The sequence below is a fragment of the Macaca nemestrina genome, chromosome 11, assembly GCF_043159975.1.
Source record: "Macaca nemestrina isolate mMacNem1 chromosome 11, mMacNem.hap1, whole genome shotgun sequence".
Classification (NCBI taxonomy): Eukaryota; Metazoa; Chordata; class Mammalia; order Primates; family Cercopithecidae; genus Macaca; species Macaca nemestrina.
In genome coordinates this window covers 33,487,550-33,559,211 of record NC_092135.1, presented here as the reverse complement: position 1 = coordinate 33,559,211, position 71,662 = coordinate 33,487,550, and positions in this window count along the sequence as shown.

Below are 71,662 nucleotides of genomic sequence, written 5' to 3'. Positions count from 1 at the left end.
TGGCAAAGTGATATTTGGAAGCCCATACCGGGCTATGGTGAAAAAGGAAATATCCTCAGATGAAATCTGGAAAGAAGCTTTCTGAGAAACTGCTTAGTGTTCTGTTAATTCATCTCACAGAGTTACATGTGTATTTCGAGGATCTATTTGCTAGCCTTATTTCTGTGGAAACTGAGAAAAGATATTTCGGATCCCTTTGAAGACTATAGGGCCAAAGGAAAAATCCTCCGATAACAAAGAGAAAGAAGCTTTCTGAGAAACTTCTTTGTGTTCTGTGAAATCATCTCACAGAGTTACAGCTTTCCCCTCAAGAAGCCTTTCGCTAAGACAGTTCTTGTGGAATTGGCAAAGTGATATTTGGAAGCTCATAGAGGGCTATGGTGAAAAAGGAAATATCCTCAGATGAAATCTGGAAAGAAGCTTTCTGAGAAACTGCTTAGTGTTCTGTTAATTCATCTCACAGAGTTACATGTGTATTTCGAGGATCTCTTTGCTAGCCCTATTTCTGCGGAATCTGAGAACAGATATTTCGGATCCCTTTGAAGACTATAGGGCCAAAGGAAATATCCTCTGATAACAAAGAGAAAGAAGCTTTCTGAAAAACTTCTTTGTGTTCTGTGAAATCATCTCACAGAGTTACAGCTTTCCCCTCAAGAAGCCTTTCGCTAAGACAGTTCTTGTGGGACTGGCAAAGTGATATTTGGAAGCCCATAGAGGGCTATGGTGAAAAAGGAAATATCGTCAGATGAAATCTGGAAAGAAGCTTTCTGAGAAACTGCTTAGTGTTCTGTTAATTCATCTCACAGAGTTACATGTGTATTTCGAGGATCTCTTTGCTAGCCCTATTTCTGTGGAATCTGAGAACAGATATTTCGGATCCCTTTGAAGACTATAGGGCCAAAGGAAATATCCTCGGATAACAAAGAGAAAGAAGCTTTCTGAGAATCTTCTTTGTGTTCTGTGAAATCATCTCACAGAGTTACAGCTTTCCCCTGAAGAAGCCTTTCGATAAGACAGTTCTTGTGGAATTGGCAAAGTGATATTTGGAAGCCCATAGAGGGCTGTGGTGAAAAAGGAAATATCGTCAGATGAAATCTGGAAAGAAGCTTGCTGCGAAACTGCTTAGTGTTCTGTTAATTCATCTCAGAGAGTTACATGTGTATTTCGAGGATCTCTTTGCTAGCTATATTTCTGTGGAATCTGAGAACAGATATTTCGGATCCCTTTGAAGACTATAGGGCCAAAGGAAATATCCTCCGATAACAAAGAGAAAGAAGCTTTCTGAGAACCTTCTTTGTGTTCTGTGAAATCATCTCACAGAGTTACAGCTTTCCCCTCAAGAAGCCTTTCGCTAAGACAGTTCTTGTGGAATTGGCAAAGTGATATTTGGAAGCCCATAGAGGGCTGTGGTGAAAAAGGAAATATCATCAGATGAAATCTGGAAAGAAGCTTTCTGCGAAACTGCTTAGTGTTCTGTTAATTCATCTCAGAGAGTTACATGTGTATTTCGAGGTTCTCTTTGCTAGTCCTATTTCTGTGGAATCTGAAAACAGATATTTCGGATCCCTTGGAAGACTATAGGGCCAACGGAAATATCCTCGGATAACAAAGAGAAAGAAGCTTTCTGAGAAACTTCTTTGTGTTCTGTGAAATCATCTCACAGAGTTACAGCTTTCCCCTCAAGAAGCCTTTCGCTAAGACAGTTCTTGTGGAATTGGCAAAGTGATATTTGGAAGCCCATAGAGGGCTATGGTGAAAAAGGAAATATCCTCAGATGAAATCTGGAAAGAAGCTTTCTGAGAAACTGCTTAGTGTTCTGTTAATTCATCTCACAGAGTTACATGTGTATTTCGAGGATCTCTTTGCTAGCCCTATTTCTGCGGAATCTGAGAACAGATATTTCGGATCCCTTTGAAGACTATAGGGCCAAAGGAAATATCCTCTGATAACAAAGAGAAAGAAGCTTTCTGAGAAACTTCTTTGTGTTCTGTGAAATCATCTCACAGAGTTACAGCTTTCCCCTCAAGAAGCCTTTCGCTAAGACAGTTCTTGTGGAATTGGCAAAGTGATATTTGGAAGCCCATAGAGGGCTGTGGTGAAAAAGGAAATATCCTCAGATGAAATCTGGAAAGAAGCTTTCTGCGAAACTGCTTAGTGTTCTGTTAATTCATCTCACAGAGTTACATGTGTATTTCGAGGATCTCTTTGCTAGCTATATTTCTGTGGAATCTGAGAACAGATATTTCGGATCCCTTTGAAGACTATAGGGCCAAAGGAAATATCCTCGGATAACAAAGAGAAAGAAGCTTTCTGAGAAACTTCTTTGTGTTCTGTGAAATCATCTCACAGAGTTACAGCTTTCCCCTCAAGAAGCCTTTCGCTAAGACAGTTCTTGTGGAATTGGCAAAGTGATATTTGGAAGCCCATAGAGGGCTGTGGTGAAAAAGGAAATATCGTCAGATGAAATCTGGAAAGAAGCTTTCTGCGAAACTGCTTAGTGTTCTGTTAATTCATCTCACAGAGTTATATGTGTATTTCGAGGTTCTCTTTGCTAGTCCTATTTCTGTGGAATCTGAGAACAGATATTTCGGATCCCTTTGAAGACTATAGGGCCAAAGGAAATATCCTCGGATAACAAAGAGAAAGAAGCTTTCTGAGAAACTTCTTTGTGTTCTGTGAAATCATCTCACAGAGTTACAGCTTTCCCCTCAAGAAGCCTTTCGCTAAGGCTTCTTGAGTTCTTGTGGAATTGGCAAAGTGATATTTTGAAGCCCATAGAGGGCTATGGTGAAAAAGGAAATATCGTCAGATGAAATCTGGAAAGAAGCTTTCTGAGAAACTGCTTAGTGTTCTGTTAATTCATCTCACAGAGTTCCATGTGTATTTCCAGGATCTCTTTGCTGGCCCTATTTCTGTGGAAACTGAGAAAAGATATTTCGGATCCCTTTGAAGACTATAGGGCCAAAGGAAGAATCCTCCGATAACAAAGAGAAAGAAGCTTTCTGAGAAACTTCTTTGTGTTCTGTGAAATCATCTCACAGAGTTACAGCTTTCCCCTCAAGAAGCCTTTCGCTAAGACAGTTCTTGTGGAATTGGCAAAGTGATATTTGGAAGCCCATAGAGGGCTGTGGTGAAAAAGGAAATATCGTCAGATGAAATCTGGAAAGAAGCTTGCTGCGAAACTGCTTAGTGTTCTGTTAATTCATCTCAGAGAGTTACATGTGTATTTCGAGGATCTCTTTGCTAGCTATATTTCTGTGGAATCTGAGAACAGATATTTCGGATCCCTTTGAAGACTATAGGGCCAAAGGAAATATCCTCGGATAACAAAGAGAAAGAAGCTTTCTGAGAAACTTCTTTGTGTTCTGTGAAATCATCTCACAGAGTTACAGCTTTCCCCTCAAGAAGCCTTTCGCTAAGACAGTTCTTGTGGAATTGGCAAAGTGATATTTGGAAGCCCATAGAGGGCTGTGGTGAAAAAGGAAATATCGTCAGATGAAATCTGGAAAGAAGCTTTCTGCGAAACTGCTTAGTGTTCTGTTAATTCATCTCACAGAGTTATATGTGTATTTCGAGGTTCTCTTTGCTAGTCCTATTTCTGTGGAATCTGAGAACAGATATTTCGGATCCCTTTGAAGACTATAGGGCCAAAGGAAATATCCTCGGATAACAAAGAGAAAGAAGCTTTCTGAGAAACTTCTTTGTGTTCTGTGAAATCATCTCACAGAGTTACAGCTTTCCCCTCAAGAAGCCTTTCGCTAAGGCTTCTTGAGTTCTTGTGGAATTGGCAAAGTGATATTTTGAAGCCCATAGAGGGCTATGGTGAAAAAGGAAATATCGTAAGATGAAATCTGGAAAGAAGCTTTCTGAGAAACTGCTTAGTGTTCTGTTAATTCATCTCACAGAGTTCCATGTGTATTTCCAGGATCTCTTTGCAGGCCCTATTTCTGTGGAAACTGAGAAAAGATATTTCGGATCCCTTTGAAGACTATAGGGCCAAAGGAAGAATCCTCCGATAACAAAGAGAAAGAAGCTTTCTGAGAAACTTCTTTGTGTTCTGTGAAATCATCTCACAGAGTTACAGCTTTCCCCTCAAGAAGCCTTTCGCTAAGACAGTTCTTGTGGAATTGGCAAAGTGATATTTGGAAGCCCATAGAGGGCTGTGGTGAAAAAGGAAATATCGTCAGATGAAATCTGGAAAGAAGCTTGCTGCGAAACTGCTTAGTGTTCTGTTAATTCATCTCAGAGAGTTACATGTGTATTTCGAGGATCTCTTTGCTAGCTATATTTCTGTGGAATCTGAGAACAGATATTTCGGATCCCTTTGAAGACTATAGGGCCAAAGGAAATATCCTCGGATAACAAAGAGAAAGAAGCTTTCTGAGAAACTTCTTTGTGTTCTGTGAAATCATCTCACAGAGTTACAGCTTTCCCCTCAAGAAGCCTTTCGCTAAGACAGTTCTTGTGGAATTGGCAAAGTGATATTTGGAAGCCCATAGAGGGCTGTGGTGAAAAAGGAAATATCGTCAGATGAAATCTGGAAAGAAGCTTTCTGCGAAACTGCTTAGTGTTCTGTTAATTCATCTCACAGAGTTACATGTGTATTTCGAGGTTCTCTTTGCTAGTCCTATTTCTGTGGAATCTGAAAACAGATATTTCGGATCCCTTTGAAGACTATAGGGCCAAAGGAAATATCCTCGGATAACAAAGAGAAAGAAGCTTTCTGAGAAACTTCTTTGTGTTCTGTGAAATCATCTCACAGAGTTACAGCTTTCCCCTCAAGAAGCCTTTCGCTAAGACAGTTCTTTTGGAATTGGCAAAGTGATATTTGGAAGCCCATACCGGGCTATGGTGAAAAAGGAAATATCCTCAGATGAAATCTGGAAAGAAGCTTTCTGAGAAACTGCTTAGTGTTCTGTTAATTCATCTCACAGAGTTACATGTGTATTTCGAGGATCTATTTGCTAGCCTTATTTCTGTGGAAACTGAGAAAAGATATTTCGGATCCCTTTGAAGACTATAGGGCCAAAGGAAAAATCCTCCGATAACAAAGAGAAAGAAGCTTTCTGAGAAACTTCTTTGTGTTCTGTGAAATCATCTCACAGAGTTACAGCTTTCCCCTCAAGAAGCCTTTCGCTAAGACAGTTCTTGTGGGACTGGCAAAGTGATATTTGGAAGCCCATAGAGGGCTATGGTGAAAAAGGAAATATCGTCAGATGAAATCTGGAAAGAAGCTTTCTGAGAAACTGCTTAGTGTTCTGTTAATTCATCTCACAGAGTTACATGTGTATTTCGAGGATCTCTTTGCTAGCCCTATTTCTGTGGAATCTGAGAACAGATATTTCGGATCCCTTTGAAGACTATAGGGCCAAAGGAAATATCCTCGGATAACAAAGAGAAAGAAGCTTTCTGAGAATCTTCTTTGTGTTCTGTGAAATCATCTCACAGAGTTACAGCTTTCCCCTGAAGAAGCCTTTCGATAAGACAGTTCTTGTGGAATTGGCAAAGTGATATTTGGAAGCCCATAGAGGGCTGTGGTGAAAAAGGAAATATCGTCAGATGAAATCTGGAAAGAAGCTTGCTGCGAAACTGCTTAGTGTTCTGTTAATTCATCTCAGAGAGTTACATGTGTATTTCGAGGATCTCTTTGCTAGCTATATTTCTGTGGAATCTGAGAACAGATATTTCGGATCCCTTTGAAGACTATAGGGCCAAAGGAAATATCCTCCGATAACAAAGAGAAAGAAGCTTTCTGAGAACCTTCTTTGTGTTCTGTGAAATCATCTCACAGAGTTACAGCTTTCCCCTCAAGAAGCCTTTCGCTAAGACAGTTCTTGTGGAATTGGCAAAGTGATATTTGGAAGCCCATAGAGGGCTGTGGTGAAAAAGGAAATATCATCAGATGAAATCTGGAAAGAAGCTTTCTGCGAAACTGCTTAGTGTTCTGTTAATTCATCTCAGAGAGTTACATGTGTATTTCGAGGTTCTCTTTGCTAGTCCTATTTCTGTGGAATCTGAAAACAGATATTTCGGATCCCTTTGAAGACTATAGGGCCAACGGAAATATCCTCGGATAACAAAGAGAAAGAAGCTTTCTGAGAAACTTCTTTGTGTTCTGTGAAATCATCTCACAGAGTTACAGCTTTCCCCTCAAGAAGCCTTTCGCTAAGACAGTTCTTGTGGAATTGGCAAAGTGATATTTGGAAGCCCATAGAGGGCTATGGTGAAAAAGGAAATATCCTCAGATGAAATCTGGAAAGAAGCTTTCTGAGAAACTGCTTAGTGTTCTGTTAATTCATCTCACAGAGTTACATGTGTATTTCGAGGATCTCTTTGCTAGCCCTATTTCTGCGGAATCTGAGAACAGATATTTCGGATCCCTTTGAAGACTATAGGGCCAAAGGAAATATCCTCTGATAACAAAGAGAAAGAAGCTTTCTGAGAAACTTCTTTGTGTTCTGTGAAATCATCTCACAGAGTTACAGCTTTCCCCTCAAGAAGCCTTTCCCTAAGACAGTTCTTGTGGGATTGGCAAAGTGATATTTGGAAGCCCATAGAGGGCTATGGTGAAAAAGGAAATATCGTCAGATGAAATCTGGAAAGAAGCTTTCTGAGAAACTGCTTCGTGTTCTGTTAATTCATCTCACAGAGTTACATGTGTATTTCGAGGATCTCTTTGCTAGCCCTATTTCTGTGGAATCTGAGAACAGATATTTCGGATCCCTTTGAAGACTATAGGGCCAAAGGAAATATCCTCCGATAACAAAGAGAAAGAAGCTTTCTGAGAAACTTCTTTGTGTTCTGTGAAATCATCTCACAGAGTTACAGCTTTCCCCTGAAGAAGCCTTTCGCTAAGACAGTTCTTGTGGAATTGGCAAAGTGATATTTGGAAGCCCATAGAGGGCTATGGTGAAAAAGGAAATATCGTCAGATGAAATCTGGAAAGAAGCTTTCTGAGAAACTGCTTAGTGTTCTGTTAATTCATCTCACAGAGTTACATGTGTATTTCGAGGATCTCTTTGCTAGCCCTATTTCTGTGGAATCTGAGAACAGATATTTCGGATCCCTTTGAAGACTATAGGGCCAAAGGAAATATCCTCGGATAACAAAGAGAAAGAAGCTTTCTGAGAATCTTCTTTGTGTTCTGTGAAATCATCTCACAGAGTTACAGCTTTCCCCTGAAGAAGCCTTTCGCTAAGACAGTTCTTGTGGAATTGGCAAAGTGATATTTGGAAGCCCATAGAGGGCTATGGTGAAAAAGGAAATATCGTCAGATGAAATCTGGAAAGAAGCTTTCTGCGAAACTGCTTAGTGTTCTGTTAATTCATCTCACAGAGTTCCATGTGTATTTCGAGGATCTCTTTGCTAGCCCTATTTCTGTGGAATCTGAGAACAGATATTTCGGATCCCTTTGAAGACTAGAGGGCCAAAGGAAATATCCTCCGATAACAAAGAGAAAGAAGCTTTCTGAGAAACTTCTTTGTGTTCTGTGAAATCATCTCACAGAGTTACAGCTTTCCCCTGAAGAAGCCTTTCGCTAAGACAGTTCTTGTGGAATTGGCAAAGTGATAATTGGAAGCCCATAGAGGACTCTGGTGAAATAGGAAATATCCTCAGATGAAATCTGGAAAGAAGCTTTCTGAGAAACTGCTTAGTGTTCTGTTAATTCATCTCACAGAGTTACATGTGTATTTCGAGGATCTCTTTGCTAGCTATATTTCTGTGGAATCTGAGAACAGATATTTCGGATCCCTTTGAAGACTATAGGGCCAAAGGAAATATCCTCCGATAACAAAGAGAAAGAAGCTTTCTGAGAAACTTCTTTGTGTTCTGTGAAATCATCTCACAGAGTTACAGCTTTCCCCTCAAGAAGCCTTTCGCTAAGACAGTTCTTGTGGAATTGGCAAAGTGATATTTGGAAGCCCATAGAGGGCTGTGGTGAAAAAGGAAATATCATCAGATGAAATTTGGAAAGAAGATTTCTGCGAAACTGCTTAGTGTTCTGTTAATTCATCTCACAGAGTTACATGTGTATTTCGAGGATCTCTTTGCTAGTCCTATTTCTGTGGAATCTGAAAACAGATATTTCGGATCCCTTTGAAGACTATAGGGCCAAAGGAAATATCCTCCGATAACAAAGAGAAAGAAGCTTTCTGAGAAACTTCTTTGTGTTCTGTGAAATCATCTGACAGAGTTACAGCTTTCCCCTCAAGAAGCCTTTCGCTAAGACAGTTCTTGTGGAATTGGAAAAGTGATATTTGGAAGCCCATAGAGGGCTATGGTGAAAAAGGAAATATCGTCAGATGAAATCTGGAAAGAAGCTTTCTGCGAAACTGCTTAGTGTTCTGTTAATTCATCTCACAGAGTTACATGTGTATTTCGAGGATCTCTTTGCTAGCCCTATTTCTGTGGAATCTGAGAACAGATATTTCGGATCCCTTTGAAGACTATAGGGCCAAAGGAAATATCCTCCGATAACAAAGAGAAAGAAGCTTTCTGAGAAACTTCTGTGTGTTCTGTGAAATCATCTCACAGAGTTACAGCTTTCCCGTCAAGAAGCCTTTCGCTAAGACAGTTCTTGTGGAATTGGCAAAGTGATATTTGGAAGCCCATAGAGGGCTATGGTGAAAAAGGAAATATCCTCAGATGAAATCTGGAAAGAAGCTTTCTGAGAAACTGCTTAGTGTTCTGTTAATTCATCTCACAGAGTTACATGTGTATTTCGAGGATCTCTTTGCTAGCCCTATTTCTGTGGAAACTGAGAGTAGATATTTCGGATCCCTTTGAAGACTATAGGGCCAAAGGAAAAATCCTCCGATAACAAAGAGAAAGAAGCTTTCTGAGAAACTTCTTTGTGTTCTGTGAAATCATCTCACAGAGTTACAGCTTTCCCCTCAAGAAGCCTTTCGCTAAGACAGTTCTTGTGGAATTGGCAAAGTGATATTTGGAAGCCCATAGAGGGCTATGGTGAAAAAGGAAATATCGTCGGATGAAATCTGGAAAGAAGCTTTCTGCGAAACTGCTTAGTGTTTTGTTAATTCATCTCACAGAGTTACATGTGTATTTCGAGGATCTCTTTGCTAGCCCTATTTCTGTGGAATCTGAGAACAGATATTTCGGATCCCTTTGAAGACTATAGGGCCAAAGGAAATATCCTCGGATAACAAAGAGAAAGAAGCTTTCTGAGAATCTTCTTTGTGTTCTGTGAAATCATCTCACAGAGTTACAGCTTTCCCCTGAAGAAGCCTTTCGATAAGACAGTTCTTGTGGAATTGGCAAAGTGATATTTGGAAGCCCATAGAGGGCTGTGGTGAAAAAGGAAATATCGTCAGATGAAATCTGGAAAGAAGCTTGCTGCGAAACTGCTTAGTGTTCTGTTAATTCATCTCAGAGAGTTACATGTGTATTTCGAGGATCTCTTTGCTAGCTATATTTCTGTGGAATCTGAGAACAGATATTTCGGATCCCTTTGAAGACTATAGGGCCAAAGGAAATATCCTCCGATAACAAAGAGAAAGAAGCTTTCTGAGAACCTTCTTTGTGTTCTGTGAAATCATCTCACAGAGTTACAGCTTTCCCCTCAAGAAGCCTTTCGCTAAGACAGTTCTTGTGGAATTGGCAAAGTGATATTTGGAAGCCCATAGAGGGCTGTGGTGAAAAAGGAAATATCATCAGATGAAATCTGGAAAGAAGCTTTCTGCGAAACTGCTTAGTGTTCTGTTAATTCATCTCAGAGAGTTACATGTGTATTTCGAGGTTCTCTTTGCTAGTCCTATTTCTGTGGAATCTGAAAACAGATATTTCGGATCCCTTGGAAGACTATAGGGCCAACGGAAATATCCTCGGATAACAAAGAGAAAGAAGCTTTCTGAGAAACTTCTTTGTGTTCTGTGAAATCATCTCACAGAGTTACAGCTTTCCCCTCAAGAAGCCTTTCGCTAAGACAGTTCTTGTGGAATTGGCAAAGTGATATTTGGAAGCCCATAGAGGGCTATGGTGAAAAAGGAAATATCCTCAGATGAAATCTGGAAAGAAGCTTTCTGAGAAACTGCTTAGTGTTCTGTTAATTCATCTCACAGAGTTACATGTGTATTTCGAGGATCTCTTTGCTAGCCCTATTTCTGCGGAATCTGAGAACAGATATTTCGGATCCCTTTGAAGACTATAGGGCCAAAGGAAATATCCTCTGATAACAAAGAGAAAGAAGCTTTCTGAGAAACTTCTTTGTGTTCTGTGAAATCATCTCACAGAGTTACAGCTTTCCCCTCAAGAAGCCTTTCGCTAAGACAGTTCTTGTGGAATTGGCAAAGTGATATTTGGAAGCCCATAGAGGGCTGTGGTGAAAAAGGAAATATCGTCAGATGAAATCTGGAAAGAAGCTTTCTGCGAAACTGCTTAGTGTTCTGTTAATTCATCTCACAGAGTTACATGTGTATTTCGAGGATCTCTTTGCTAGCTATATTTCTGTGGAATCTGAGAACAGATATTTCGGATCCCTTTGAAGACTATAGGGCCAAAGGAAATATCCTCGGATAACAAAGAGAAAGAAGCTTTCTGAGAAACTTCTTTGTGTTCTGTGAAATCATCTCACAGAGTTACAGCTTTCCCCTCAAGAAGCCTTTCGCTAAGACAGTTCTTGTGGAATTGGCAAAGTGATATTTGGAAGCCCATAGAGGGCTGTGGTGAAAAAGGAAATATCGTCAGATGAAATCTGGAAAGAAGCTTTCTGCGAAACTGCTTAGTGTTCTGTTAATTCATCTCACAGAGTTATATGTGTATTTCGAGGTTCTCTTTGCTAGTCCTATTTCTGTGGAATCTGAGAACAGATATTTCGGATCCCTTTGAAGACTATAGGGCCAAAGGAAATATCCTCGGATAACAAAGAGAAAGAAGCTTTCTGAGAAACTTCTTTGTGTTCTGTGAAATCATCTCACAGAGTTACAGCTTTCCCCTCAAGAAGCCTTTCGCTAAGGCTTCTTGAGTTCTTGTGGAATTGGCAAAGTGATATTTTGAAGCCCATAGAGGGCTATGGTGAAAAAGGAAATATCGTCAGATGAAATCTGGAAAGAAGCTTTCTGAGAAACTGCTTAGTGTTCTGTTAATTCATCTCACAGAGTTCCATGTGTATTTCCAGGATCTCTTTGCTGGCCCTATTTCTGTGGAAACTGAGAAAAGATATTTCGGATCCCTTTGAAGACTATAGGGCCAAAGGAAGAATCCTCCGATAACAAAGAGAAAGAAGCTTTCTGAGAAACTTCTTTGTGTTCTGTGAAATCATCTCACAGAGTTACAGCTTTCCCCTCAAGAAGCCTTTCGCTAAGACAGTTCTTGTGGAATTGGCAAAGTGATATTTGGAAGCCCATAGAGGGCTGTGGTGAAAAAGGAAATATCGTCAGATGAAATCTGGAAAGAAGCTTGCTGCGAAACTGCTTAGTGTTCTGTTAATTCATCTCAGAGAGTTACATGTGTATTTCGAGGATCTCTTTGCTAGCTATATTTCTGTGGAATCTGAGAACAGATATTTCGGATCCCTTTGAAGACTATAGGGCCAAAGGAAATATCCTCGGATAACAAAGAGAAAGAAGCTTTCTGAGAAACTTCTTTGTGTTCTGTGAAATCATCTCACAGAGTTACAGCTTTCCCCTCAAGAAGCCTTTCGCTAAGACAGTTCTTGTGGAATTGGCAAAGTGATATTTGGAAGCCCATAGAGGGCTGTGGTGAAAAAGGAAATATCGTCAGATGAAATCTGGAAAGAAGCTTTCTGCGAAACTGCTTAGTGTTCTGTTAATTCATCTCACAGAGTTATATGTGTATTTCGAGGTTCTCTTTGCTAGTCCTATTTCTGTGGAATCTGAGAACAGATATTTCGGATCCCTTTGAAGACTATAGGGCCAAAGGAAATATCCTCGGATAACAAAGAGAAAGAAGCTTTCTGAGAAACTTCTTTGTGTTCTGTGAAATCATCTCACAGAGTTACAGCTTTCCCCTCAAGAAGCCTTTCGCTAAGGCTTCTTGAGTTCTTGTGGAATTGGCAAAGTGATATTTTGAAGCCCATAGAGGGCTATGGTGAAAAAGGAAATATCGTAAGATGAAATCTGGAAAGAAGCTTTCTGAGAAACTGCTTAGTGTTCTGTTAATTCATCTCACAGAGTTCCATGTGTATTTCCAGGATCTCTTTGCAGGCCCTATTTCTGTGGAAACTGAGAAAAGATATTTCGGATCCCTTTGAAGACTATAGGGCCAAAGGAAGAATCCTCCGATAACAAAGAGAAAGAAGCTTTCTGAGAAACTTCTTTGTGTTCTGTGAAATCATCTCACAGAGTTACAGCTTTCCCCTCAAGAAGCCTTTCGCTAAGACAGTTCTTGTGGAATTGGCAAAGTGATATTTGGAAGCCCATAGAGGGCTGTGGTGAAAAAGGAAATATCGTCAGATGAAATCTGGAAAGAAGCTTGCTGCGAAACTGCTTAGTGTTCTGTTAATTCATCTCAGAGAGTTACATGTGTATTTCGAGGATCTCTTTGCTAGCTATATTTCTGTGGAATCTGAGAACAGATATTTCGGATCCCTTTGAAGACTATAGGGCCAAAGGAAATATCCTCGGATAACAAAGAGAAAGAAGCTTTCTGAGAAACTTCTTTGTGTTCTGTGAAATCATCTCACAGAGTTACAGCTTTCCCCTCAAGAAGCCTTTCGCTAAGACAGTTCTTGTGGAATTGGCAAAGTGATATTTGGAAGCCCATAGAGGGCTGTGGTGAAAAAGGAAATATCGTCAGATGAAATCTGGAAAGAAGCTTTCTGCGAAACTGCTTAGTGTTCTGTTAATTCATCTCACAGAGTTACATGTGTATTTCGAGGTTCTCTTTGCTAGTCCTATTTCTGTGGAATCTGAAAACAGATATTTCGGATCCCTTTGAAGACTATAGGGCCAAAGGAAATATCCTCGGATAACAAAGAGAAAGAAGCTTTCTGAGAAACTTCTTTGTGTTCTGTGAAATCATCTCACAGAGTTACAGCTTTCCCCTCAAGAAGCCTTTCGCTAAGACAGTTCTTTTGGAATTGGCAAAGTGATATTTGGAAGCCCATACCGGGCTATGGTGAAAAAGGAAATATCCTCAGATGAAATCTGGAAAGAAGCTTTCTGAGAAACTGCTTAGTGTTCTGTTAATTCATCTCACAGAGTTACATGTGTATTTCGAGGATCTATTTGCTAGCCTTATTTCTGTGGAAACTGAGAAAAGATATTTCGGATCCCTTTGAAGACTATAGGGCCAAAGGAAAAATCCTCCGATAACAAAGAGAAAGAAGCTTTCTGAGAAACTTCTTTGTGTTCTGTGAAATCATCTCACAGAGTTACAGCTTTCCCCTCAAGAAGCCTTTCGCTAAGACAGTTCTTGTGGGACTGGCAAAGTGATATTTGGAAGCCCATAGAGGGCTATGGTGAAAAAGGAAATATCGTCAGATGAAATCTGGAAAGAAGCTTTCTGAGAAACTGCTTAGTGTTCTGTTAATTCATCTCACAGAGTTACATGTGTATTTCGAGGATCTCTTTGCTAGCCCTATTTCTGTGGAATCTGAGAACAGATATTTCGGATCCCTTTGAAGACTATAGGGCCAAAGGAAATATCCTCGGATAACAAAGAGAAAGAAGCTTTCTGAGAATCTTCTTTGTGTTCTGTGAAATCATCTCACAGAGTTACAGCTTTCCCCTGAAGAAGCCTTTCGATAAGACAGTTCTTGTGGAATTGGCAAAGTGATATTTGGAAGCCCATAGAGGGCTGTGGTGAAAAAGGAAATATCGTCAGATGAAATCTGGAAAGAAGCTTGCTGCGAAACTGCTTAGTGTTCTGTTAATTCATCTCAGAGAGTTACATGTGTATTTCGAGGATCTCTTTGCTAGCTATATTTCTGTGGAATCTGAGAACAGATATTTCGGATCCCTTTGAAGACTATAGGGCCAAAGGAAATATCCTCCGATAACAAAGAGAAAGAAGCTTTCTGAGAACCTTCTTTGTGTTCTGTGAAATCATCTCACAGAGTTACAGCTTTCCCCTCAAGAAGCCTTTCGCTAAGACAGTTCTTGTGGAATTGGCAAAGTGATATTTGGAAGCCCATAGAGGGCTGTGGTGAAAAAGGAAATATCATCAGATGAAATCTGGAAAGAAGCTTTCTGCGAAACTGCTTAGTGTTCTGTTAATTCATCTCAGAGAGTTACATGTGTATTTCGAGGTTCTCTTTGCTAGTCCTATTTCTGTGGAATCTGAAAACAGATATTTCGGATCCCTTTGAAGACTATAGGGCCAACGGAAATATCCTCGGATAACAAAGAGAAAGAAGCTTTCTGAGAAACTTCTTTGTGTTCTGTGAAATCATCTCACAGAGTTACAGCTTTCCCCTCAAGAAGCCTTTCGCTAAGACAGTTCTTGTGGAATTGGCAAAGTGATATTTGGAAGCCCATAGAGGGCTATGGTGAAAAAGGAAATATCCTCAGATGAAATCTGGAAAGAAGCTTTCTGAGAAACTGCTTAGTGTTCTGTTAATTCATCTCACAGAGTTACATGTGTATTTCGAGGATCTCTTTGCTAGCCCTATTTCTGCGGAATCTGAGAACAGATATTTCGGATCCCTTTGAAGACTATAGGGCCAAAGGAAATATCCTCTGATAACAAAGAGAAAGAAGCTTTCTGAGAAACTTCTTTGTGTTCTGTGAAATCATCTCACAGAGTTACAGCTTTCCCCTCAAGAAGCCTTTCCCTAAGACAGTTCTTGTGGGATTGGCAAAGTGATATTTGGAAGCCCATAGAGGGCTATGGTGAAAAAGGAAATATCGTCAGATGAAATCTGGAAAGAAGCTTTCTGAGAAACTGCTTCGTGTTCTGTTAATTCATCTCACAGAGTTACATGTGTATTTCGAGGATCTCTTTGCTAGCCCTATTTCTGTGGAATCTGAGAACAGATATTTCGGATCCCTTTGAAGACTATAGGGCCAAAGGAAATATCCTCCGATAACAAAGAGAAAGAAGCTTTCTGAGAAACTTCTTTGTGTTCTGTGAAATCATCTCACAGAGTTACAGCTTTCCCCTGAAGAAGCCTTTCGCTAAGACAGTTCTTGTGGAATTGGCAAAGTGATATTTGGAAGCCCATAGAGGGCTATGGTGAAAAAGGAAATATCGTCAGATGAAATCTGGAAAGAAGCTTTCTGAGAAACTGCTTAGTGTTCTGTTAATTCATCTCACAGAGTTACATGTGTATTTCGAGGATCTCTTTGCTAGCCCTATTTCTGTGGAATCTGAGAACAGATATTTCGGATCCCTTTGAAGACTATAGGGCCAAAGGAAATATCCTCGGATAACAAAGAGAAAGAAGCTTTCTGAGAATCTTCTTTGTGTTCTGTGAAATCATCTCACAGAGTTACAGCTTTCCCCTGAAGAAGCCTTTCGCTAAGACAGTTCTTGTGGAATTGGCAAAGTGATATTTGGAAGCCCATAGAGGGCTATGGTGAAAAAGGAAATATCGTCAGATGAAATCTGGAAAGAAGCTTTCTGCGAAACTGCTTAGTGTTCTGTTAATTCATCTCACAGAGTTCCATGTGTATTTCGAGGATCTCTTTGCTAGCCCTATTTCTGTGGAATCTGAGAACAGATATTTCGGATCCCTTTGAAGACTAGAGGGCCAAAGGAAATATCCTCCGATAACAAAGAGAAAGAAGCTTTCTGAGAAACTTCTTTGTGTTCTGTGAAATCATCTCACAGAGTTACAGCTTTCCCCTGAAGAAGCCTTTCGCTAAGACAGTTCTTGTGGAATTGGCAAAGTGATAATTGGAAGCCCATAGAGGACTCTGGTGAAATAGGAAATATCCTCAGATGAAATCTGGAAAGAAGCTTTCTGAGAAACTGCTTAGTGTTCTGTTAATTCATCTCACAGAGTTACATGTGTATTTCGAGGATCTCTTTGCTAGCTATATTTCTGTGGAATCTGAGAACAGATATTTCGGATCCCTTTGAAGACTATAGGGCCAAAGGAAATATCCTCCGATAACAAAGAGAAAGAAGCTTTCTGAGAAACTTCTTTGTGTTCTGTGAAATCATCTCACAGAGTTACAGCTTTCCCCTCAAGAAGCCTTTCGCTAAGACAGTTCTTGTGGAATTGGCAAAGTGATATTTGGAAGCCCATAGAGGGCTGTGGTGAAAAAGGAAATATCATCAGATGAAATTTGGAAAGAAGATTTCTGCGAAACTGCTTAGTGTTCTGTTAATTCATCTCACAGAGTTACATGTGTATTTCGAGGATCTCTTTGCTAGTCCTATTTCTGTGGAATCTGAAAACAGATATTTCGGATCCCTTTGAAGACTATAGGGCCAAAGGAAATATCCTCCGATAACAAAGAGAAAGAAGCTTTCTGAGAAACTTCTTTGTGTTCTGTGAAATCATCTGACAGAGTTACAGCTTTCCCCTCAAGAAGCCTTTCGCTAAGACAGTTCTTGTGGAATTGGAAAAGTGATATTTGGAAGCCCATAGAGGGCTATGGTGAAAAAGGAAATATCGTCAGATGAAATCTGGAAAGAAGCTTTCTGCGAAACTGCTTAGTGTTCTGTTAATTCATCTCACAGAGTTACATGTGTATTTCGAGGATCTCTTTGCTAGCCCTATTTCTGTGGAATCTGAGAACAGATATTTCGGATCCCTTTGAAGACTATAGGGCCAAAGGAAATATCCTCCGATAACAAAGAGAAAGAAGCTTTCTGAGAAACTTCTGTGTGTTCTGTGAAATCATCTCACAGAGTTACAGCTTTCCCGTCAAGAAGCCTTTCGCTAAGACAGTTCTTGTGGAATTGGCAAAGTGATATTTGGAAGCCCATAGAGGGCTATGGTGAAAAAGGAAATATCCTCAGATGAAATCTGGAAAGAAGCTTTCTGAGAAACTGCTTAGTGTTCTGTTAATTCATCTCACAGAGTTACATGTGTATTTCGAGGATCTCTTTGCTAGCCCTATTTCTGTGGAAACTGAGAGTAGATATTTCGGATCCCTTTGAAGACTATAGGGCCAAAGGAAAAATCCTCCGATAACAAAGAGAAAGAAGCTTTCTGAGAAACTTCTTTGTGTTCTGTGAAATCATCTCACAGAGTTACAGCTTTCCCCTCAAGAAGCCTTTCGCTAAGACAGTTCTTGTGGAATTGGCAAAGTGATATTTGGAAGCCCATAGAGGGCTATGGTGAAAAAGGAAATATCGTCGGATGAAATCTGGAAAGAAGCTTTCTGCGAAACTGCTTAGTGTTTTGTTAATTCATCTCACAGAGTTACATGTGTATTTCGAGGATCTCTTTGCTAGCTCTATTTCTGTGGAATCTGAGAACAGATATTTCGGATCCCTTTGAAGACTACAGGGCCAAAGGAAATATCCTCCGATAACAAAGAGAAAGAAGCTTTCTGAGAAACTTCTTTGTGTTCTGTGAAATCATCTCACAGAGTTACAGCGTTCCCCTCAAGAAGCCTTTCGCTAAGACAGTTCTTGTGGAATTGGCAAAGTGATATTTTGAAGCCCATAGAGGGCTATGGTGAAAAAGGAAATATCGTCAGATGAAATCTGGAAAGAAGCTTTCTGAGAAACTGCTTAGTGTTCTGTTAATTCATCTCACAGAGTTCCATGTGTATTTCGAGGATCTCTTTGCTGGCCCTATTTCTGTGGAAACTGAGAAAAGATATTTCGGATCCCTTTGAAGACTATAGGGCCAAAGGAAATATCCTCCGATAACAAAGAGAAAGAAGCTTTCTGAGAAACTTCTTTGTGTTCTGTGAAATCATCTCACAGAGTTACAGCTTTCCCCTCAAGAAGCCTCTCGCTAAGACAGTTCTTGTGGAAATGGCAAAGTGATATTTGGAAGCCCATAGAGGGCTATGGTGAAAAAGGAAATATCGTCAGATGAAATCTGGAAAGAAGCTTTCTGAGAAACTGCTTAGTGTTCTGTTAATTCATCTCACAGAGTTACATGTGTATTTCGAGGATCTCTTTGCTAGCCCTATTTCTGTGGAATCTGAGAACAGATATTTCGGATCCCTTTGAAGATTATAGGGCCAAAGGAAATATCCTCAGATAACAAAGAGAAAGAAGCTTTCTGAGAATCTTCTTTGTGTTCTGTGAAATCATCTCACAGAGTTACAGCTTTCCCCTCAAGAAGCCTTTCGCTAAGACAGTTCTTGTGGAATTGGCAAAGTGATATTTGGAAGCCCATAGAGGGCTATGGTGAAAAAGGAAATATCCTCAGATGAAATCTGGAAAGAAGCTTTCTGAGAAACTGCTTAGTGTTCTGTTAATTCATCTCACAGAGTTACATGTGTATTTCGAGGTTCTCTTTGCTAGCCCTATTTCTGTGGAAACTGAGAAAAGATATTTCGGATCCCTTTGAAGACTATAGGGCCAAAGGAAAAATCCTCGGATAACAAAGAGAAAGAAGCTTTCTGAGAAACTTCTTTGTGTTCTGTGAAATCATCTCACAGAGTTACAGCTTTCCCCTCAAGAAGCCTTTCGCTAAGACAGTTCTTGTGGAATTGGCAAAGTGATATTTGGAAGCCCATAGAGGGCTGTGGTGAAAAAGGAAATATCGTCAGACGATATCTGGAAAGAAGCTTGCTGCGAAACTGCTTAGTGTTCTGTTAATTCATCTCACAGAGTTACCTCTGTATTTCGAGGATCTCTTTGCTAGCCCTATTTCTGTGGAATCTGAGAACAGATATTTCGGATCCCTTTGAAGACTATAGGGCCAAAGGAAATATCCTCTGATAACAAAGAGAAAGAAGCTTTCTGAGAAACTTCTTTGTGTTCTGTGAAATCATCTCACAGAGTTACAGCTTTCCCCTCAAGAAGCCTTTCGCTAAGACAGTTCTTGTGGAATTGGCAAAGTGATATTTGGAAGCCCATAGAGGGCTATGGTGAAATAGGAAATATCGTCAGATGAAATCTGGAAAGAAGCTTTCTGAGAAACTGCTTCGTGTTCTGTTAATTCATCTCAGAGAGTTATATGTGTATTTCGAGGATCTCTTTCCTAGACCTATTTCTGTGGAAACTGAGAAAAGATATTTCGGATCCCTTTGAGGACTATAGGGCCAAAGGAAAAATCCTCCGATAACAAAGAGAAAGAAGCTTTCTGAGAAACTTCTTTGTGTTCTGTGAAATCATCTCACGGAGTTACAGCTTTCCCCTCAAGAAGCCTTTCGCTAAGACAGTTCTTGTGGAATTGGCAAAGTGATATTTGGAAGCCCATAGAGGGCTATGGTGAAAAAGGAAATATCGTCAGATGAAATCTGGAAAGAAGCTTGCTGCGAAACTGCTTAGTGTTCTGTGAATTCATCTCACAGAGTTACATGTGTATTTCGAGGATCTCTTTGCTAGTCCTATTTCTGTGGAATCTGTGAACAGATATTTCGGATCCCTTTGAAGACTATAGGGGCAAAGGAAATATCCTCCGATAACAAAGAGAAAGAAGTTTCTGAGAAACTTCTTTGTATTCTGTGAAATCATCTCACAGAGTTACAGCTTTCCCCTCAAGAAGCCTTTCGCTAAGACAGTTCTTGTGGAATTGGCAAAGTGATATTTGGAAGCCCGTAGAGGGTTATGGTGAAAAAGCAAATATCCTCAGATGAAATCTGGAAAGAAGCTTTCTGAGAAACTGCTTAGTGTTCTGTTAATTCATCTCACAGAGTTACATGTGTATTTCGAGGATCTCTTTGCTAGCCCTATTTCTGCGGAATCTGAGAACAGATATTTCGGATCCCTTTGAAGACTATAGGGCCAAAGGAAATATCCTCCGATAACAAAGAGAAAGAAGCTTTCTGAGAAACTTCTTTGTGTTCTGTGAAATCATCTCACAGAGTTACAGCTTTCCCCTCAAGAAGCCTTTCGCTAAGACAGTTTTTGTGGAATTGGCAAAGTGATATTTGGAAGCCCATAGAGGGCTATGGTGAAAAAGGAAATATCGTCAGATGAAATCTGGAAAGAAGCTTTCTGCGAAACTGCTTAGTGTTCTGTTAATTCACCTCACAGAGTTACATGTGTATTTCGAGGATCTCTTTGCTAGCTCTATTTCTGTGGAATCTGAGAACAGATATTTCGGATCCCTTTGAAGACTATAGGGCCAAAGGAAATATCCTCCGATAACAAAGAGAAAGAAGCTTTCTGAGAAACTTCTTTGTGTTCTGTGAAATCATCTCACAGAGTTACAGCTTTCCCCTGAAGAAGCCTTTCGCTAAGACAGTTCTTGTGGAATTGGCAAAGTGATATTTGGAAGCCCATAGAGGGCTATGGTGAATTAGGAAATATCGTCAGATGAAATCTGGAAAGAAGCTTTCTGAGAAACTGCTTAGTGTTCTGTGAATTCATCTCACAGAGTTCCATGTGTATTTCGAGGATCTCTTTGCTAGCCCTATTTCTGTGGAAACTGAGAAAAGATATTTCGGATCCCTTTGAAGACTATAGGGCCAAAGGAAAAATCCTCCGATAACAAAGAGAAAGAAGCTTTCTGAGAAACTTCTTTGTGTTCTGTGAAATCATCTCACAGAGTTACAGCTTTCCCCTCAAGAAGCCTTTCGCTTAGACAGTTTTTGTGGAATTGGCAAAGTGATATTTGGAAGCCCATAGAGGGCTATGGTGAAAAAGGAAATATCGTCAGTTGAAATCTGGAAAGAAGCTTTCTGAGAAACTGCTTAGTGTTCTGTGAATTCATCTCACAGAGTTACATGTGTATTTCGAGGATCTCTTTGCTAGCCCTATTTCTGTGGAATCTGAGAACAGATATTTCGGATCCCTTTGAAGACTAAAGGGCCAAAGGAAATATCCTCGGATAACAAAGAGAAAGAAGCTTTCTGAGAAACTTCTTTGCGTTCTGTGAAATCATCTCACAGAGTTACAGCTTTCCCCTGAAGAAGCCTTTCGCTAAGACAGTTCTTGTGGAATTGGCAAAGTGATATTTGGAAGCCCATAGAGGGCTATGGTGAAAAAGGAAATATCCTCAGATGAAATCTGGAAAGAAGCTTTCTGAGAAACTGCTTAGTGTTCTGTGAATTCATCTCACAGAGTTACATGTGTATTTCGAGGATCTCTTTGCTAGCCCTATTTCTGTGGAAACTGAGAAAATATATTTCGGATCCCTTTGAATACTATAGGGCCAGAGGAAAAAATCCTCCGAGAACAAAGAGAAAGAAGCTTTCTGAGAAACTTCTTTGTATTCTGTGAAATCATCTCACAGAGTTACAGCTTTCCCCTCAAGAATCCTTTCGCTAAGACAGTTCTTGTGGAATTGGCAAAGTGATATTTGGAAGCCCATAGAGGGCTATCGTGAAAAAGGAAATATCGTCAGATGAAATCTGGAAAGAAGCTTTCTGCGAAACTTCTTAGGGTTTTGTTAATTCATCTCACAGAGTTACATGTGTATTTCGAGGATCTCTTTGCTAGCTCTATTTCTGTGGAATCTGAGAACAGATATTTCGGATCCCTTTGAAGACTATAGGGCCAAAGGAAATATCCTCAGATAACAAAGAGAAAGAAGCTTTCTGAGAAACTTCTTTGTGTTCTGTGAAATCATCTCACAGAGTTACAGCTTTCCCCTCAAGAAGCCTTTCGCTAAGACAGTTCTTGTGGAATAGGCAAAGTGATATTTGGAAGCCCATAGAGGGCTATGGTGAAAAAGGAAATATCCTCAGATGAAATCTGGAAAGAAGTTTCTGAGAAACTGCTTAGTGTTCTGTGAATTCATCTCACAGAGTTCCATGTGTATTTCGAGAATCTCTTTGCTAGCCCTATTTCTGTGGAATCTGAGAACAGATATTTCGGATCCCTTTGAAGACTATAGGGCCAAAGGAAAAATCCTCCGATAACAAAGAGAAAGAAGCTTTCTGAGAAACTTCTTTGTGTTCTGTGAAATCATCTCACAGAGTTACAGTTTTCCCTTCAAGAAGCCTTTCGCTAAGACAGTTCTTGTGGAATTGGCAAAGTGATATTTGGAAGCCCATAGAGGGCTATGGTGAAAAAGGAAATATCCTCAGATGAAATTTGGAAAGAAGATTTCTGCGAAACTGCTTAGTGTTCTGTTAATTCATCTCACAGAGTTACATGTGTATTTCGAGGATCTCTTTGCTAGTCCTATTTCTGTGGAATCTGAAAACAGATATTTCGGATCCCTTTGAAGACTATAGGGCCAAAGGAAATATCCTCCGATAACAAAGAGAAAGAAGCTTTCTGAGAAACTTCTTTGTGTTCTGTGAAATCATCTCACAGAGTTACAGCTTTCCCCTCAAGAAGCCTTTCGCTAAGACAGTTCTTGTGGAATTGGCAAAGTGATATTTGGAAGCCCATAGAGGGCTATGGTGAAAAAGGAAATATCGTCAGATGAAATCTGGAAAGAAGCTTTCTGCGAAACTGCTTAGTGTTCTGTTAATTCATCTCACAGAGTTACATGTGTATTTCGAGGATCTCTTTGCTAGCCCTATTTCTGTGGAATCTGAGAACAGATATTTCGGATCCCTTTCAAGACTATAGGGCCAAAGGAAATATCCTCCGATAACAAAGAGAAAGAAGCTTTCTGAGAAACTTCTGTGTGTTCTGTGAAATCATCTCACAGAGTTACAGCTTTCCCCTCAAGAAGCCTTTCGCTAAGACAGTTCTTGTGTAATTGGCAAAGTGATATTTGGAAGCCCATAGAGGGCTATGGTGAAAAAGGAAATATCCTCAGATGAAATCTGGAAAGAAGCTTTCTGAGAAACTGCTTAGTGTTCTGTTAATTCATCTCACAGAGTTACATGTGTATTTCGAGGATCTCTTTGCTAGCCCTATTTCTGTGGAATCTGAGAACAGATATTTCGGATCCCTTTGAAGACTATAGGGCCAAAGGAAATATCCTCGGATAACAAAGAGAAAGAAGCTTTCTGAGAATCTTCTTTGTGTTCTGGGAAATCATCTCACAGAGTTACAGCTTTCCCCTCAAGAAGCCTTTCGCTAAGACAGTTCTTGTGGAATTGGCAAAGTGATATTTGGAAGCCCATAGAGGGCTATGGTGAAAAAGGAAATATCCTCAGATGAAATCTGGAAAGAAGCTTTCTGAGAAACTGCTTAGTGTTCTGTTAATTCATCTCACAGAGTTACATGTGTATTTCGAGGATCTCTTTGCTAGCCCTATTTCTGTGGAAACTGAGAAAAGATATTTCGGATCCCTATGAAGACTATAGGGCCAAAGGAAAAATCCTCCGATAACAAAGAGAAAGAAGCTTTCTGAGAAACTTCTTTGTGTTCTGTGAAATCATCTCACAAAGTTACAGCTTTCCCCTCAAGAAGCCTTTCGCTAAGACAGTTCTTGTGGAATTGGCAAAGTGATATTTGGAAGCCCATAGAGGGCTATGGTGAAAAAGGAAATATCGTCAGATGAAATCTGGAAAGAAGATTTCTGCGAAACTGCTTAGTGTTCTGTTAATTCATCTCACAGAGTTACATGTGTATTTCGAGGATCTCTTTGCTAGTCCTATTTCTGTGGAATCTGAAAACAGATATTTCGGATCCCTTTGAAGACTATAGGGCCAAAGGAAATATCCTCGGATAACAAAGAGAAAGAAGCTTTCTGAGAAACTTCTTTGTGTTCTGTGAAATCATCTCACAGAGTTACAGCTTTCCCCTCAAGAAGCCTTTCGCTAAGACAGTTCTTGTGGAATTGGCAAAGTGATATTTGGAAGCCCATAGAGGGCTATGGTGAAAAAGGAAATATCGTCAGATGAAATCTGGAAAGAAGCTTTCTGCGAAACTGCTTAGCGTTCTGTTAATTCATCTCACAGAGTTACATGTGTATTTCGAGGATCTCTTTGCTAGCCCTGTTTCTGTGGAAACTGAGAACAGATATTTCGGATCCCTTTGAAGACTATAGGGCCAAAGGAAATATCCTCCGATAACAAAGAGAAAGAAGCTTTCTGAGAAACTTCTTTGTGTTCTGTGAAATCATCTCACAGAGTTACAGCTTTCCCCTGAAGAAGCCTTTCGCTAAGACAGTTCTTGTGGAATTGGCAAAGTGATATTTGGAAGCCCGTAGAGGGCTATGGTGAAAAAGGAAATATCCTCAGATGAAATCTGGAAAGAAGCTTTCTGAGAAACTGCTTAGTGTTCTGTGAATTCATCTCACAGAGTTACATGTGTATTTCGAGGATCTCTTTGCTAGCCCTATTTCTGTGGAAACTGAGAAAATATATTTCGGATCCCTTTGAAGACTATAGGGCCAGAGGAAAAAATCCTCCGAGAACAAAGAGAAAGAAGCTTTCTGAGAAACTTCTTTGTATTCTGTGAAATCATCTCACAGAGTTACAGCTTTCCCCTCAAGAAGCCTTTCGCTAAGACAGTTCTTGTGGAATTGGCAAAGTGATATTTGGAAGCCCATAGAGGGCTATGGTGAAAAAGGAAATATCCTCAGATGAAATTTGGAAAGAAGATTTCTGCGAAACTGCTTAGTGTTCTGTTAATTCATCTCACAGAGTTACATGTGTATTTCGAGGATCTCTTTGCTAGTCCTATTTCTGTGGAATCTGAAAACAGATATTTCGGATCCCTTTGAAGACTATAGGGCCAAAGGAAATATCCTCCGGTAACAAAGAGAAAGAAGCTTTCTGAGAAACTTCTTTGTGTTCTGTGAAATCATCTCACAGAGTTACAGCTTTCCCCTCAAGAAGCCTTTCGCTAAGACAGTTCTTGTGGAATTGGCAAAGTGATATTTGGAAGCCCATAGAGGGCTATGGTGAAAAAGGAAATATCGTCAGATGAAATCTGGAAAGAAGCTTTCTGCGAAACTGCTTAGTGTTCTGTTAATTCATCTCACAGAGTTACATGTGTATTTCGAGGATCTCTTTGCTAGCCCTATTTCTGTGGAATCTGAGAACAGATATTTCGGATCCCTTTCAAGACTATAGGGCCAAAGGAAATATCCTCCGATAACAAAGAGAAAGAAGCTTTCTGAGAAACTTCTGTGTGTTCTGTGAAATCATCTCACAGAGTTACAGCTTTCCCCTCAAGGAGCCTTTCGCTAAGACAGTTCTTGTGGAATTGGCAAAGTGATATTTGGAAGCCCATAGAGGGCTATGGTGAAAAAGGAAATATCCTCAGATGAAATCTGGAAAGAAGCTTTCTGAGAAACTGCTTAGTGTTCTGTTAATTCATCTCACAGAGTTACATGTGTATTTCGAGGATCTCTTTGCTAGCCCTATTTCTGTGGAATCTGAGAACAGATATTTCGGATCCCTTTGAAGACTATAGGGCCAAAGGAAATATCCTCGGATAACAAAGAGAAAGAAGCTTTCTGAGAATCTTCTTTGTGTTCTGTGAAATCATCTCACAGAGTTACAGCTTTCCCCTCAAGAAGCCTTTCGCTAAGACAGTTCTTTTGGAATTGGCAAAGTGATATTTGGAAGCCCATAGATGGCTATGGTGAAAAAGGAAATATCCTCAGATGAAATCTGGAAAGAAGCTTTCTGAGAAACTGCTTAGTGTTCTGTTAATTCATCTCACAGAGTTACATGTGTATTTCGAGGATCTCTTTGCTAGTCCTATTTCTGTGGAATATGAAAACAGATATTTCGGATCCCTTTGAAGACTATAGGGCCAAAGGAAATATCCTCCGATAACAAAGAGAAAGAAGCTTTCTGAGAAACTTCTTTGTGTTCTGTGAAATCATCTCACAGAGTTACAGCTTTCCCCTCAAGAAGCCTTTCGCTAAGACAGTTCTTGTGGAATTGGCAAAGTGATATTTGGAAGCCCATAGAGGGCTATGGTGAAAAAGGAAATATCGTCAGATGAAATCTGGAAAGAAGATTTCTGCGAAACTGCTTAGTGTTCTGTTAATTCATCTCACAGAGTTCCATGTGTATTTCGAGGATCTCTTTGCTAGCCCTATTTCTGTGGAATCTGAGAACAGATATTTCGGATCCCTTTCAAGACTATAGGGCCAAAGGAAATATCCTCCGATAACAAAGAGAAAGAAGCTTTCTGAGAAACTTCTGTGTGTTCTGTGAAATCATCTCACAGAGTTACAGCTTTCCCCTCAAGAAGCCTTTCGCTAAGACAGTTCTTGTGGAATTGGCAAAGTGATATTTGGAAGCCCATAGAGGGCTATGGTGAAAAAGGAAATATCCTCAGATGAAATCTGGAAAGAAGCTTTCTGAGAAACTGCTTAGTGTTCTGTTAATTCATCTCACAGAGTTACATGTGTATTTCGAGGATCTCTTTGCTAGCCCTATTTCTGTGGAATCTGAGAACAGATATTTCGGATCCCTTTGAAGACTATAGGGCCAAAGGAAATATCCTCGGATAACAAAGAGAAAGAAGCTTTCTGAGAATCTTCTTTGTGTTCTGTGAAATCATCTCACAGAGTTACAGCTTTCCCCTCAAGAAGCCTTTCGCTAAGACAGTTCTTGTGGAATTGGCAAAGTGATATTTGGAAGCCCATAGAGGGCTATGGTGAAAAAGGAAATATCCTCAGATGAAATCTGGAAAGAAGCTTTCTGAGAAACTGCTTAGTGTTCTGTGAATTCATCTCACAGAGTTACATGTGTATTTCGAGGATCTCTTTGCTAGCCCTATTTCTGTGGAAACTGAGAAAAGATATTTCGGATCCCTTTGAAGACTATAGGGCCAAAGGAAAAATCCTCCGATAACAAAGAGAAAGAAGCTTTCTGAGAAACTTCTTTGTGTTCTGTGAAATCATCTCACAAAGTTACAGCTTTCCCCTCAAGAAGCCTTTCGCTAAGACAGTTCTTGTGGAATTGGCAAAGTGATATTTGGAAGCCCATAGAGGGCTATGGTGAAAAAGGAAATATCGTCAGATGAAATCTGGAAAGAAGATTTCTGCGAAACTGCTTAGTGTTCTGTTAATTCATCTCACAGAGTTACTTGTGTATTTCGAGGATCTCTTTGCTAGTCCTATTTCTGTGGAATCTGAAAACAGATATTTCGGATCCCTTTGAAGACTATAGGGCCAAAGGAAATATCCTCGGATAACAAAGAGAAAGAAGCTTTCTGAGAAACTTCTTTGTGTTCTGTGAAATCATCTCACAGAGTTACAGCTTTCCCCTCAAGAAGCCTTTCGCTAAGACAGTTCTTGTGGAATTGGCAAAGTGATATTTGGAAGCCCATAGAGGGCTATGGTGAAAAAGGAAATATCGTCAGATGAAATCTGGAAAGAAGCTTTCTGCGAAACTGCTTAGCGTTCTGTTAATTCATCTCACAGAGTTACATGTGTATTTCGAGGATCTCTTTGCTAGCCCTGTTTCTGTGGAATCTGAGAACAGATATTTCGGATCCCTTTGAAGACTATAGGGCCAAAGGAAATATCCTCCGATAACAAAGAGAAAGAAGCTTTCTGAGAAACTTCTTTGTGTTCTGTGAAATCATCTCACAGAGTTACAGCTTTCCCCTCAAGAAGCCTTTCGCTAAGACAGTTCTTGTGGAATTGGCAAAGTGATATTTGGAAGCCCATAGAGGGCTATGGTGAAAAAGGAAATATCCTCAGATGAAATCTGGAAAGAAGCATTCTGAGAAACTGCTTAGTGTTCTGTGAATTCATCTCACAGAGTTACATGTGTATTTCGAGGATCTCTTTGCTAGCCCTATTTCTGTGGAAACTGAGAAAAGATATTTCGGATCCCTTTGAAGACTATAGGGCCAAAGGAAAAATCCTCCGATAACAAAGAGAAAGAAGCTATCTGAGAAACTTCGTTGTGTTCTGTGAAATCATCTCACAGAGTTACAGCTTTCCCCTGAAGAAGCCTCTCGCTAAGACAGTTCTTGTGGAATTGGCAAAGTGATATTTGGAAGCCCATAGAGGGCTATGGTGAAAAAGGAAATATCGTCAGATGAAATCTGGAAAGAAGCTTTCTGAGAAACTGCTTAGTGTTCTGTTAATTCATCTCACAGAGTTACATGTGTATTTCGAGGATCTCTTTGCTAGCCCTATTTCTGTGGAATCTGAGAACAGATATTTCGGATCCCTTTGAAGATTATAGGGCCAAAGGAAATATCCTCAGATAACAAAGAGAAAGAAGCTTTCTGAGAATCTTCTTTGTGTTCTGTGAAATCATCTCACAGAGTTACAGCTTTCCCCTCAAGAAGCCTTTCGCTAAGACAGTTCTTGTGGAATTGGCAAAGTGATATTTGGAAGCCCATAGAGGGCTATGGTGAAAAAGGAAATATCCTCAGATGAAATCTGGAAAGAAGCTTTCTGAGAAACTGCTTAGTGTTCTGTTAATTCATCTCACAGAGTTACATGTGTATTTCGAGGATCTCTTTGCTAGTCCTATTTCTGTGGAATATGAAAACAGATATTTCGGATCCCTTTGAAGACTATAGGGCCAAAGGAAATATCCTCCGATAACAAAGAGAAAGAAGCTTTCTGAGAAACTTCTTCGTGTTCTGTGAAATCATCTCACAGAGTTACAGCTTTCCCCTCAAGAAGCCTTTCGCTAAGACAGTTCTTGTGGAATTGGCAAAGTGATATTTGGAAGCCCATAGAGGGCTATGGTGAAAAAGGAAATATCGTCAGATGAAATCTGGAAAGAAGATTTCTGCGAAACTGCTTAGTGTTCTGTTAATTCATCTCACAGAGTTCCATGTGTATTTCGAGGATCTCTTTGCTAGCCCTATTTCTGTGGAATCTGAGAACAGATATTTCGGATCCCTTTCAAGACTATAGGGCCAAAGGAAATATCCTCCGATAACAAAGAGAAAGAAGCTTTCTGAGAAACTTCTGTGTGTTCTGTGAAATCATCTCACAGAGTTACAGCTTTCCCCTCAAGAAGCCTTTCGCTAAGACAGTTCTTGTGGAATTGGCAAAGTGATATTTGGAAGCCCATAGAGGGCTATGGTGAAAAAGGAAATATCCTCAGATGAAATCTGGAAAGAAGCTTTCTGAGAAACTGCTTAGTGTTCTGTTAATTCATCTCACAGAGTTACATGTGTATTTCGAGGATCTCTTTGCTAGCCCTATTTCTGTGGAATCTGAGAACAGATATTTCGGATCCCTTTGAAGACTATAGGGCCAAAGGAAATATCCTCGGATAACAAAGAGAAAGAAGCTTTCTGAGAATCTTCTTTGTGTTCTGTGAAATCATCTCACAGAGTTACAGCTTTCCCCTCAAGAAGCCTTTCGCTAAGACAGTTCTTGTGGAATTGGCAAAGTGATATTTGGAAGCCCATAGAGGGCTATGGTGAAAAAGGAAATATCCTCAGATGAAATCTGGAAAGAAGCTTTCTGAGAAACTGCTTAGTGTTCTGTGAATTCATCTCACAGAGTTACATGTGTATTTCGAGGATCTCTTTGCTAGCCCTATTTCTGTGGAAACTGAGAAAAGATATTTCGGATCCCTTTGAAGACTATAGGGCCAAAGGAAAAATCCTCCGATAACAAAGAGAAAGAAGCTTTCTGAGAAACTTCTTTGTGTTCTGTGAAATCATCTCACAAAGTTACAGCTTTCCCCTCAAGAAGCCTTTCGCTAAGACAGTTCTTGTGGAATTGGCAAAGTGATATTTGGAAGCCCATAGAGGGCTATGGTGAAAAAGGAAATATCGTCAGATGAAATCTGGAAAGAAGATTTCTGCGAAACTGCTTAGTGTTCTGTTAATTCATCTCACAGAGTTACTTGTGTATTTCGAGGATCTCTTTGCTAGTCCTATTTCTGTGGAATCTGAAAACAGATATTTCGGATCCCTTTGAAGACTATAGGGCCAAAGGAAATATCCTCGGATAACAAAGAGAAAGAAGCTTTCTGAGAAACTTCTTTGTGTTCTGTGAAATCATCTCACAGAGTTACAGCTTTCCCCTCAAGAAGCCTTTCGCTAAGACAGTTCTTGTGGAATTGGCAAAGTGATATTTGGAAGCCCATAGAGGGCTATGGTGAAAAAGGAAATATCGTCAGATGAAATCTGGAAAGAAGCTTTCTGCGAAACTGCTTAGCGTTCTGTTAATTCATCTCACAGAGTTACATGTGTATTTCGAGGATCTCTTTGCTAGCCCTGTTTCTGTGGAATCTGAGAACAGATATTTCGGATCCCTTTGAAGACTATAGGGCCAAAGGAAATATCCTCCGATAACAAAGAGAAAGAAGCTTTCTGAGAAACTTCTTTGTGTTCTGTGAAATCATCTCACAGAGTTACAGCTTTCCCCTCAAGAAGCCTTTCGCTAAGACAGTTCTTGTGGAATTGGCAAAGTGATATTTGGAAGCCCATAGAGGGCTATGGTGAAAAAGGAAATATCCTCAGATGAAATCTGGAAAGAAGCATTCTGAGAAACTGCTTAGTGTTCTGTGAATTCATCTCACAGAGTTACATGTGTATTTCGAGGATCTCTTTGCTAGCCCTATTTCTGTGGAAACTGAGAAAAGATATTTCGGATCCCTTTGAAGACTATAGGGCCAAAGGAAAAATCCTCCGATAACAAAGAGAAAGAAGCTATCTGAGAAACTTCGTTGTGTTCTGTGAAATCATCTCACAGAGTTACAGCTTTCCCCTGAAGAAGCCTCTCGCTAAGACAGTTCTTGTGGAATTGGCAAAGTGATATTTGGAAGCCCATAGAGGGCTATGGTGAAAAAGGAAATATCGTCAGATGAAATCTGGAAAGAAGCTTTCTGAGAAACTGCTTAGTGTTCTGTTAATTCATCTCACAGAGTTACATGTGTATTTCGAGGATCTCTTTGCTAGCCCTATTTCTGTGGAATCTGAGAACAGATATTTCGGATCCCTTTGAAGATTATAGGGCCAAAGGAAATATCCTCAGATAACAAAGAGAAAGAAGCTTTCTGAGAATCTTCTTTGTGTTCTGTGAAATCATCTCACAGAGTTACAGCTTTCCCCTCAAGAAGCCTTTCGCTAAGACAGTTCTTGTGGAATTGGCAAAGTGATATTTGGAAGCCCATAGAGGGCTATGGTGAAAAAGGAAATATCCTCAGATGAAATCTGGAAAGAAGCTTTCTGAGAAACTGCTTAGTGTTCTGTTAATTCATCTCACAGAGTTACATGTGTATTTCGAGGATCTCTTTGCTAGTCCTATTTCTGTGGAATATGAAAACAGATATTTCGGATCCCTTTGAAGACTATAGGGCCAAAGGAAATATCCTCCGATAACAAAGAGAAAGAAGCTTTCTGAGAAACTTCTTTGTGTTCTGTGAAATCATCTCACAGAGTTACAGCTTTCCCCTCAAGAAGCCTTTCGCTAAGACAGTTCTTGTGGAATTGGCAAAGTGATATTTGGAAGCCCATAGAGGGCTATGGTGAAAAAGGAAATATCGTCAGATGAAATCTGGAAAGAAGATTTCTGCGAAACTGCTTAGTGTTCTGTTAATTCATCTCACAGAGTTACATGTGTATTTCGAGGATCTCTTTGCTAGCCCTATTTCTGTGGAATCTGAGAACAGATATTTCGGATCCCTTTCAAGACTATAGGGCCAAAGGAAATATCCTCCGATAACAAAGAGAAAGAAGCTTTCTGAGAAACTTCTGTGTGTTCTGTGAAATCATCTCACAGAGTTACAGCTTTCCCCTCAAGAAGCCTTTCGCTAAGACAGTTCTTGTGGAATTGGCAAAGTGATATTTGGAAGCCCATAGAGGGCTATGGTGAAAAAGGAAATATCCTCAGATGAAATCTGGAAAGAAGCTTTCTGAGAAACTGCTTAGTGTTCTGTTAATTCATCTCACAGAGTTACATGTGTATTTCGAGGATCTCTTTGCTAGCCCTATTTCTGTGGAATCTGAGAACAGATATTTCGGATCCCTTTGAAGACTATAGGGCCAAAGGAAATATCCTCGGATAACAAAGAGAAAGAAGCTTTCTGAGAATCTTCTTTGTGTTCTGTGAAATCATCTCACAGAGTTACAGCTTTCCCCTCAAGAAGCCTTTCGCTAAGACAGTTCTTGTGGAATTGGCAAAGTGATATTTGGAAGCCCATAGAGGGCTATGGTGAAAAAGGAAATATCCTCAGATGAAATCTGGAAAGAAGCTTTCTGAGAAACTGCTTAGTGTTCTGTGAATTCATCTCACAGAGTTACATGTGTATTTCGAGGATCTCTTTGCTAGCCCTATTTCTGTGGAAACTGAGAAAAGATATTTCGGATCCCTTTGAAGACTATAGGGCCAAAGGAAAAATCCTCCGATAACAAAGAGAAAGAAGCTTTCTGAGAAACTTCTTTGTGTTCTGTGAAATCATCTCACAAAGTTACAGCTTTCCCCTCAAGAAGCCTTTCGCTAAGACAGTTCTTGTGGAATTGGCAAAGTGATATTTGGAAGCCCATAGAGGGCTATGGTGAAAAAGGAAATATCGTCAGATGAAATCTGGAAAGAAGATTTCTGCGAAACTGCTTAGTGTTCTGTTAATTCATCTCACAGAGTTACTTGTGTATTTCGAGGATCTCTTTGCTAGTCCTATTTCTGTGGAATCTGAAAACAGATATTTCGGATCCCTTTGAAGACTATAGGGCCAAAGGAAATATCCTCGGATAACAAAGAGAAAGAAGCTTTCTGAGAAACTTCTTTGTGTTCTGTGAAATCATCTCACAGAGTTACAGCTTTCCCCTCAAGAAGCCTTTCGCTAAGACAGTTCTTGTGGAATTGGCAAAGTGATATTTGGAAGCCCATAGAGGGCTATGGTGAAAAAGGAAATATCGTCAGATGAAATCTGGAAAGAAGCTTTCTGCGAAACTGCTTAGCGTTCTGTTAATTCATCTCACAGAGTTACATGTGTATTTCGAGGATCTCTTTGCTAGCCCTGTTTCTGTGGAATCTGAGAACAGATATTTCGGATCCCTTTGAAGACTATAGGGCCAAAGGAAATATCCTCCGATAACAAAGAGAAAGAAGCTTTCTGAGAAACTTCTTTGTGTTCTGTGAAATCATCTCACAGAGTTACAGCTTTCCCCTCAAGAAGCCTTTCGCTAAGACAGTTCTTGTGGAATTGGCAAAGTGATATTTGGAAGCCCATAGAGGGCTATGGTGAAAAAGGAAATATCCTCAGATGAAATCTGGAAAGAAGCTTTCTGAGAAACTGCTTAGTGTTCTGTGAATTCATCTCACAGAGTTACATGTGTATTTCGAGGATCTCTTTGCTAGCCCTATTTCTGTGGAAACTGACAAAAGATATTTCGGATCCCTTTGAAGACTATAGGGCCAAAGGAAAAATCCTCCGATAACAAAGAGAAAGAAGCTATCTGAGAAACTTCGTTGTGTTCTGTGAAATCATCTCACAGAGTTACAGCTTTCCCCTGAAGAAGCCTCTCGCTAAGACAGTTCTTGTGGAATTGGCAAAGTGATATTTGGAAGCCCATAGAGGGCTATGGTGAAAAAGGAAATATCGTCAGATGAAATCTGGAAAGAAGCTTTCTGAGAAACTGCTTAGTGTTCTGTTAATTCATCTCACAGAGTTACATGTGTATTTCGAGGATCTCTTTGCTAGCCCTATTTCTGTGGAATCTGAGAACAGATATTTCGGATCCCTTTGAAGATTATAGGGCCAAAGGAAATATCCTCAGATAACAAAGAGAAAGAAGCTTTCTGAGAATCTTCTTTGTGTTCTGTGAAATCATCTCACAGAGTTACAGCTTTCCCCTCAAGAAGCCTTTCGCTAAGACAGTTCTTGTGGAATTGGCAAAGTGATATTTGGAAGCCCATAGAGGGCTATGGTGAAAAAGGAAATATCCTCAGATGAAATCTGGAAAGAAGCTTTCTGAGAAACTGCTTAGTGTTCTGTTAATTCATCTCATAGAGTTACATGTGTATTTCGAGGTTCTCTTTGCTAGCCCTATTTCTGTGGAAACTGAGAAAAGATATTTCGGATCCCTTTGAAGACTATAGGGCCAAAGGAAAAATCCTCGGATAACAAAGAGAAAGAAGCTTTCTGAGAAACTTCTTTGTGTTCTGTGAAATCATCTCACAGAGTTACAGCTTTCCCTTCAAGAAGCCTTTCGCTAAGACAGTTCTTGTGGAATTGGCAAAGTGATATTTGGAAGCCCATAGAGGGCTATGGTGAAAAAGGAAATATCCTCAGATGAAATTTGGAAAGAAGATTTCTGCGAAACTGCTTAGTGTTCTGTTAATTCATCTCACAGAGTTACATGTGTATTTCGAGGATCTCTTTGCTAGTCCTATTTCTGTGGAATCTGAAAACAGATATTTCGGATCCCTTTGAAGACTATAGGGCCAAAGGAAATATCCTCCGATAACAAAGAGAAAGAAGCTTTCTGAGAAACTTCTTTGTGTTCTGTGAAATCATCTCACAGAGTTACAGCTTTCCCCTCAAGAAGCCTTTCGCTAAGACAGTTCTTGTGGAATTGGCAAAGTGATATTTGGAAGCCCATAGAGGGCTATGGTGAAAAAGGAAATATCGTCAGATGAAATCTGGAAAGAAGCTTTCTGAGAAACTGCTTAGTGTTCTGTTAATTCATCTCACAGAGTTACATGTGTATTTCGAGGATCTCTTTGCTAGCCCTATTTCTGTGGAATCTGAGAACAGATATTTCGGATCCCTTTCAAGACTATAGGGCCAAAGGAAATATCCTCCGATAACAAAGAGAAAGAAGCTTTCTGAGAAACTTCTGTGTGTTCTGTGAAATCATCTCACAGAGTTACAGCTTTCCCCTCAAGAAGCCTTTCGCTAAGACAGTTCTTGTGGAATTGGCAAAGTGATATTTGGAAGCCCATAGAGGGCTATGGTGAAAAAGGAAATATCCTCAGATGAAATCTGGAAAGAAGCTTTCTGAGAAACTGCTTAGTGTTCTGTTAATTCATCTCACAGAGTTACATGTGTATTTCGAGGATCTCTTTGCTAGCCCTATTTCTGTGGAATCTGAGAACAGATATTTCGGATCCCTTTGAAGACTATAGGGCCAAAGGAAATATCCTCGGATAACAAAGAGAAAGAAGCTTTCTGAGAATCTTCTTTGTGTTCTGTGAAATCATCTCACAGAGTTACAGCTTTCCACTCAAGAAGCCTTTCGCTAAGACAGTTCTTGTGGAATTGGCAAAGTGATATTTGGAAGCCCATAGAGGGCTATGGTGAAAAAGGAAATATCCTCAGATGAAATCTGGAAAGAAGCTTTCTGAGAAACTGCTTAGTGTTCTGTTAATTCATCTCACAGAGTTACATGTGTATTTCGAGGATCTCTTTGCTAGCCCTATTTCTGTGGAAACTGAGAACAGATATTTCGGATCCCTTTGAAGACTATAGGGCCAAAGGAAAAATCCTCCGATAACAAAGAGAAAGAAGCTTTCTGAGAAACTTCTTTGTGTTCTGTGAAATCATCTCAGAGAGTTACAGCTTTCCCCTCAAGAAGCCTTTCGCTAAGACAGTTCTTGTGGAATTGGCAAAGTGATATTTGGAAGCCCATAGAGGGCTATGGTGAAAAAGGAAATATCGTCAGATGAAATCTGGAAAGAAGATTTCTGCGAAACTGCTTAGTGTTCTGTTAATTCATCTCACAGAGTTACTTGTGTATTTCGAGGATCTCTTTGCTAGTCCTATTTCTGTGGAATCTGAAAACAGATATTTCGGATCCCTTTGAAGACTATAGGGCCAAAGGAAATATCCTCGGATAACAAAGAGAAAGAAGCTTTCTGAGAAACTTCTTTGTGTTCTGTGAAATCATCTCACAGAGTTACAGCTTTCCCCTCAAGAAGCCTTTCGCTAAGACAGTTCTTGTGGAATTGGCAAAGTGATATTTGGAAGCCCATAGAGGGCTATGGTGAAAAAGGAAATATCGTCAGATGAAATCTGGAAAGAAGCTTTCTGCGAAACTGCTTAGCGTTCTGTTAATTCATCTCACAGAGTTACATGTGTATTTCGAGGATCTCTTTGCTAGCCCTGTTTCTGTGGAATCTGAGAACAGATATTTCGGATCCCTTTGAAGACTATAGGGCCAAAGGAAATATCCTCCGATAACAAAGAGAAAGAAGCTTTCTGAGAAACTTCTTTGTGTTCTGTGAAATCATCTCACAGAGTTACAGCTTTCCCCTCAAGAAGCCTTTCGCTAAGACAGTTCTTGTGGAATTGGCAAAGTGATATTTGGAAGCCCATAGAGGGCTATGGTGAAAAAGGAAATATCCTCAGATGAAATCTGGAAAGAAGCTTTCTGAGAAACTGCTTAGTGTTCTGTGAATTCATCTCACAGAGTTACATGTGTATTTCGAGGATCTCTTTGCTAGCCCTATTTCTGTGGAAACTGAGAAAAGATATTTCGGATCCCTTTGAAGACTATAGGGCCAAAGGAAATATCCTCGGATAACAAAGAGAAAGAAGCTTTCTGAGAATCTTCTTTGTGTTCTGTGAAATCATCTCACAGAGTTACAGCTTTCCCCTGAAGTAGCCTTTCGCTAAGACAGTTCTTGTGGAATTGGCAAAGTGATATTTGGAAGCCCATAGAGGGCTATGGTGAAAAAGGAAATATCCTCAGATGAAATCTGGAAAGAAGCTTTCTGAGAAACTGCTTAGTGTTCTGTGAATTCATCTCACAGAGTTACATGTGTATTTCGAGGATCTCTTTGCTAGCCCTATTTCTGTGGAAACTGAGAAAAGATATTTCGGATCCCTTTGAAGATTATAGGGCCAAAGGAAAAATCCTCCGATAACAAAGAGAAAGAAGCTTTCTGAGAAACTTCTTTGTGTTCTGTGAAATCATCTCACAGAGTTACAGCTTTCCCCTCAAGAAGCCTTTCGCTAAGACAGTTCTTGTGGAATTGGCAAAGTGATATTTGGAAGCCCATAGAGGGCTATGGTGAAAAAGGAAATATCCTCAGATGAAATCTGGAAAGAACATTTCTGCGAAACTGCTTAGTGTTCTGTTAATTCATCTCATAGAGTTACATGTGTATTTCGAGGATCTCTTTGCTAGTCCTATTTCTGTGGAATCTGAAAACAGATATTTCGGATCCCTTTGAAGACTATAGGGCCAAAGGAAATATCCTCGGATAACAAAGAGAAAGAAGCTTTCTGAGAATCTTCTTTGTGTTCCGTGAAATCATCTCACAGAGTTACAGCTTTCCCCTCAAGAAGCCTTTCGCTAAGACAGTTCTTGTGGAATTGGCAAAGTGATATTTGGAAGCCCATAGAGGGCTATGGTGAAAAAGGAAATATCGTCAGATAAAATCTGGAAACAAGCTTTCTGCGAAACTGCTTAGTGTTCTGTTAATTCATCTCACAGAGTTACATGTGTATTTCGAGGATCTCTTTGCTAGCCCTATTTCTGTGGAATCTGAGAACAGATATTTCGGATCCCTTTGAAGACTATAGGGCCAAAGGAAATATCCTCCGATAACAAAGAGAAAGAAGCTTTCTAAGAAACTTCTGTGTGTTCTGTGAAATCATCTCACAGAGTTACAGCTTTCCCCTCAAGAAGCCTTTCGCTAAGACAGTTCTTGTGGAATTGGCAAAGTGATATTTGGAAGCCCATAGAGGGCTATGGTGAAAAAGGAAATATCCTCAGATGAAATCTGGAAAGAAGCTTTCTGAGAAACTGCTTAGTGTTCTGTGAATTCATCTCACAGAGTTACATGTGTATTTCGAGGATCTCTTTGCTAGCCCTATTTCTGTGGAAACTGAGAAAAGATATTTCGGATCCCTTTGAAGACTATAGGGCCAAAGAAAAATCCTCCGATAACAAAGAGAAAGAAGCTTTCTGAGAAACTTCGTTGTGTTCTGTGAAATCATCTCACAGAGTTACAGCTTTCCCCTGAAGAAGCCTCTCGCTAAGACAGTTCTTGTGGTATTGGCAAAGTGATATTTGGAAGCCCATAGAGGGCTATGGTGAAAAAGGAAATATCGTCAGATGAAATCTGGAAAGAAGCTTTCTGAGAAACTGCTTAGTGTTCTGTTAATTCATCTCACAGAGTTACATGTGTATTTCGAGGATCTCTTTGCTAGCCCTATTTCTGTGGAATCTGAGAACAGATATTTCGGATCCCTTTGAAGATTATAGGGCCAAAGGAAATATCCTCAGATAACAAAGAGAAAGAAGCTTTCTGAGAATCTTCTTTGTGTTCTGTGAAATCATCTCACAGAGTTACAGCTTTCCCCTCAAGAAGCCTTTCGCTAAGACAGTTCTTGTGGAATTGGCAAAGTGATATTTGGAAGCCCATAGAGGGCTATGGTGAAAAAGCAAATATCCTCAGATGAAATCTGGAAAGAAGCTTTCTGAGAAACTGCTTAGTGTTCTGTTAATTCATCTCACAGAGTTACATGTGTATTTCGAGGTTCTCTTTGCTAGCCCTATTTCTGTGGAAACTGAGAAAAGATATTTCGGATCCCTTTGAAGACTATAGGGCCAAAGGAAAAATCCTCGGATAACAAAGAGAAAGAAGCTTTCTGAGAAACTTCTTTGTGTTCTGTGAAATCATCTCACAGAGTTACAGCTTTCCCCTCAAGAAGCCTTTCGCTAAGACAGTTCTTGTGGAATTGGCAAAGTGATATTTGGAAGCCCATAGAGGGCTGTGGTGAAAAAGGAAATATCGTCAGATGAAATCTGGAAAGAAGATTTCTGCGAAACTGCTTAGTGTTCTGTTAATTCATCTCACAGAGTTACATGTGTATTTCGAGGATCTCTTTGCTAGTCCTATTTCTGTGGAATCTGAAAACAGATATTTCGGATCCCTTTGAAGACTATAGGGCCAAAGGAAATATCCTCTGATAACAAAGAGAAAGAAGCTTTCTGAGAAACTTCTTTGTGTTCTGTGAAATCATCTCACAGAGTTACAGCTTTCCCCTGAAGAAGCCTTTCGCTAAGACAGTTCTTGTGGAATTGGCAAAGTGATATTTGGAAGCCCATAGAGGGCTATGGTGAAATAGGAAATATCGTCAGATGAAATCTGGAAAGAAGCTTTCTGAGAAACTGCTTCGTGTTCTGTTAATTCATCTCAGAGAGTTATATGTGTATTTCGAGGATCTCTTTGCTAGCCCTATTTCTGTGGAATCTGAGAACAGATATTTCGGATCCCTTTGAAGACTATAGGGCCAAAGGAAATATCCTCCGATAACAAAGAGAAAGAAGCTTTCTGAGAAACTTCTTTGTGTTCTGTGAAATCATCTCACAGAGTTACAGCTTTCCCCTCAAGAAGCCTTTCGCTTAGACAGTTTTTGTGGAATTGGCAAAGTGATATTTGGAAGCCCATAGAGGGCTATGGTGAAAAAGGAAATATCGTCAGTTGAAATCTGGAAAGAAGCTTTCTGAGAAACTGCTTAGTGTTCTGTTAATTCATCTCACAGAGTTCCATGTGTATTTCGAGGATCTCTTTGCTAGCCCTATTTCTGTGGAATCTGAGAACAGATATTTCGGATCCTTTTGAAGACTAAAGGGCCAAAGGAAATATCCTCGGATAACAAAGAGAAAGAACCTTTCTGAGAAACTTCTTTGTGTTCTGTGAAATCATCTCACAGAGTTACAGCTTTCCCCTGAAGAAGCCTTTCGCTAAGACAGTTCTTGTGGAATTGGCAAAGTGATATTTGGAAGCCCATAGAGGGCTATGGTGAAAAAGGAAATATCCTCAGATGAAATCTGGAAAGAAGCTTTCTGAGAAACTGCTTAGTGTTCTGTGAATTCATCTCACAGAGTTACATGTGTATTTCGAGGATCTCTTTGCTAGCCCTATTTCTGTGGAAACTGAGAAAATATATTTCGGATCCCTTTGAAGACTATAGGGCCAAAGGAAAAAATCCTCCGAGAACAAAGAGAAAGAAGCTTTCTGAGAAACTTCTTTGTATTCTGTGAAATCATCTCACAGAGTTACAGCTTTCCCCTCAAGAAGCCTTTCGCTAAGACAGTTCTTGTGGAATTGGCAAAGTGATATTTGGAAGCCCATAGAGGGCTATCGTGAAAAAGGAAATATCGTCAGATGAAATCTGGAAAGAAGCTTTCTGCGAAACTTCTTAGGGTTTTGTTAATTCATCTCACAGAGTTACATGTGTATTTCGAGGATCTCTTTGCTAGCTCTATTTCTGTGGAATCTGAGAACAGATATTTCGGATCCCTTTGAAGACTATAGGGCCAAAGGAAATATCCTCGGATAACAAAGAGAAAGAAGCTTTCTGAGAAACTTCTTTGTGTTCTGTGAAATCATCTCACAGAGTTACAGCTTTCCCCTCAAGAAGCCTTTCGCTAAGACAGTTCTTGTGGAATAGGCAAAGTGATATTTGGAAGCCCATAGAGGGCTATGGTGAAAAAGGAAATATCGTCAGATGAAATCTGGAAAGAAGTTTCTGAGAAACTGCTTAGTGTTCTGTGAATTCATCTCACAGAGTTCCATGTGTATTTCGAGAATCTCTTTGCTAGCCCTATTTCTGTGGAATCTGAGAACAGATATTTCGGATCCCTTTGAAGACTATAGGGCCAAAGGAAAAATCCTCCGATAACAAAGAGAAAGAAGCTTTCTGAGAAACTTCTTTGTGTTCTGTGAAATCATCTCACAGAGTTACAGCTTTCCCTTCAAGAAGCCTTTCGCTAAGACTGTTCTTGTGGAATTGGCAAAGTGATATTTGGAAGCCCATAGAGGGCTATGGTGAAAAAGGAAATATCCTCAGATGAAATTTGGAAAGAAGATTTCTGCGAAACTGCTTAGTGTTCTGTTAATTCATCTCACAGAGTTACATGTGTATTTCGAGGATCTCTTTGCTAGTCCTATTTCTGTGGAATCTGAAAACAGATATTTCGGATCCCTTTGAAGACTATAGGGCCAAAGGAAATATCCTCCGATAACAAAGAGAAAGAAGCTTTCTGAGAAACTTCTTTGTGTTCTGTGAAATCATCTCACAGAGTTACAGCTTTCCCCTCAAGAAGCCTATCGCTAAGACAGTTCTTGTGGAATTGGCAAAGTGATATTTGGAAGCCCAGAGAGGGCTATGGTGAAAAAGGAAATATCGTCAGATGAAATCTGGAAAGAAGCTTTCTGCGAAACTGCTTAGTGTTCTGTTAATTCATCTCACAGAGTTACATGTGTATTTCGAGGATATCTTTGCTAGCCCTATTTCTGTGGAATCTGAGAACAGATATTTCGGATCCCTTTCAAGACTATAGGGCCAAAGGAAATATCCTCCCATAACAAAGAGAAAGAAGCTTTCTGAGAAACTTCTGTGTGTTCTGTGAAATCATCTCACAGAGTTACAGCTTTCCCCTCAAGAAGCCTTTCGCTAAGACAGTTCTTGTGGAATTGGCAAAGTGATATTTGGAAGCCCATAGAGGGCTATGGTGAAAAAGGAAATATCCTCAGATGAAATCTGGAAAGAAGCTTTCTGAGAAAATGCTTAGTGTTCTGTGAATTCATCTCACAGAGTTACATGTGTATTTCGAGGATCTCTTTGCTAGCCCTATTTCTGTGGAAACTGAGAAAAGATATTTCGGATCCCTTTGAAGACTATAGGGCCAAAGGAAAAATCCTCCGATAACAAAGAGAAAGAAGCTTTCTGAGAAACTTCTTTGTGTTCTGTGAAATCATCTCACAAAGTTACAGCTTTCCCCTCAAGAAGCCTTTCGCTAAGACAGTTCTTGTGGAATTGGCAAAGTGATATTTGGAAGCCCATAGAGGGCTATGGTGAAAAAGGAAATATCGTCAGATGAAATCTGGAAAGAAGATTTCTGCGAAACTGCTTAGTGTTCTGTTAATTCATCTCACAGAGTTACATGTGTATTTCGAGGATCTCTTTGCTAGTCCTATTTCTGTGGAATCTGAAAACAGATATTTCGGATCCCTTTGAAGACTATAGGGCCAAAGGAAATATCCTCGGATAACAAAGAGAAAGAAGCTTTCTGAGAAACTTCTTTGTGTTCTGTGAAATCATCTCACAGAGTTACAGCTTTCCCCTCAAGAAGCCTTTCGCTAAGACAGTTCTTGTGGAATTGGCAAAGTGATATTTGGAAGCCCATAGAGGGCTATGGTGAAAAAGGAAATATCGTCAGATGAAATCTGGAAAGAAGCTTTCTGCGAAACTGCTTAGCGTTCTGTTAATTCATCTCACAGAGTTACATGTGTATTTCGAGGATCTCTTTGCTAGCCCTGTTTCTGTGGAATCTGAGAACAGATATTTCGGATCCCTTTGAAGACTATAGGGCCAAAGGAAATATCCTCCGATAACAAAGAGAAAGAAGCTTTCTGAGAAACTTCTTTGTGTTCTGTGAAATCATCTCACAGAGTTACAGCTTTCCCCTCAAGAAGCCTTTCGTTAAGACAGTTCTTGTGGAATTGGCAAAGTGATATTTGGAAACCCATAGAGGGCTATGGTGAAAAAGGAAATATCCTCAGATGAAATCTGGAAAGAAGCTTTCTGAGAAACTGCTTAGTGTTCTGTGAATTCATCTCACAGAGTTACATGTGTATTTCGAGGATCTCTTTGCTAGCCCTATTTCTGTGGAAACTGAGAAAAGATATTTCGGATCCCTTTGAAGACTATAGGGCCAAAGGAAATATCCTCGGATAACAAAGAGAAAGAAGCTTTCTGAGAATCTTCTTTGTGTTCTGTGAAATCATCTCACAGAGTTACAGCTTTCCCCTGAAGAAGCCTTTCGCTAAGACAGTTCTTGTGGAATTGGCAAAGTGATATTTGGAAGCCCATAGAGGGCTATGGTGAAAAACGAAATATCCTAAGATGAAATCTGGAAAGAAGCTTTCTGAGAAACTGCTTAGTGTTCTGTGAATTCATCTCACAGAGTTACATGTGTATTTCGAGGATCTCTTTGCTAGCCCTATTTCTGTGGAAACTGAGAAAAGATATTTCGGATCCCTTTGAAGACTATAGGGCCAAAGGAAAAATCCTCCGATAACAAAGAGAAAGAAGCTTTCTGAGAAACTTCTTTGTGTTCTGTGAAATCATCTCACAGAGTTACAGCTTTCCCCTCAAGAAGCCTTTCGCTAAGACAGTTCTTGTGGAATTGGCAAAGTGATATTTGGAAGCCCATAGAGGGCTATGGTGAAAAAGGAAATATCCTCAGATGAAATCTGGAAAGAAGATTTCTGCGAAACTGCTTAGTGTTCTGTTAATTCATCTCACAGAGTTACATGTGTATTTCGAGGATCTCTTTGCTAGTCCTATTTCTGTGGAATCTGAAAACAGATATTTCGGATCCCTTTGAAGACTATAGGGCCAAAGGAAATATCCTCGGATAACAAAGAGAAAGAATCTTTCTGAGAATCTTCTTTGTGTTCCGTGGAATCATCTCACAGAGTTACAGCTTTCCCCTCAAGAAGCCTTTCGCTAAGACAGTTCTTGTGGAATTGGCAAAGTGATATTTGGAAGCCCATAGAGGGCTATGGTGAAAAAGGAAATATCGTCAGATGAAATCTGGAAAGAAGCTTTCTGCGAAACTGCTTAGCGTTCTGTTAATTCATCTCACAGAGTTACATGTGTATTTCGAGGATCTCTTTGCTAGCCCTGTTTCTGTGGAATCTGAGAACAGATATTTCGGATCCCTTTGAAGACTATAGGGCCAAAGGAAATATCCTCCGATAACAAAGAGAAAGAAGCTTTCTGAGAAACTTCTTTGTGTTCTGTGAAATCATCTCACAGAGTTACAGCTTTCCCCTCAAGAAGCCTTTCGTTAAGACAGTTCTTGTGGAATTGGCAAAGTGATATTTGGAAGCCCATAGAGGGCTATGGTGAAAAAGGAAATATCCTCAGATGAAATCTGGAAAGAAGCTTTCTGAGAAACTGCTTAGTGTTCTGTGAATTCATCTCACAGAGTTACATGTGTATTTCGAGGATCTCTTTGCTAGCCCTATTTCTGTGGAAACTGAGAAAAGATATTTCGGATCCCTTTGAAGACTATAGGGCCAAAGGAAATATCCTCGGATAACAAAGAGAAAGAAGCTTTCTGAGAATCTTCTTTGTGTTCTGTGAAATCATCTCACAGAGTTACAGCTTTCCCCTCAAGAAGCCTTTCGCTAAGACAGTTCTTGTGGAATTGGCAAAGTGATATTTGGAAGCCCATAGAGGGCTATGGTGAAAAAGGAAATATCCTCTGATGAAATCTGGAAAGAAGATTTCTGCGAAACTGCTTAGTGTTCTGTTAATTCATCTCACAGAGTTACATGTGTATTTCGAGGATCTCTTTGCTAGTCCTATTTCTGTGGAATCTGAAAACAGATATTTCGGATCCCTTTGAAGACTATAGGGCCAAAGGAAATATCCTCGGATAACAAAGAGAAAGAAGCTTTCTGAGAATCTTCTTTGTGTTCCGTGGAATCATCTCACAGAGTTACAGCTTTCCCCTCAAGAAGCCTTTCGCTAAGACAGTTCTTGTGGAATTGGCAAAGTGATATTTGGAAGCCCATAGAGGGCTATGGTGAAAAAGGAAATATCGTCAGATGAAATCTGGAAACAAGCTTTCTGCGAAACTGCTTAGTGTTCTGTTAATTCATCTCACAGAGTTACATGTGTATTTCGAGGATCTCTTTGCTAGCCCTATTTCTGTGGAATCTGAGAACAGATATTTCGGATCCCTTTGAAGACTATAGGGCCAAAGGAAATATCCTCCGATAACAAAGAGAAAGAAGCTTTCTAAGAAACTTCTGTGTGTTCTGTGAAATCATCTCACAGAGTTACAGCTTTCCCGTCAAGAAGCCTTTCGCTAAGACAGTTCTTGTGGAATTGGCAAAGTGATATTTGGAAGCCCATAGAGGGCTATGGTGAAAAAGGAAATATCCTCAGATGAAATCTGGAAAGAAGCTTTCTGAGAAACTGCTTAGTGTTCTGTGAATTCATCTCACAGAGTTACATGTGTATTTCGAGGATCTCTTTGCTAGCCCTATTTCTGTGGAAACTGAGAAAAGATATTTCGGATCCCTTTGAAGACTATAGGGCCAAAGGAAAAATCCTCCGATAACAAAGAGAAAGAAGCTATCTGAGAAACTTCGTTGTGTTCTGTGAAATCATCTCACAGAGTTACAGCTTTCCCCTGAAGAAGCCTCTCGCTAAGACAGTTCTTGTGGAATTGGCAAAGTGATATTTGGAAGCCCATAGAGGGCTATGGTGAAAAAGGAAATATCGTCAGATGAAATCTGGAAAGAAGCTTTCTGAGAAACTGCTTAGTGTTCTGTTAATTCATCTCACAGAGTTACATGTGTATTTCGAGGATCTCTTTGCTAGCCCTATTTCTGTGGAATCTGAGAACAGATATTTCGGATCCCTTTGAAGATTATAGGGCCAAAGGAAATATCCTCAGATAACAAAGAGAAAGAAGCTTTCTGAGAATCTTCTTTGTGTTCTGTGAAATCATCTCACAGAGTTACAGCTTTCCCCTCAAGAAGCCTTTCGCTAAGACAGTTCTTGTGGAATTGGCAAAGTGATATTTGGAAGCCCATAGAGGGCTATGGTGAAAAAGGAAATATCCTCAGATGAAATCTGGAAAGAAGCTTTCTGAGAAACTGCTTAGTGTTCTGTTAATTCATCTCACAGAGTTACATGTGTATTTCGAGGATCTCTTTGCTAGTCCTATTTCTGTGGAATCTGAAAACAGATATTTCGGATCCCTTTGAAGACTATAGGGCCAAAGGAAATATCCTCCGATAACAAAGAGAAAGAAGCTTTCTGAGAAACTTCTTTGTGTTCTGTGAAATCATCTCACAGAGTTACAGCTTTCCCCTCAAGAAGCCTTTCGCTAAGACAGTTCTTGTGGAATTGGCAAAGTGATATTTGGAAGCCCATAGAGGGCTATGGTGAAAAAGGAAATATCGTCAGATGAAATCTGGAAAGAAGCTTTCTGCGAAACTGCTTAGTGTTCTGTTAATTCATCTCACAGAGTTACATGTGTATTTCGAGGATCTCTTTGCTAGCCCTATTTCTGTGGAATCTGAGAACAGATATTTCGGATCCCTTTCAAGACTATAGGGCCAAAGGAAATATCCTCCGATAACAAAGAGAAAGAAGCTTTCTGAGAAACTTCTGTGTGTTCTGTGAAATCATCTCACAGAGTTACAGCTTTCCCCTCAAGAAGCCTTTCGCTAAGACAGTTCTTGTGGAATTGGCAAAGTGATATTTGGAAGCCCATAGAGGGCTATGGTGAAAAAGGAAATATCCTCAGATGAAATCTGGAAAGAAGCTTTCTGAGAAACTGCTTAGTGTTCTGTTAATTCATCTCACAGAGTTACATGTGTATTTCGAGGATCTCTTTGCTAGCCCTATTTCTGTGGAATCTGAGAACAGATATTTCGGATCCCTTTGAAGACTATAGGGCCAAAGGAAATATCCTCGGATAACAAAGAGAAAGAAGCTTTCTGAGAAACTTCTTTGTGTTCTGTGAAATCATCTCACAGAGTTACAGCTTTCCCCTCAAGAAGCCTTTCGCTAAGACAGTTCTTGTGGAATAGGCAAAGTGATATTTGGAAGCCCATAGAGGGCTATGGTGAAAAAGGAAATATCGTCAGATGAAATATGGAAAGAAGTTTCTGAGAAACTGCTTAGTGTTCTGTGAATTCATCTCACAGAGTTCCATGTGTATTTCGAGAATCTCTTTGCTAGCCCTATTTCTGTGGAATCTGAGAACAGATATTTCGGATCCCTTTGAAGACTATAGGGCCAAAGGAAAAATCCTCCGATAACAAAGAGAAAGAAGCTTTCTGAGAAACTTCTTTGTGTTCTGTGAAATCATCTCACAAAGTTACAGCTTTCCCCTCAAGAAGCCTTTCGCTAAGACAGTTCTTGTGGAATTGGCAAAGTGATATTTGGAAGCCCATAGAGGGCTATGGTGAAAAAGGAAATATCGTCAGATGAAATCTGGAAAGAAGATTTCTGCGAAACTGCTTAGTGTTCTGTTAATTCATCTCACAGAGTTACATGTGTATTTCGAGGATCTCTTTGCTAGTCCTATTTCTGTGGAATCTGAAAACAGATATTTCGGATCCCTTTGAAGACTATAGGGCCAAAGGAAATATCCTCGGATAACAAAGAGAAAGAAGCTTTCTGAGAAACTTCTTTGTGTTCTGTGAAATCATCTCACAGAGTTACAGCTTTCCCCTCAAGAAGCCTTTCGCTAAGACAGTTCTTGTGGAATTGGCAAAGTGATATTTGGAAGCCCATAGAGGGCTATGGTGAAAAAGGAAATATCGTCAGATGAAATCTGGAAAGAAGCTTTCTGCGAAACTGCTTAGCGTTCTGTTAATTCATCTCACAGAGTTACATGTGTATTTCGAGGATCTCTTTGCTAGCCCTGTTTCTGTGGAATCTGAGAACAGATATTTCGGATCCCTTTGAAGACTATAGGGCCAAAGGAAATATCCTCCGATAACAAAGAGAAAGAAGCTTTCTGAGAAACTTCTTTGTGTTCTGTGAAATCATCTCACAGAGTTACAGCTTTCCCCTCAAGAAGCCTTTCGTTAAGACAGTTCTTGTGGAATTGGCAAAGTGATATTTGGAAGCCCATAGAGGGCTATGGTGAAAAAGGAAATATCCTCAGATGAAATCTGGAAAGAAGCTTTCTGAGAAACTGCTTAGTGTTCTGTGAATTCATCTCACAGAGTTCCATGTGTATTTCGAGAATCTCTTTGCTAGCCCTATTTCTGTGGAATCTGAGAACAGATATTTCGGATCCCTTTGAAGACTATAGGGCCAAAGGAAAAATCCTCCGATAACAAAGAGAAAGAAGCTTTCTGAGAAACTTCTTTGTGTTCTGTGAAATCATCTCACAAAGTTACAGCTTTCCCCTCAAGAAGCCTTTCGCTAAGACAGTTCTTGTGGAATTGGCAAAGTGATATTTGGAAGCCCATAGAGGGCTATGGTGAAAAAGGAAATATCGTCAGATGAAATCTGGAAAGAAGATTTCTGCGAAACTGCTTAGTGTTCTGTTAATTCATCTCACAGAGTTACATGTGTATTTCGAGGATCTCTTTGCTAGTCCTATTTCTGTGGAATCTGAAAACAGATATTTCGGATCCCTTTGAAGACTATAGGGCCAAAGGAAATATCCTCGGATAACAAAGAGAAAGAAGCTTTCTGAGAAACTTCTTTGTGTTCTGTGAAATCATCTCACAGAGTTACAGCTTTCCCCTCAAGAAGCCTTTCGCTAAGACAGTTCTTGTGGAATTGGCAAAGTGATATTTGGAAGCCCATAGAGGGCTATGGTGAAAAAGGAAATATCGTCAGATGAAATCTGGAAAGAAGCTTTCTGCGAAACTGCTTAGCGTTCTGTTAATTCATCTCACAGAGTTACATGTGTATTTCGAGGATCTCTTTGCTAGCCCTGTTTCTGTGGAATCTGAGAACAGATATTTCGGATCCCTTTGAAGACTATAGGGCCAAAGGAAATATCCTCCGATAACAAAGAGAAAGAAGCTTTCTGAGAAACTTCTTTGTGTTCTGTGAAATCATCTCACAGAGTTACAGCTTTCCCCTCAAGAAGCCTTTCGTTAAGACAGTTCTTGTGGAATTGGCAAAGTGATATTTGGAAGCCCATAGAGGGCTATGGTGAAAAAGGAAATATCCTCAGATGAAATCTGGAAAGAAGCTTTCTGAGAAACTGCTTAGTGTTCTGTGAATTCATCTCACAGAGTTACATGTGTATTTCGAGGATCTCTTTGCTAGCCCTATTTCTGTGGAAACTGAGAAAAGATATTTCGGATCCCTTTGAAGACTATAGGGCCAAAGGAAATATCCTCGGATAACAAAGAGAAAGAAGCTTTCTGAGAATCTTCTTTGTGTTCTGTGAAATCATCTCACAGAGTTACAGCTTTCCCCTGAAGAAGCCTTTCGCTAAGACAGTTCTTGTGGAATTGGCAAAGTGATATTTGGAAGCCCATAGAGGGCTATGGTGAAAAAGGAAATATCGTCAGTTGAAATCTGGAAAGAAGCTTTCTGAGAAACTGCTTAGTGTTCTGTGAATTCATCTCACAGAGTTACATGTGTATTTCGAGGATCTCTTTGCTAGCCCTATTTCTGTGGAAACTGAGAAAAGATATTTCGGATCCCTTTGAAGACTATAGGGCCAAAGGAAAAATCCTCCGATAACAAAGAGAAAGAAGCTTTCTGAGAAACTTCTTTGTGTTCTGTGAAATCATCTCACAGAGTTACAGCTTTCCCCTCAAGAAGCCTTTCGCTAAGACAGTTCTTGTGGAATTGGCAAAGTGATATTTGGAAGCCCATAGAGGGCTATGGTGAAAAAGGAAATATCCTCAGATGAAATCTGGAAAGAAGATTTCTGCGAAACTGCTTAGTGTTCTGTTAATTCATCTCACAGAGTTACATGTGTATTTCGAGGATCTCTTTGCTAGTCCTATTTCTGTGGAATCTGAAAACAGATATTTCGGATCCCTTTGAAGACTATAGGGCCAAAGGAAATATCCTCGGATAACAAAGAGAAAGAAGCTTTCTGAGAATCTTCTTTGTGTTCCGTGAAATCATCTCACAGAGTTACAGCTTTCCCCTCAAGAAGCCTTTCGCTAAGACAGTTCTTGTGGAATTGGCAAAGTGATATTTGGAAGCCCATAGAGGGCTATGGTGAAAAAGGAAATATCGTCAGATGAAATCTGGAAACAAGCTTTCTGCGAAACTGCTTAGTGTTCTGTTAATTCATCTCACAGAGTTACATGTGTATTTCGAGGATCTCTTTGCTAGCCCTATTTCTGTGGAATCTGAGAACAGATATTTCGGATCCCTTTGAAGACTATAGGGCCAAAGGAAATATCCTCCGATAACAAAGAGAAAGAAGCTTTCTAAGAAACTTCTGTGTGTTCTGTGAAATCATCTCACAGAGTTACAGCTTTCCCGTCAAGAAGCCTTTCGCTAAGACAGTTCTTGTGGAATTGGCAAAGTGATATTTGGAAGCCCATAGAGGGCTATGGTGAAAAAGGAAATATCCTCAGATGAAATCTGGAAAGAAGCTTTCTGAGAAACTGCTTAGTGTTCTGTGAATTCATCTCACAGAGTTACATGTGTATTTCGAGGATCTCTTTGCTAGCCCTATTTCTGTGGAAACTGAGAAAAGATATTTCGGATCCCTTTGAAGACTATAGGGCCAAAGGAAAAATCCTCCGATAACAAAGAGAAAGAAGCTATCTGAGAAACTTCGTTGTGTTCTGTGAAATCATCTCACAGAGTTACAGCTTTCCCCTGAAGAAGCCTCTCGCTAAGACAGTTCTTGTGGAATTGGCAAAGTGATATTTGGAAGCCCATAGAGGGCTATGGTGAAAAAGGAAATATCGTCAGATGAAATCTGGAAAGAAGCTTTCTGAGAAACTGCTTAGTGTTCTGTTAATTCATCTCACAGAGTTACATGTGTATTTCGAGGATCTCTTTGCTAGCCCTATTTCTGTGGAATCTGAGAACAGATATTTCGGATCCCTTTGAAGATTATAGGGCCAAAGGAAATATCCTCAGATAACAAAGAGAAAGAAGCTTTCTGAGAATCTTCTTTGTGTTCTGTGAAATCATCTCACAGAGTTACAGCTTTCCCCTCAAGAAGCCTTTCGCTAAGACAGTTCTTGTGGAATTGGCAAAGTGATATTTGGAAGCCCATAGAGGGCTATGGTGAAAAAGGAAATATCCTCAGATGAAATCTGGAAAGAAGCTTTCTGAGAAACTGCTTAGTGTTCTGTTAATTCATCTCACAGAGTTACATGTGTATTTCGAGGTTCTCTTTGCTAGCCCTATTTCTGTGGAAACTGAGAAAAGATATTTCGGATCCCTTTGAAGACTATAGGGCCAAAGGAAAAATCCTCCGATAACAAAGAGAAAGAAGCTTTCTGAGAAACTTCTTTGTGTTCTGTGAAATCATCTCACAGAGTTACAGCTTTCCCTTCAAGAAGCCTTTCGCTAAGACAGTTCTTGCGGAATTGGCAAAGTGATATTTGGAAGCCCATAGAGGGCTATGGTGAAAAAGGAAATATCCTCAGATGAAATTTGGAAAGAAGATTTCTGCGAAACTGCTTAGTGTTCTGTTAATTCATCTCACAGAGTTACATGTGTATTTCGAGGATCTCTTTGCTAGTCCTATTTCTGTGGAATCTGAAAACAGATATTTCGGATCCCTTTGAAGACTATAGGGCCAAAGGAAATATCCTCCGATAACAAAGAGAAAGAAGCTTTCTGAGAAACTTCTTTGTGTTCTGTGAAATCATCTCACAGAGTTACAGCTTTCCCCTCAAGAAGCCTTTCGCTAAGACAGTTCTTGTGGAATTGGCAAAGTGATATTTGGAAGCCCATAGAGGGCTATGGTGAAAAAGGAAATATCGTCAGATGAAATCTGGAAAGAAGCTTTCTGCGAAACTGCTTAGTGTTCTGTTAATTCATCTCACAGAGTTACATGTGTATTTCGAGGATCTCTTTGCTAGCCCTATTTCTGTGGAATCTGAGAACAGATATTTCGGATCCCTTTCAAGACTATAGGGCCAAAGGAAATATCCTCCGATAACAAAGAGAAAGAAGCTTTCTGAGAAACTTCTGTGTGTTCTGTGAAATCATCTCACAGAGTTACAGCTTTCCCCTCAAGAAGCCTTTCGCTAAGACAGTTCTTGTGGAATTGGCAAAGTGATATTTGGAAGCCCATAGAGGGCTATGGTGAAAAAGGAAATATCCTCAGATGAAATCTGGAAAGAAGCTTTCTGAGAAACTGCTTAGTGTTCTGTTAATTCATCTCACAGAGTTACATGTGTATTTCGAGGATCTCTTTGCTAGCCCTATTTCTGTGGAATCTGAGAACAGATATTTCGGATCCCTTTGAAGACTATAGGGCCAAAGGAAATATCCTCGGATAACAAAGAGAAAGAAGCTTTCTGAGAATCTTCTTTGTGTTCTGTGAAATCATCTCACAGAGTTACAGCTTTCCCCTCAAGAAGCCTTTCGCTAAGACAGTTCTTGTGGAATTGGCAAAGTGATATTTGGAAGCCCATAGAGGGCTATGGTGAAAAAGGAAATATCCTCAGATGAAATCTGGAAAGAAGCTTTCTGAGAAACTGCTTAGTGTTCTGTGAATTCATCTCACAGAGTTACATGTGTATTTCGAGGATCTCTTTGCTAGCCCTATTTCTGTGGAAACTGAGAAAAGACATTTCGGATCCCTTTGAAGACTATAGGGCCAAAGGAAAAATCCTCGGATAACAAAGAGAAAGAAGCTTTCTGAGAAACTTCTTTGTGTTCTGTGAAATCATCTCACAAAGTTACAGCTTTCCCCTCAAGAAGCCTTTCGCTAAGACAGTTCTTGTGGAATTGGCAAAGTGATATTTGGAAGCCCATAGAGGGCTATGGTGAAAAAGGAAATATCGTCAGATGAAATCTGGAAAGAAGATTTCTGCGAAACTGCTTAGTGTTCTGTTAATTCATCTCACAGAGTTACTTGTGTATTTCGAGGATCTCTTTGCTAGTCCTATTTCTGTGGAATCTGAAAACAGATATTTCGGATCCCTTTGAAGACTATAGGGCCAAAGGAAATATCCTCGGATAACAAAGAGAAAGAAGCTTTCTGAGAAACTTCTTTGTGTTCTGTGAAATCATCTCACAGAGTTACAGCTTTCCCCTCAAGAAGCCTTTCGCTAAGACAGTTCTTGTGGAATTGGCAAAGTGATATTTGGAAGCCCATAGAGGGCTATGGTGAAAAAGGAAATATCCTCAGATGAAATCTGGAAAGAAGCTTTCTGAGAAACTGCTTAGTGTTCTGTTAATTCATCTCACAGAGTTACATGTGTATTTCGAGGTTCTCTTTGCTAGCCCTATTTCTGTGGAAACTGAGAAAAGATATTTCGGATCCCTTTGAAGACTATAGGGCCAAAGGAAAAATCCTCCGATAACAAAGAGAAAGAAGCTTTCTGAGAAACTTCTTTGTGTTCTGTGAAATCATCTCACAGAGTTACAGCTTTCCCTTCAAGAAGCCTTTCGCTAAGACAGTTCTTGCGGAATTGGCAAAGTGATATTTGGAAGCCCATAGAGGGCTATGGTGAAAAAGGAAATATCCTCAGATGAAATTTGGAAAGAAGATTTCTGCGAAACTGCTTAGTGTTCTGTTAATTCATCTCACAGAGTTACATGTGTATTTCGAGGATCTCTTTGCTAGTCCTATTTCTGTGGAATCTGAAAACAGATATTTCGGATCCCTTTGAAGACTATAGGGCCAAAGGAAATATCCTCCGATAACAAAGAGAAAGAAGCTTTCTGAGAAACTTCTTTGTGTTCTGTGAAATCATCTCACAGAGTTACAGCTTTCCCCTCAAGAAGCCTTTCGCTAAGACAGTTCTTGTGGAATTGGCAAAGTGATATTTGGAAGCCCATAGAGGGCTATGGTGAAAAAGGAAATATCGTCAGATGAAATCTGGAAAGAAGCTTTCTGCGAAACTGCTTAGTGTTCTGTTAATTCATCTCACAGAGTTACATGTGTATTTCGAGGATCTCTTTGCTAGCCCTATTTCTGTGGAATCTGAGAACAGATATTTCGGATCCCTTTCAAGACTATAGGGCCAAAGGAAATATCCTCCGATAACAAAGAGAAAGAAGCTTTCTGAGAAACTTCTGTGTGTTCTGTGAAATCATCTCACAGAGTTACAGCTTTCCCCTCAAGAAGCCTTTCGCTAAGACAGTTCTTGTGGAATTGGCAAAGTGATATTTGGAAGCCCATAGAGGGCTATGGTGAAAAAGGAAATATCCTCAGATGAAATCTGGAAAGAAGCTTTCTGAGAAACTGCTTAGTGTTCTGTTAATTCATCTCACAGAGTTACATGTGTATTTCGAGGATCTCTTTGCTAGCCCTATTTCTGTGGAATCTGAGAACAGATATTTCGGATCCCTTTGAAGACTATAGGGCCAAAGGAAATATCCTCGGATAACAAAGAGAAAGAAGCTTTCTGAGAATCTTCTTTGTGTTCTGTGAAATCATCTCACAGAGTTACAGCTTTCCCCTCAAGAAGCCTTTCGCTAAGACAGTTCTTGTGGAATTGGCAAAGTGATATTTGGAAGCCCATAGAGGGCTATGGTGAAAAAGGAAATATCCTCAGATGAAATCTGGAAAGAAGCTTTCTGAGAAACTGCTTAGTGTTCTGTGAATTCATCTCACAGAGTTACATGTGTATTTCGAGGATCTCTTTGCTAGCCCTATTTCTGTGGAAACTGAGAAAAGACATTTCGGATCCCTTTGAAGACTATAGGGCCAAAGGAAAAATCCTCGGATAACAAAGAGAAAGAAGCTTTCTGAGAAACTTCTTTGTGTTCTGTGAAATCATCTCACAAAGTTACAGCTTTCCCCTCAAGAAGCCTTTCGCTAAGACAGTTCTTGTGGAATTGGCAAAGTGATATTTGGAAGCCCATAGAGGGCTATGGTGAAAAAGGAAATATCGTCAGATGAAATCTGGAAAGAAGATTTCTGCGAAACTGCTTAGTGTTCTGTTAATTCATCTCACAGAGTTACTTGTGTATTTCGAGGATCTCTTTGCTAGTCCTATTTCTGTGGAATCTGAAAACAGATATTTCGGATCCCTTTGAAGACTATAGGGCCAAAGGAAATATCCTCGGATAACAAAGAGAAAGAAGCTTTCTGAGAAACTTCTTTGTGTTCTGTGAAATCATCTCACAGAGTTACAGCTTTCCCCTCAAGAAGCCTTTCGCTAAGACAGTTCTTGTGGAATTGGCAAAGTGATATTTGGAAGCCCATAGAGGGCTATGGTGAAAAAGGAAATATCCTCAGATGAAATCTGGAAAGAAGCTTTCTGCGAAACTGCTTAGAGTTCTGTTAATTCATCTCACAGAGTTACATGTGTATTTCGAGGATCTCTTTGCTAGCCCTGTTTCTGTGGAATCTGAGAACAGATATTTCGGATCCCTTTGAAGACTATAGGGCCAAAGGAAATATCCTCCGATAACAAAGAGAAAGAAGCTTTCTGAGAAACTTCTTTGTGTTCTGTGAAATCATCTCACAGAGTTACAGCTTTCCCCTCAAGAAGCCTTTCGCTAAGACAGTTCTTGTGGAATTGGCAAAGTGATATTTGGAAGCCCATAGAGGGCTATGGTGAAAAAGGAAATATCCTCAGATGAAATCTGGAAAGAAGCTTTCTGAGAAACTGCTTAGTGTTCTGTGAATTCATCTCACAGAGTTACATGTGTATTTCGAGGATCTCTTTGCTAGCCCTATTTCTGTGGAAACTGAGAAAAGATATTTCGGATCCCTTTGAAGACTATAGGGCCAAAGGAAATATCCTCGGATAACAAAGAGAAAGAAGCTTTCTGAGAATCTTCTTTGTGTTCTGTGAAATCATCTCACAGAGTTACAGCTTTCCCCTGAAGAAGCCTTTCGCTAAGACAGTTCTTGTGGAATTGGCAAAGTGATATTTGGAAGCCCATAGAGGGCTATGGTGAAAAAGGAAATATCCTCAGATGAAATCTGGAAAGAAGCTTTCTGAGAAACTGCTTAGTGTTCTGTGAATTCATCTCACAGAGTTACATGTGTATTTCGAGGATCTCTTTGCTAGCCCTATTTCTGTGGAAACTGAGAAAAGATATTTCGCATCCCTTTGAAGACTATAGGGCCAAAGGAAAAATCCTCCGATAACAAAGAGAAAGAAGCTTTCTGAGAAACTTCTTTGTGTTCTGAGAAATCATCTCACAGAGTTACAGCTTTCCCCTCAAGAAGCCTTTCGCTAAGACAGTTCTTGTGGAATTGGCAAAGTGATATTTGGAAGCCCATAGAGGGCTATGGTGAAAAAGGAAATATCCTCAGATGAAATCTGGAAAGAAGCTTTCTGAGAAACTGCTTAGTGTTCTGTGAATTCATCTCACAGAGTTACATGTGTATTTCGAGGATCTCTTTGCTAGCCCTATTTCTGTGGAAACTGAGAAAAGATATTTCGGATCCCTTTGAAGACTATAGGGCCAAAGGAAATATCCTCGGATAACAAAGAGAAAGAAGCTTTCTGAGAATCTTCTTTGTGTTCTGTGAAATCATCTCACAGAGTTACAGCTTTCCCCTGAAGAAGCCTTTCGCTAAGACAGTTCTTGTGGAATTGGCAAAGTGATATTTGGAAGCCCATAGAGGGCTATGGTGAAAAAGGAAATATCCTCAGATGAAATCTGGAAAGAAGCTTTCTGAGAAACTGCTTAGTGTTCTGTGAATTCATCTCACAGAGTTACATGTGTATTTCGAGGATCTCTTTGCTAGCCCTATTTCTGTGGAAACTGAGAAAAGATATTTCGCATCCCTTTGAAGACTATAGGGCCAAAGGAAAAATCCTCCGATAACAAAGAGAAAGAAGCTTTCTGAGAAACTTCTTTGTGTTCTGAGAAATCATCTCACAGAGTTACAGCTTTCCCCTCAAGAAGCCTTTCGCTAAGACAGTTCTTGTGGAATTGGCAAAGTGATATTTGGAAGCCCATAGAGGGCTATGGTGAAAAAGGAAATATCCTCAGATGAAATCTGGAAAGAACATTTCTGCGAAACTGCTTAGTGTTCTGTTAATTCATCTCACAGAGTTACATGTGTATTTCGAGGATCTCTTTGCTAGTCCTATTTCTGTGGAATCTGAAAACAGATATTTCGGATCCCTTTGAAGACTATAGGGCCAAAGGAAATATCCTCGGATAACAAAGAGAAAGAAGCTTTCTGAGAATCTTCTTTGTGTTCCGTGAAATCATCTCACAGAATTACAGCTTTCCCCTCAAGAAGCCTTTCGCTAAGACAGTTCTTGTGGAATTGGCAAAGTGATATTTGGAAGCCCTTAGAGGGCTATGGTGAAAAAGGAAATATCGTCAGATGAAATCTGGAAACAAGCTTTCTGCGAAACTGCTTAGTGTTCTGTGAATTCATCTCACAGAGTTACATGTGTATTTCGAGGATCTCTTTGCTAGCCCTATTTCTGTGGAATCTGAGAACAGATATTTCGGATCCCTTTGAAGACTATAGGGCCAAAGGAAATATCCTCCGATAACAAAGAGAAAGAAGCTTTCTAAGAAACTTCTGTGTGTTCTGTGAAATCATCTCACAGAGTTACAGCTTTCCCGTCAAGAAGCCTTTCGCTAAGACAGTTCTTGTGGAATTGGCAAAGTGATATTTGGAAGCCCATAGAGGGCTATGGTGAAAAAGGAAATATCCTCAGATGAAATCTGGAAAGAAGCTTTCTGAGAAACTGCTTAGTGTTCTGTGAATTCATCTCACAGAGTTACATGTGTATTTCGAGGATCTCTTTGCTAGCCCTATTTCTGTGGAAACTGAGAAAAGATATTTCGGATCCCTTTGAAGACTATAGGGCCAAAGGAAAAATCCTCCGATAACAAAGAGAAAGAAGCTTTCTGAGAAACTTCGTTGTGTTCTCTGAAATCATCTCACAGAGTTACAGCTTTCCCCTGAAGAAGCCTCTCGCTAAGACAGTTCTTGTGGAATTGGCAAAGTGATATTTGGAAGCCCATAGAGGGCTATGGTGAAAAAGGAAATATCGTCAGATGAAATCTGGAAAGAAGCTTTCTGAGAAACTGCTTAGTGTTCTGTTAATTCATCTCACAGAGTTACATGTGTATTTCGAGGATCTCTTTGCTAGCCCTATTTCTGTGGAATCTGAGAACAGATATTTCGGATCCCTTTGAAGATTATAGGGCCAAAGGAAATATCCTCAGATAACAAAGAGAAAGAAGCTTTCTGAGAATCTTCTTTGTGTTCTGTGAAATCATCTCACAGAGTTACAGCTTTCCCCTCAAGAAGCCTTTCGCTAAGACAGTTCTTGTGGAATTGGAAAAGTGATATTTGGAAGCCCATAGAGGGCTATGGTGAAAAAGGAAATATCCTCAGATGAAATCTGGAAAGAAGCTTTCTGAGAAACTGCTTAGTGTTCTGTTAATTCATCTCACAGAGTTACATGTGTATTTCGAGGTTCTCTTTGCTAGCCCTATTTCTGTGGAAACTGAGAAAAGATATTTCGGATCCCTTTGAAGACTATAGGGCCAAAGGAAAAATCCTCGGATAACAAAGAGAAAGAAGCTTTCTGAGAAACTTCTTTGTGTTCTGTGAAATCATCTCACAGAGTTACAGCTTTCCCCTCAAGAAGCCTTTCGCTAAGACAGTTCTTGTGGAATTGGCAAAGTGATATTTGGAAGCCCATAGAGGGCTGTGGTGAAAAAGGAAATATCGTCAGACGATATCTGGAAAGAAGCTTGCTGCGAAACTGCTTAGTGTTCTGTTAATTCATCTCACAGAGTTACCTCTGTATTTCGAGGATCTCTTTGCTAGCCCTATTTCTGTGGAATCTGAGAACAGATATTTCGGATCCCTTTGAAGATTATAGGGCCAAAGGAAATATCCTCAGATAACAAAGAGAAAGAAGCTTTCTGAGAATCTTCTTTGTGTTCTGTGAAATCATCTCACAGAGTTACAGCTTTCCCCTCAAGAAGCCTTTCGCTAAGACAGTTCTTGTGGAATTGGCAAAGTGATATTTGGAAGCCCATAGAGGGCTATGGTGAAAAAGGAAATATCCTCAGATGAAATCTGGAAAGAAGCTGTCTGAGAAACTGCTTAGTGTTCTGTTAATTCATCTCACAGAGTTACATGTGTATTTCGAGGTTCTCTTTGCTAGCCCTATTTCTGTGGAAACTGAGAAAAGATATATCGGATCCCTTTGAAGACTATAGGGCCAAAGGAAAAATCCTCCGATAACAAAGAGAAAGAAGCTTTCTGAGAAACTTCTTTGTGTTCTGTGAAATCATCTCACAGAGTTACAGCTTTCCCTTCAAGAAGCCTTTCGCTAAGACAGTTCTTGCGGAATTGGCAAAGTGATATTTGGAAGCCCATAGAGGGCTATGGTGAAAAAGGAAATATCCTCAGATGAAATTTGGAAAGAAGATTTCTGCGAAACTGCTTAGTGTTCTGTTAATTCATCTCACAGAGTTACATGTGTATTTCGAGGATCTCTTTGCTAGTCCTATTTCTGTGGAATCTGAAAACAGATATTTCGGATCCCTTTGAAGACTATAGGGCCAAAGGAAATATCCTCCGATAACAAAGAGAAAGAAGCTTTCTGAGAAACTTCTTTGTGTTCTGTGAAATCATCTCACAGAGTTACAGCTTTCCCCTCAAGAAGCCTTTCGCTAAGACAGTTCTTGTGGAATTGGCAAAGTGATATTTGGAAGCCCATAGAGGGCTATGGTGAAAAAGGAAATATCGTCAGATGAAATCTGGAAAGAAGCTTTCTGCGAAACTGCTTAGTGTTCTGTTAATTCATCTCACAGAGTTACATGTGTATTTCGAGGATCTCTTTGCTAGCCCTATTTCTGTGGAATCTGAGAACAGATATTTCGGATCCCTTTCAAGACTATAGGGCCAAAGGAAATATCCTCCGATAACAAAGAGAAAGAAGCTTTCTGAGAAACTTCTGTGTGTTCTGTGAAATCATCTCACAGAGTTACAGCTTTCCCCTCAAGAAGCCTTTCGCTAAGACAGTTCTTGTGGAATTGGCAAAGTGATATTTGGAAGCCCATAGAGGGCTATGGTGAAAAAGGAAATATCCTCAGATGAAATCTGGAAAGAAGCTTTCTGAGAAACTGCTTAGTGTTCTGTTAATTCATCTCACAGAGTTACATGTGTATTTCGAGGATCTCTTTGCTAGCCCTATTTCTGTGGAATCTGAGAACAGATATTTCGGATCCCTTTGAAGACTATAGGGCCAAAGGAAATATCCTCGGATAACAAAGAGAAAGAAGCTTTCTGAGAATCTTCTTTGTGTTCTGTGAAATCATCTCACAGAGTTACAGCTTTCCCCTCAAGAAGCCTTTCGCTAAGACAGTTCTTGTGGAATTGGCAAAGTGATATTTGGAAGCCCATAGAGGGCTATGGTGAAAAAGGAAATATCCTCAGATGAAATCTGGAAAGAAGCTTTCTGAGAAACTGCTTAGTGTTCTGTGAATTCATCTCACAGAGTTACATGTGTATTTCGAGGATCTCTTTGCTAGCCCTATTTCTGTGGAAACTGAGAAAAGACATTTCGGATCCCTTTGAAGACTATAGGGCCAAAGGAAAAATCCTCGGATAACAAAGAGAAAGAAGCTTTCTGAGAAACTTCTTTGTGTTCTGTGAAATCATCTCACAAAGTTACAGCTTTCCCCTCAAGAAGCCTTTCGCTAAGACAGTTCTTGTGGAATTGGCAAAGTGATATTTGGAAGCCCATAGAGGGCTATGGTGAAAAAGGAAATATCGTCAGATGAAATCTGGAAAGAAGATTTCTGCGAAACTGCTTAGTGTTCTGTTAATTCATCTCACAGAGTTACTTGTGTATTTCGAGGATCTCTTTGCTAGTCCTATTTCTGTGGAATCTGAAAACAGATATTTCGGATCCCTTTGAAGACTATAGGGCCAAAGGAAATATCCTCGGATAACAAAGAGAAAGAAGCTTTCTGAGAAACTTCTTTGTGTTCTGTGAAATCATCTCACAGAGTTACAGCTTTCCCCTCAAGAAGCCTTTCGCTAAGACAGTTCTTGTGGAATTGGCAAAGTGATATTTGGAAGCCCATAGAGGGCTATGGTGAAAAAGGAAATATCCTCAGATGAAATCTGGAAAGAAGCTTTCTGAGAAACTGCTTAGTGTTCTGTTAATTCATCTCACAGAGTTACATGTGTATTTCGAGGTTCTCTTTGCTAGCCCTATTTCTGTGGAAACTGAGAAAAGATATTTCGGATCCCTTTGAAGACTATAGGGCCAAAGGAAAAATCCTCGGATAACAAAGAGAAAGAAGCTTTCTCAGAAACTTCTTTGTGTTCTGTGAAATCATCTCACAGAGTTACAGCTTTCCCCTCAAGAAGCCTTTCGCTAAGACAGTTCTTGTGGAATTGGCAAAGTGATATTTGGAAGCCCATAGAGGGCTGTGGTGAAAAAGGAAATATCGTCAGACGATATCTGGAAAGAAGCTTGCTGCGAAACTGCTTAGTGTTCTGTTAATTCATCTCACAGAGTTACCTCTGTATTTCGAGGATCTCTTTGCTAGCCCTATTTCTGTGGAATCTGAGAACAGATATTTCGGATCCCTTTGAAGACTATAGGGCCAAAGGAAATATCCTCTGATAACAAAGAGAAAGAAGCTTTCTGAGAAACTTCTTTGTGTTCTGTGAAATCATCTCACAGAGTTACAGCTTTCCCCTGAAGAAGCCTTTCGCTAAGACAGTTCTTGTGGAATTGGCAAAGTGATATTTGGAAGCCCATAGAGGGCTATGGTGAAATAGGAAATATCGTCAGATGAAATCTGGAAAGAAGCTTTCTGAGAAACTGCTTCGTGTTCTGTTAATTCATCTCAGAGAGTTATATGTGTATTTCGAGGATCTCTTTGCTAGCCCTATTTCTGTGGAATCTGAGAACAGATATTTCGGATCCCTTTGAAGACTATAGGGCCAAAGGAAATATCCTCCGATAACAAAGAGAAAGAAGCTTTCTGAGAAACTTCTTTGTGTTCTGTGAAATCATCTCACAGAGTTACAGCTTTCCCCTCAAGAAGCCTTTCGCTAAGACAGTTCTTGTGGAATTGGCAAAGTGATATTTGGAAGCCCATAGAGGGCTATGGTGAAAAAGGAAATATCCTCAGATGAAATCTGGAAAGAAGCTTTCTGAGAAACTGCTTAGTGTTCTGTGAATTCATCTCACAGAGTTACATGTGTATTTCGAGGATCTCTTTCCTAGACCTATTTCTGTGGAAACTGAGAAAAGATATTTCGGATCCCTTTGAGGACTATAGGGCCAAAGGAAAAATCATCCGATAACAAAGAGAAAGAAGCTTTCTGAGAAACTTCTTTGTGTTCTGTGAAATCATCTCACGGAGTTACAGCTTTCCCCTCAAGAAGCCTTTCGCTAAGACAGTTCTTGTGGAATTGGCAAAGTGATATTTGGAAGCCCATAGAGGGCTATGGTGAAAAAGGAAATATCGTCAGATGAAATCTGGAAAGAAGCTTGCTGCGAAACTGCTTAGTGTTCTGTTAATTCATCTCACAGAGTTACATGTGTATTTCGAGGATCTCTTTGCTAGTCCTATTTCTGTGGAATCTGATAAGAGATATTTCGGATCCCTTTGAAGACTATAGGGGCAAAGGAAATATCCTCCGATAACAAAGAGAAAGAAGTTTCTGAGAAACTTCTTTGTGTTCTGTGAAATCATCTCACAGAGTTACATCTTTCCCCTCAAGAATCCTCTCGCTAAGACAGTTCTTGTGGAATTGGCAAAGTGATATTTGGAAGCCCGTAGAGGACTATGGTGAAAAAGCAAATATCCTCAGATGAAATCTGGAAAGAAGCTTTCTGAGAAACTGATTAGTGTTCTGTTAATTCATCTCACAGAGTTACATGTGTATTTCGAGGATCTCTTTGCTAGCCCTATTTCTGCGGAATCTGAGAACAGATATTTCGGATCCGTTTGAAGACTATAGGGCCAAAGGAAATATCCTCCGATAACAAAGAGAAAGAAGCTTTCTGAGAAACTTCTTTGTGTTCTGTGAAATCATCTCACAGAGTTACAGCTTTCCCCTCAAGAAGCCTTTCGCTAAGACAGTTCTTGTGGAATTGGCAAAGTGATATTTGGAAGCCCATAGAGGGCTATGGTGAAAAAGGAAATATCGTCAGATGAAATCTGGAAAGAAGCTTTCTGCGAAACTGCTTAGTGTTCTGTTAATTCATCTCACAGAGTTACATGTGTATTTCGAGGATCTCTTTGCTAGCTCTATTTCTGTGGAATCTGAGAACAGATATTTCGGATCCCTTTGAAGACTATAGGGCCAAAGGAAATATCCTCCGATAACAAAGAGAAAGAAGCTTTCTGAGAAACTTCTTTGTGTTCTGTGAAATCATCTCACAGAGTTACAGCTTTCCCCTCAAGAAGCCTTTCGCTAAGACAGTTCTTGTGGAATTGGCAAAGTGATATTTGGAAGCCCATAGAGGGCTATGGTGAAAAAGGAAATATCGTCAGATGAAATCTGGAAAGAAGCTTTCTGAGAAACTGCTTAGTGTTCTGTTAATTCATCTCACAGAGTTACATGTGTATTTCGAGGATCTCTTTGCTAGCCCTATTTCTGTGGAATCTGAGAACAGATATTTCGGATCCCTTTGAAGACTATAGGGCCAAAGGAAATATCCTCCGATAACAAAGAGAAAGAAGCTTTCTGAGAAACTTCTTTGTGTTCTGTGAAATCATCTCACAGAGTTACAGCTTTCCCCTGAAGAAGCCTTTCGCTAAGACAGTTCTTGTGGAATTGGCAAAGTGATATTTGGAAGCCCATAGAGGGCTATGGTGAAATAGGAAATATCGTCAGATGAAATCTGGAAAGAAGCTTTCTGAGAAACTGCTTAGTGTTCTGTGAATTCATCTCACAGAGTTCCATGTGTATTTCGAGGATCTCTTTGCTAGCCCTATTTCTGTGGAAACTGAGAAAAGATATTTCGGATCCCTTTGAAGACTATAGGGCCAAAGGAAAAATCCTCCGATAACAAAGAGAAAGAAGCTTTCTGAGAAACTTCTTTGTGTTCTGTGAAATCATCTCACAGAGTTACAGCTTTCCCCTCAAGAAGCCTTTCGCTTAGACAGTTTTTGTGGAATTGGCAAAGTGATATTTGGAAGCCCATAGAGGGCTATGGTGAAAAAGGAAATATCGTCAGTTGAAATCTGGAAAGAAGCTTTCTGAGAAACTGCTTAGTGTTCTGTGAATTCATCTCACAGAGTTACATGTGTATTTCGAAGATCTCTTTGCTAGCCCTATTTCTGTGGAAACTGAGAAAAGACATTTCGGATCCCTTTGAAGACTATAGGGCCAAAGGAAAAATCCTCCGATAACAAAGAGAAAGAAGCTTTCTGAGAAACTTCTTTGTGTTCTGTGAAATCATCTCACAAAGTTACAGCTTTCCCCTCAAGAAGCCTTTCGCTAAGACAGTTCTTGTGGAATTGGCAAAGTGATATTTGGAAGCCCATAGAGGGCTATGGTGAAAAAGGAAATATCGTCAGATGAAATCTGGAAAGAAGATTTCTGCGAAACTGCTTAGTGTTCTGTTAATTCATCTCACAGAGTTACTTGTGTATTTCGAGGATCTCTTTGCTAGTCCTATTTCTGTGGAATCTGAAAACAGATATTTCGGATCCCTTTGAAGACTATAGGGCCAAAGGAAATATCCTCGGATAACAAAGAGAAAGAAGCTTTCTGAGAAACTTCTTTGTGTTCTGTGAAATCATCTCACAGAGTTACAGCTTTCCCGTCAAGAAGCCTTTCGCTAAGACAGTTCTTGTGGAATTGGCAAAGTGATATTTGGAAGCCCATAGAGGGCTATGGTGAAAAAGGAAATATCGTCAGATGAAATCTGGAAAGAAGCTTTCTGCGAAACTGCTTAGCGTTCTGTTAATTCATCTCACAGAGTTACATGTGTATTTCGAGGATCTCTTTGCTAGCCCTATTTCTGTGGAAACTGAGAAAAGATATTTCGCATCCCTTTGAAGACTATAGGGCCAAAGGAAAAATCCTCCGATAACAAAGAGAAAGAAGCTTTCTGAGAAACTTCTTTGTGTTCTGTGAAATCATCTCACAGAGTTACAGCTTTCCCCTCAAGAAGCCTTTCGCTAAGACAGTTCTTGTGGAATTGGCAAAGTGATATTTGGAAGCCCATAGAGGGCTATGGTGAAAAAGGAAATATCCTCAGATGAAATCTGGAAAGAACATTTCTGCGAAACTGCTTAGTGTTCTGTTAATTCATCTCACAGAGTTACATGTGTATTTCGAGGATCTCTTTGCTAGTCCTATTTCTGTGGAATCTGAAAACAGATATTTCGGATCCCTTTGAAGACTATAGGGCCAAAGGAAATATCCTCGGATAACAAAGAGAAAGAAGCTTTCTGAGAATCTTCTTTGTGTTCCGTGAAATCATCTCACAGAGTTACAGCTTTCCCCTCAAGAAGCCTTTCGCTAAGACAGTTCTTGTGGAATTGGCAAAGTGATATTTGGAAGCCCATAGAGGGCTATGGTGAAAAAGGAAATATCGTCAGATGAAATCTGGAAACAAACTTTCTGCGAAACTGCTTAGTGTTCTGTTAATTCATCTCACAGAGTTACATGTGTATTTCGAGGATCTCTTTGCTAGCCCTATTTCTGTGGAATCTGAGAACAGATATTTCGGATCCCTTTGAAGACTATAGGGCCAAAGGAAATATCCTCCGATAACAAAGAGAAAGAAGCTTTCTAAGAAACTTCTGTGTGTTCTGTGAAATCATCTCACAGAGTTACAGCTATCCCCTCAAGAAGCCTTTCGCTAAGACAGTTCTTGTGGAATTGGCAAAGTGATATTTGGAAGCCCATAGAGGGCTATGGTGAAAAAGGAAATATCCTCAGATGAAATCTGGAAAGAAGCTTTCTGAGAAACTGCTTAGTGTTCTGTGAATTCATCTCACAGAGTTACATGTGTATTTCGAGGATCTCTTTGCTAGCCCTATTTCTGTGGAAACTGAGAAAAGATATTTCGGATCCCTTTGAAGACTATAGGGCCAAAGGAAAAATCCTCCGATAACAAAGAGAAAGAAGCTTTCTGAGAAACTTCGTTGTGTTCTGTGAAATCATCTCACAGAGTTACAGCTTTCCCCTGAAGAAGCCTCTCGCTAAGACAGTTCTTGTGGAATTGGCAAAGTGATATTTGGAAGCCCATAGAGGGCTATGGTGAAAAAGGAAATATCGTCAGATGAAATCTGGAAAGAAGCTTTCTGAGAAACTGCTTAGTGTTCTGTTAATTCATCTCACAGAGTTACATGTGTATTTCGAGGATCTCTTTGCTAGCCCTATTTCTGTGGAATCTGAGAACAGATATTTCGGATCCCTTTGAAGATTATAGGGCCAAAGGAAATATCCTCAGATAACAAAGAGAAAGAAGCTTTCTGAGAATCTTCTTTGTGTTCTGTGAAATCATCTCACAGAGTTACAGCTTTCCCCTCAAGAAGCCTTTCGCTAAGACAGTTCTTGTGGAATTGGCAAAGTGATATTTGGAAGCCCATAGAGGGCTATGGTGAAAAAGGAAATATCCTCAGATGAAATCTGGAAAGAAGCTTTCTGAGAAACTGCTTAGTGTTCTGTTAATTCATCTCACAGAGTTACATGTGTATTTCGAGGTTCTCTTTGCTAGCCCTATTTCTGTGGAAACTGAGAAAAGATATTTCGGATCCCTTTGAAGACTATAGGGCCAAAGGAAAAATCCTCGGATAACAAAGAGAAAGAAGCTTTCTGAGAAACTTCTTTGTGTTCTGTGAAATCATCTCACAGAGTTACAGCTTTCCCCTCAAGAAGCCTTTCGCTAAGACAGTTCTTGTGGAATTGGCAAAGTGATATTTGGAAGCCCATAGAGGGCTGTGGTGAAAAAGGAAATATCGTCAGACGATATCTGGAAAGAAGCTTGCTGCGAAACTGCTTAGTGTTCTGTTAATTCATCTCACAGAGTTACCTCTGTATTTCGAGGATCTCTTTGCTAGCCCTATTTCTGTGGAATCTGAGAACAGATATTTCGGATCCCTTTGAAGACTATAGGGCCAAAGGAAATATCCTCTGATAACAAAGAGAAAGAAGCTTTCTGAGAAACTTCTTTGTGTTCTGTGAAATCATCTCACAGAGTTACAGCTTTCCCCTGAAGAAGCCTTTCGCTAAGACAGTTCTTGTGGAATTGGCAAAGTGATATTTGGAAGCCCATAGAGGGCTATGGTGAAATAGGAAATATCGTCAGATGAAATCTGGAAAGAAGCTTTCTGAGAAACTGCTTCGTGTTCTGTTAATTCATCTCAGAGAGTTATATGTGTATTTCGAGGATCTCTTTGCTAGCCCTATTTCTGTGGAATCTGAGAACAGATATTTCGGATCCCTTTGAAGACTATAGGGCCAAAGGAAATATCCTCCGATAACAAAGAGAAAGAAGCTTTCTGAGAAACTTCTTTGTGTTCTGTGAAATCATCTCACAGAGTTACAGCTTTCCCCTCAAGAAGCCTTTCGCTAAGACAGTTCTTGTGGAATTGGCAAAGTGATATTTGGAAGCCCATAGAGGGCTATGGTGAAAAAGGAAATATCCTCAGATGAAATCTGGAAAGAAGCTTTCTGAGAAACTGCTTAGTGTTCTGTGAATTCATCTCACAGAGTTACATGTGTATTTCGAGGATCTCTTTCCTAGACCTATTTCTGTGGAAACTGAGAAAAGATATTTCGGATCCCTTTGAGGACTATAGGGCCAAAGGAAAAATCATCCGATAACAAAGAGAAAGAAGCTTTCTGAGAAACTTCTTTGTGTTCTGTGAAATCATCTCACGGAGTTACAGCTTTCCCCTCAAGAAGCCTTTCGCTAAGACAGTTCTTGTGGAATTGGCAAAGTGATATTTGGAAGCCCATAGAGGGCTATGGTGAAAAAGGAAATATCGTCAGATGAAATCTGGAAAGAAGCTTGCTGCGAAACTGCTTAGTGTTCTGTTAATTCATCTCACAGAGTTACATGTGTATTTCGAGGATCTCTTTGCTAGTCCTATTTCTTTGGAATCTGATAAGAGATATTTCGGATCCCTTTGAAGACTATTGGGGCAAAGGAAATATCCTCCGATAACAAAGAGAAAGAAGTTTCTGAGAAACTTCTTTGTGTTCTGTGAAATCATCTCACAGAGTTACATCTTTCCCCTCAAGAAGCCTTTCGCTAAGACAGTTCTTGTGGAATTGGCAAAGTGATATTTGGAAGCCCGTAGAGGGCTATGGTGAAAAAGCAAATATCCTCAGATGAAATCTGGAAAGAAGCTTTCTGAGAAACTGCTTAGTGTTCTGTTAATTCATCTCACAGAGTTACATGTGTATTTCGAGGATCTCTTTGCTAGCCCTATTTCTGCGGAATCTGAGAACAGATATTTCGGATCCCTTTGAAGACTATAGGGCCAAAGGAAATATCCTCCGATAACAAAGAGAAAGAAGCTTTCTGAGAAACTTCTTTGTGTTCTGTGAAATCATCTCACAGAGTTACAGCTTTCCCCTCAAGAAGCCTTTCGCTAAGACAGTTCTTGTGGAATTGGCAAAGTGATATTTGGAAGCCCATAGAGGGCTATGGTGAAAAAGGAAATATCGTCAGATGAAATCTGGAAAGAAGCTTTCTGCGAAACTGCTTAGTGTTCTGTTAATTCATCTCACAGAGTTACATGTGTATTTCGAGGATCTCTTTGCTAGCTCTATTTCTGTGGAATCTGAGAACAGATATTTCGGATCCCTTTGAAGACTATAGGGCCAAAGGAAATATCCTCCGATAACAAAGAGAAAGAAGCTTTCTGAGAAACTTCTTTGTGTTCTGTGAAATCATCTCACAGAGTTACAGCTTTCCCCTCAAGAAGCCTTTCGCTAAGACAGTTCTTGTGGAATTGGCAAAGTGATATTTGGAAGCCCATAGAGGGCTATGGTGAAAAAGGAAATATCCTCAGATGAAATCTGGAAAGAAGCTTTCTGAGAAACTGCTTAGTGTTCTGTTAATTCATCTCACAGAGTTACATGTGTATTTCGAGGATCTCTTTGCTAGCCCTATTTCTGTGGAATCTGAGAACAGATATTTCGGATCCCTTTGAAGACTATAGGGCCAAAGGAAATATCCTCCGATAACAAAGAGAAAGAAGCTTTCTGAGAAACTTCTTTGTGTTCTGTGAAATCATCTCACAGAGTTACAGCTTTCCCCTGAAGAAGCCTTTCGCTAAGACAGTTCTTGTGGAATTGGCAAAGTGATATTTGGAAGCCCATAGAGGGCTATGGTGAAATAGGAAATATCGTCAGATGAAATCTGGAAAGAAGCTTTCTGAGAAACTGCTTAGTGTTCTGTGAATTCATCTCACAGAGTTCCATGTGTACTTCGAGGATCTCTTTGCTAGCCCTATTTCTGTGGAAACTGAGAAAAGATATTTCGGATCCCTTTGAAGACTATAGGGCCAAAGGAAAAATCCTCCGATAACAAAGAGAAAGAAGCTTTCTGAGAAACTTCTTTGTGTTCTGTGAAATCATCTCACAGAGTTACAGCTTTCCCCTCAAGAAGCCTTTCGCTTAGACAGTTTTTGTGGAATTGGCAAAGTGATATTTGGAAGCCCATAGAGGGCTATGGTGAAAAAGGAAATATCGTCAGTTGAAATCTGGAAAGAAGCTTTCTGAGAAACTGCTTAGTGTTCTGTGAATTCATCTCACAGAGTTACATGTGTATTTTGAGGATCTCTTTGCTAGCCCTATTTCTGTGGAATCTGAGAACAGATATTTCGGATCCCTTTGAAGACTAAAGGGTCAAAGGAAATATCCTCGGATAACAAAGAGAAAGAAGCTTTCTGAGAAACTTCTTTGTGTTCTGTGAAATCATCTCACAGAGTTACAGCTTTCCCCTGAAGAAGCCTTTCGCTAAGACAGTTCTTGTGGAATTGGCAAAGTGATATTTGGAAGCCCATAGAGGGCTATGGTGAAAAAGGAAATATCCTCAGATGAAATCTGGAAAGAAGCTTTCTGAGAAACTGCTTAGTGTTCTGTGAATTCATCTCACAGAGTTACATGTGTATTTCGAGGATCTCTTTGCTAGCCCTATTTCTGTGGAAACTGAGAAAATATATTTCGGATCCCTTTGAAGACTATAGGGCCAAAGGAAAAAATCCTCCGAGAACAAAGAGAAAGAAGCTTTCTGAGAAACTTCTTTGTATTCTGTGAAATCATCTCACAGAGTTACAGCTTTCCCCTCAAGAAGCCTTTCGCTAAGACAGTTCTTGTGGAATTGGCAAAGTGATATTTGGAAGCCCATAGAGGGCTATCGTGAAAAATGAAATATCGTCAGATGAAATCTGGAAAGAAGCTTTCTGCGAAACTTCTTAGGGTTTTGTTAATTCATCTCACAGAGTTACATGTGTATTTCGAGGATCTCTTTGCTAGCTCTATTTCTGTGGAATCTGAGAACAGATATTTCGGATCCCTTTGAAGACTATAGGGCCAAAGGAAATATCCTCGGATAACAAAGAGAAAGAAGCTTTCTGAGAAACTTCTTTGTGTTCTGTGAAATCATCTCACAGAGTTACAGCTTTCCCCTCAAGAAGCCTTTCGCTAAGACAGTTCTTGTGAAATAGGCAAAGTGATATTTGGAAGCCCATAGAGGGCTATGGTGAAAAAGGAAATATCGTTAGATGAAATCTGGAAAGAAGTTTCTGAGAAACTGCTTAGTGTTCTGTGAATTCATCTCACAGAGTTCCATGTGTATTTCGAGAATCTCTTTGCTAGCCCTATTTCTGTGGAATCTGAGAACAGATATTTCGGATCCCTTTGAAGACTATAGGGCCAAAGGAAATATCCTCCGATAACAAAGAGAAAGAAGCTTTCTGAGAAACTTCTTTTTGTTCTGTGAAATCATCTCACAGTGTTACAGCTTTCCCCTGAAGAAAGCTTTCGCTAAGACAGTTCTTGTGGAATTGGCAAAGTGATATTTGGAAGCCCACAGAGGGCTATGGTGAAAAAGGAAATATCCTCAGATGAAATCTGGAAAGAAGCTTTCTGAGAAACTGCTTAGTGTTCTGTGAATTCATCTCACAGAGTTACATGTGTATTTCGAGGATCTCTTTGCTAGCCCTATTTCTGTGGAAACTGAGAAAAGATATTTCGGATCCCTTTGAAGACTATAGGGCCAAAGGAAAAATCCTCCGATAACAAAGAGAAGGAAGCGTTCTGAGAAACTTCTTTGTGTTCTGTGAAATCATCTCACAGAGTTACAGCTTTCCCCTCAAGAAGCCTTTCGCTAAGACAGTTCTTGTGGAATTGGCAAAGTGATATTTGGAAGCCCATAGAGGACTATGGTGAAAAAGGAAATATCCTCAGATGAAATCTGGAAAGAAGCTTTCTGCGAAACTGCTTAGTGTTTTTTTAATTCATCTCACAGAGTTACATGTGTATTTCGAGGATCTCTTTGCTAGCCCTATTTCTGTGGAATCTGAAAACAGATATTTCGGATCCCTTTGAAGAATATAGTGCCTAAGGAAATATCCTCGGATAACAAAGAGAAAGAAGCTTTCTGAGAAACTTCTTTGTGTTCTGTGAAATCATCTCACAGAGTTACAGCTTTCCCCTGAAGAAGCCTTTCGCTAAGACAGTTCTTGTGGAATTGGCAAAGTGATATTTGGAAGCCTATAGAGGGCTATGGTGAAACAGGAAATATCGTCAGATGAAATCTGGAAAGAAGCTTTCTGAGAAACTGCTTAGTGTTCTGTGAATTCATCTCACAGAGTTACATGTGTATTTCGAGGATCTCTTTGCTAGCCCTATTTCTGTGGAAACTGAGAAAAGATATTTCGGATCCCTTTGAAGACTATAGGGCCAAAGGAAAAATCCTCCGATAACAAAGAGAAAGAAGCTTTCTGAGAAACTTCTTTGTGTTCTGTGAAATCATCTCACAGAGTTACAGCTTTCCCCTCAAGAAGCCTTTCGCTAAGACAGTTCTTGTGGAATTGGCAAAGTGATATTTGGAAGCCTATAGAGGGCTATGGTGAAAAAGGAAATATCGTCAGATGAAATCTGGAAAGAAGCTTTCTGAGAAACTGCTTAGTGTTCTGTTAATTCATCTCACAGAATTACATGTGTATTTCGAGGATCTCTTTGCTAGCCCTATTTCTGTGGAATCTGAGAACAGATATTTCGGATCCCTTTGAAGACTATAGGGCCAAAGGAAATATCCTCGGATAACAAAGAGAAAGAAGCTTTCTGAGAAACTTCTTTGTGTTCTGTGAAATCATCTCACAGAGTTAGA